The 72089-nt window shown below is 41.9% G+C and overlaps 2 protein-coding genes across 12 annotated transcripts in view; both read right to left on the bottom strand.

Moving 5' to 3' along the window:
• Window positions 1-16748, bottom strand: part of evla (Enah/Vasp-like a) — a 41114-nt gene extending 24366 nt beyond the window's left edge. The window contains exon 1 of one of the 4 annotated variants that reach the window (XM_085257246.1): window positions 16308-16748. In XM_085257246.1, the coding sequence (XP_085113372.1) occupies window positions 16308-16312 (5 nt within the window). In that variant the 5' untranslated portion in view covers window positions 16313-16748. Of the gene's footprint in view, window positions 1-7970; window positions 8446-12808; window positions 13148-16307 lie in introns of those variants that run through there. The other 3 variants (XM_085257245.1, XM_085257244.1, XM_085257248.1) reach the window with 3 other exon arrangements.
• A 1701-nt stretch (window positions 16749-18449) lies between these two features.
• eml1 (EMAP like 1) lies at window positions 18450-71614 on the bottom strand. Of its 8 annotated transcripts, none has more exons than XM_085256219.1 (25): window positions 71424-71614; window positions 40845-41027; window positions 40548-40601; window positions 37760-37898; window positions 36548-36595; window positions 34883-35011; window positions 34649-34677; window positions 32256-32282; window positions 29176-29305; window positions 27914-28063; window positions 27254-27323; window positions 26594-26704; window positions 26001-26096; window positions 25734-25868; window positions 25486-25585; window positions 24902-25053; window positions 24290-24415; window positions 23902-24033; window positions 23216-23283; window positions 23003-23091; window positions 21523-21620; window positions 21132-21219; window positions 20708-20803; window positions 20483-20613; window positions 18450-20402 (listed from the first exon to the last, which is right to left on the bottom strand). In XM_085256219.1, the coding sequence occupies exons 1-25, from the start codon at window positions 71449-71451 to the stop codon at window positions 20277-20279; spliced, it is 2535 nt and encodes an 844-aa protein (XP_085112345.1). In that variant the 5' UTR covers window positions 71452-71614; the 3' UTR covers window positions 18450-20276. The 8 variants fall into 8 exon arrangements, with proteins under 8 accessions (XP_085112345.1, XP_085112342.1, XP_085112343.1 ...); XM_085256216.1 differs by lacking the exon at window positions 71424-71614 and adding an exon at window positions 58142-58790; XM_085256217.1 differs by lacking the exon at window positions 71424-71614 and adding an exon at window positions 58142-58790 and having other exon boundaries at window positions 26594-26701.
• Window positions 71615-72089: the final 475 nt, after the last annotated feature.

Below are 72089 nucleotides of genomic sequence, written 5' to 3'. Positions count from 1 at the left end.
CCAAACCAGTTCCACATCAGGAAGTTGCACCATTTTTACAAACCAATTCTGGTTCATCTGTTTCACTCAACAATCGGCCATGTGCGTATGAAAACAAAGGCACTGCGCATGCGCGTTTTACTCCCATTCTATCGCGATATTTCATTTTCCTATCGTTGCCTAACATTATACCGGTATTACCGTGAACGGTATAATATGGCCCAGCCCTAATCAATAGCCTCTAAACTGGCTCCACCTGTTGAACTGCTTGTTAACACAAATATCTAATCAGCCAATCACATGGCAGGAACTCAAAGCATTTAGGCATGTAGACATGTGAAAATGACCCACTGCTAAAGTTCAAACTTAACATCAGAATGTGGAAAAAAGGTGATTTAGGTAAGTGTTGGGGTCAGACGTGCTGGTGAGTATTTCAAAAACTGCTGATATGTTTGCACAACCTTTTAACGAATCGTCTAAAAAAAAAGACAAAATATCCACAGTTCTCTGGGCAAAAATCAAAAGAGAGTGGCCAGATTACTTTGGTCTGATAGGAAGGCAATAGTAAGTAGTAGGTATGCAGAAGAGCATCTCTCAATGCACATAGAAGCACTATGGCAGCAGACGACCACACCAGGTGCTACTCCTGTCAGAAAGAACAGCAAAAGGGAGGCTACAATTTGTATGCTGTTTTGACTGGACAGCACAATACTGGAAAATATTGCCTGAACTGATGAGTCTCGATTTCTGCTTGAGCAATCAGATAGCAATGTCAGAATTTGGTGTAAATAACATGAAAGCATGCATTCATCCTTCTTTGTATCAATGGCTGCTTACAATTGGAAGTCACAAATGATGATGACACTTTAAGGCCTCCGTAGCCACCAGATCTCAATCCAACAGACCATCTTTGGGATGTGGTCGAACAGGAGATTGGATCATGAATGTGCAGCCAACAAATCTGCAGCAACTGTGTGCAAAATATGGACCAGCATCTCTGAGAAATGTTTCCAGCAACTGTTGAATCTATACCATAAAGAACTGAAGCAGTTCTGAAGGCGAGCGGCAGTCCAATCCAGGACTTCCTAGTTGTAACTAATAAAGTGGCTGGTGTATTTGTATTGGTGCAGAGGAAACAAGTACTCTGAATATTCAAGTTCTTTCCTGGAAAAAGTGGATGCGATTTCCCCAATAGATCCCATCTGAGCGTTGCACCTTGTTTTTTCTGGAATAAGTAGGCTAAAGCTGAATAATAAATCCACCCCAAAGGCAGCCCGAGTGCGGTGAGAAGAAAAAGTAGCAGAAGAGAACAGTGGCAGTGATTGAAAAGAAATAAAAGAAGAACAGAGAAAGCTATGAAGGCTTCTGGTGCACTGAAGCCTTCCTCATGTCAAATAAAGCCTCATAGGCGAGCGGTAAAAATGAGGCCACATTCCCAGGCTTCTGAATTAAGCAAAGCACTTCCCTGCACACATGGTTAGACATATGTGCCTGCCTCACCCTACCCTCCTCCACACAAATCCTATATTATACAATTTGAGTGTTTCCCCTCAGAGATCAGTTATTTTCAGAAATGACTCCTCAAACTGATCACGACCAGAAAATACTAAGAGCATACGTTAGGGGTCGAGACATATTAGAAACAGAAGTTTCATATTTCTGTGAGGTCTGGCAAATCAAAGATTAGATCACTGGCTGTATTTAGTGCTACCTTGGCAGGGATGCGAGTGGGTCGTGGTGGGTTGCACGAGGCGTCTTCTTTGGGTAGCACCCGGGGGGCAGGGCTTCTGTTATCATGGCAATTAGCTTTTGTATCTGGGGTAATTGTTTCATCCTGCTGGTTCACAGTGGAAGGCACCCGAACAGATCTGAACAACTGATGAGTCATTAAGCACGACCCTGCGTGGCCGGCTCATGACCGTGGATCGGATTGTTAGGCCTTTGTTTCTGTGAAAACTAGATGTCAAAAACACTATTAAAGGACACTAAAGCGTCACAGAAATACACCGTCAGCAGAGATCTGTTGATACAAATGCATGACAAATCTATGACAGAAAAAGAGGTTAGTGAAGGTTAGTTTTCCCTTTAAATTTTCCTGGAATAACACTGCACTGCAAGAAATTTGCATGTTAAATTACAACAATTTCTTCTCCTACTCCCTTGTACTGCTCATAGTAACAACCAGAGGTGTGGACTCGAGTCACATGACTTGGACTCGAGTCAGACTCGAGTCATTAATTTTATGACTTTAGACTTGACTTGAAAAAATGTTCTAAGACTTGTGACTTGACTTGGACTTTTACACCAATGACTTGGGACTTGAATTGGACTTGAACCGGTTTACTTGAAAAGACTTGATATTTTACCCCAAATATAAAATTTAACATGCATATTATATAGAGATTGAAAATGTGACGTCATTCACGGGTAGAACCGCAAAGGATTCTGGGAACTCGTGGCAAGCGGTACTAACGCACGCAGGCTTTCAATTAAAATCAGTTATACAGCGATAAAAAGAAACACAAAAATGTCAAGAAGCTGTTGTATTATTAACTGCAATAGCCGGTCGCATGACAGCCACGGGAAGCCGACGGGTAAAGAGATCGGTTGTTATCGGATTACGTCGTTGAAGAGAAATTGTTCGAGCCGTGTTTCCGAAGTAACAAAGAGGCGACGGATGGCCTGGATTGCAGCCATTCAAAGACCAAATATAACGTCCCAGAACACTCCAGCTCACAGGTTAGTCTGCTCCAAGCATTTACACAAAGGTCAGTCTGCTGTAGTAGTTAATGCGTCATTTTTCTTAACATAATTAGTGATATAGGTTACAAGCAAGTCTGGCGCTGAACAGAAATTGTCGCGCTATGCTCCTTTGTTTATTGTGCATAAATAGTGAATTGTCCTGACACAATATTGCGTTTCGCTTCTGTTATTATGGTACATTGACAAAAACATATACTTTTATTCACAGGATAACACAGGTTTTTTGTATCACTAATTGCCCAGTACGATTACAGCATACAGTATTATTGTCACTGCTACATTTCTGTAACGCGTACCAGAAATTATTTCCACTACTACCCATCCCACTACTACCCATCCGTCGGTAAACTGTACCTGGGCTTGTTGCAGTGACCTGAAGTTACTAAACTTCATGATCGTATGCGCTCACTCCAAGAACCGTATGATTATAAATATGCATATAAATATGCTAAGATGAGATAGCTGACTTCATCTAACTAGCAAATGTTGTCCAGGCTACGTTGGTGATACAGTTTTTTTAAATGTGTATGATATTTTTGTCATGCGATTTTAAAGCCGGTCCTACAACCGCATCCAAGAATAACATGCAGCTTATCTCAGAACCGTCGGTGAAAACTATTCTTGGAGCTAGGTTTAATTGAGCTGCATTTTAAAGAGGTGCAATTTCACAATTTGTGTATATTTTCTAAGTTCACTATTTTGTCATGTGTTGAGAAAAACACAGATTTTAAAATTACATGGTCTAATATTTACATTTAGCATAACTGCAACATTATTTTTTCGTTTGTTTTTTTTAAAGACTCGAAAGGACTTGAAATTCAAAGTTTCAGACTTGTGACTTGACTCGGACTTTTACACCAGTGACTTGAGACTCGACTCTGACTTGCCTGACATTACTTGAGACTTGACTTGAGACTTGAGGATAAAGACTTGAGACTTACTTGAGACTTGCAAAACAATGACTTGGTCCCACCTCTGGTAACAACTACTCTAAGTTGAACTCTGGTTCACGGTGGCCCATTTTTAGCTAAACTATAACACTTTTTTCTCTACACTATTTTTAGGCACGTAATCAACGGGAACCACATCACACGCCCACAACAATCACAGCAAAACTAAAATGACTGCAGTAACCATGACAACACTTCTGAATTAATGACTTGTGCTTAAACATTTCCATCCAATTAGTTCTGTCGTTGGCAGGGGAAAAAAACAGTAATCTACTATAAAAATGTACAGCTCCCTACTGTATATTTTTACATATGTACCACAATAGAGGATACTATTTGAAACTTTGGCCATGGTTAATAATACGGGAGAACTTTTATCTAAAATTAATTAACTAAAAGGAGAAGCAGTGAGACCAAACATAAGACACATGCCATGCTATCATACCCGAGGTCTTTTTCAGCACCTCTGCTTTCCCCCAGCCTTTCACGTCACCATAAATCTCACTTAATTACTCTGTCAACTGTCACATCAGTTATCATTCACTGCAACTTGGAGGTGCCACAAATACAGCTTAATCTATCCAATTAATGAGTTTCATTTCATGCTAATTAAGTAGCCTAAAAAAAACAAAAACCCACCATAACCTCCCGCACAACGAAAGCCAGCCGAGAGAGAATAAAGCACCCAGAGAGGCAGCAGAAGTGATAATTACACAGCTTTATGCATCCCTTGTTGGTGCTGTAGCTAATAAAGAAATGCAGTCAGTGTCAGGGAGATGTTTGGGAAATAAACATTAGTAGCCTCAAGTGAAAAATGTTTCATTCCTGCAGAGGAATTTGCTCCCATATTGGAAATTTGGTTGTAGGAAAGGTCAGGAAGTCAAACAACCAACAGTGCAACCACTGTTGTAAAAGTTTCCATTGAAACATTATTAATTGTAACTACAAGGAGAGACATAACCCACTAACACCATGCACAGTAGCCAGAAATCCACCTCGGTTCTTAGTATCTTCTCGTTAAGGGTGAGGCAGTCAGTCTTATGATGTGATGTGAGGTGCTGCCCCTTTTTTTTCCAAACAGGAAGAGAAATACATAATTATACACCCACACACAGTATATTATGGTACCCATAGTGTACATACACCATTACATGGTAACAGATATTTTTAGTGAAGGGCCAGAAACAGGGACAGAGAGATTGGTTGTAAAGTAAGGATCCAGTTTAGTGTTATTATTATGCTCACAATGAGGATTATAGCCCCCGTGGCTTTAGAGCAGGGCAAAGCCATACATTTAGAGACGGGATGCCACTCTCTCTTTGTGTGTGTGTGTTTAAGTGGGTGAAGGGGTCTGGCTGACAGAAGGAAGAGGTCTGTCTGGATTAGAGACAGAGCATAGCAGGCAGATCATTACCTCACTGCAGCCTTAAATCTAAATTAACCCGGGCTTAACTCTCGTACAAGACCTCTAATCTGCTCCATGGGGGAAAGTAGTGTTCACAGGCACAGGCAGGGAAGGAGGCCCGAGGAACTAAAAACAGCACAAGCTCACTGTGGCTCACACACAGTGTGAAGCTGGGTCACTGGTAACCCGGCAAGCTATACACACTTAGTCTGTTTAAAGGATGCAGTGAGATATGAGGCAGGGGCCAGATTGCAGGGGTTGTAGTAACTGCCGCATGTAACCTAACACTGCTACTAAACTATATGGAGCACAGTCATTAAAAATAAATGAGAGTGACACACACTCACAGAGTTATAATTACAGTGTTTTTGCTGTCTGCATTTTGCCAAGCATGCCAAATCTGACTCTTAAAGGGACCATTTCTGCTTTTCTTTAATGTCCGTCACAGATTTAGTCCCATAATAATGGAAGATTATATCAAATATGGACCACGTTTTTCAAAAAATGAGGGTAAGTGTACAAATAATGCCTACGAGGGAGAAGCTCAGGCTTTAGACTGCTCTAAACAATCTGTATCAGACATGATTTTTTTCACTCTTGTCTCTGTATGATGTCAGTGAGAGCGGATATCCTTAATATATGAGCCCTGGAGCCCCGCCCACATGCTGTTTAGCTCTTTAAATCTCCTTTTACAGAGGGTTGACCAATCGGAAAAAGTGTGGCTTAAAGGGAGAGGAGCTAAACGGGCTTTTTACAGACAGCTGCACCCAGAAAAGGATGGTTTTTGTGTAGCTGTGAAAACACCTTAAGTACTTTTCCTGAGTTCAAGAGTAAAAATATGGAGTTGGAAATCTGAAAAACAAATGTAACATATATTTAATTCTACAGCAGAGGTGTACTTATTCAAAAGACCTTTGAACTCGTGTATCACAGTCCCGCTAAGTAGACAACTAAGACTATTTTAAAGCAACAGCACACAGCCGATTCACAAAGGCTTTCACATCCCAGATCCATCATGTTGTGCCTCACTCTTAATAGATCACAGGGCATTTATCTGACCCCCGCCCCACTCATATACGAATACTGCACAATATTGCAAAATGCAACTAAGCCTAAATGAGAGAGAACAGAGTGATGTGGTCTTAATGGCATTAATTTCAAACTGCATTAATGTGCTTATGTTCTTAGCCAAATGCCCCAGTTGTTCTGTGGAAAAGGTTCAGTTGTTTGAATCCTTCTGCAGCACAATCCTTTTCATTCAGAGCCATGTAAAACATAAACAATGATCAGACAGTTTGCTTATTACACTTGATATCTATATGTTGTATATTTTGTGTACTTGGTGTCCTTCGTCAGTCTGTGTTTCTGCCCCTATCACTGCCACTTCTCTCCCTGTTCATTCAGGTTTAGGTTTAAATGAATATCCTCTACAGGTCAAATAAATAAAATGATTTTAAAATACTCGAGGAGTCAATTAATTATAAGAAAAATAAATAGAAACAGATACACAACTATTGCCTATCTTAAAATATAGAGTTCAGGTCCTGGGTTGGCTGGCTTAGGTAGGTGGCACAAGGCCACTGTGGCACATGAGTTTGATTCCACCCCAGGCTTTTCCTGCATGTTGTTCCCCCTCCTTTCCTATCTGCTTCACTGTCCCAACCACCAATAAACGCTAAAATACCCCCAAATAAATCTTCAATTCAAACCAGACGAAAAGCCAATAATGTGTGTGAAAAATAAGGAGCTATAAATCTACCACGAGGATACATATCCATCTGAGAGGAGTTTGGAGTCGGGGGACAATTTCTGAAGAGCAGTTTAGAATGAATATGAAACAGTACTTTTGTATGAAATGCCCGTTCTTACTTAAAAATTTAACATTGCTCACAATATCGTATGCATTTTCAGTGTTCAGTGCTGCAGCAGACACAACAGGAGTTGCATGTATTAGACGGGAAGTCAGTTTTAAGCAGCGGCTGCACATCTCGTCATAAAATCCTCATTGTCCTTTATTTTCACACCCCCAGCCTCCCCCTTTCGTTCTTCTTCTCCCTCGTGATAACAAGGCAGCCAACAGAGCTGTTTGATCCTACCGCTCTCATTTGGAACATCAGCAGCGACCAAATATCCCTCTTTCTCTCTTTTTCCATGTCTTCCCTCGATCTTTCATCGTCCAGGAGAGAGAGGGGGGAAGTGCACTGGCCTGAAAGGCTGCCTTTCTAGCCGGAAGCTAAGCAGTCTTTAACACGTGTGTGAATTAAACATGTATAGAGCCCTTACAGAGCTCTGCTATTCAGAGATGCTCTGTGTGAAGCTGCAGCGTGTTTAGAATAAAGAAGATGCTCGGCGTCGCATCACGTGCACATGCTGAACCACATCTTTCTGGCAGCATCTCTGGCTTTGATGGGAATGCTGCAATCAGGCGAACAGTCATCAAAACACATCAGAGTCAAAACTTTGCACACTTTTGTGCACTTTTAACATAAAAACAGAGAGCTGATTCATTCCACCTTTATGGCAAAGTTAACATTCTCCATGCACACAATAACTAATCCAAAATAGCCTCCATTCTGTGTCAGTTTGCTGAGGCCAGATTAAGATGACAGATTAGTATTTCAGCTCTGATTAAAATACAGCAGGGAAAGATTTGTCCGTCTGTGCTGCTGGAATATTACAGTGCTTTCTTTGTGGACGATAATCAAACCTCATCGACTAAACAATCAGACTTTTTTTACTCATCCCAAACTATTTTTATCATCTTTGACATCCTTCCTTCATCTTCCTTCCTATCTTCACCCTTCATCCTCACTGACTTACTTACAGGAAGTAGAAATGATCAGACAGACGTCAAACAAAGTGTCAGCACAAACCTGGCAGCGATGTGGCTGTAAAACAATCCCGAGTCACTGACACTCTGAGGAAGGCAGTAACGCAGCGCTTGCAACCGGTGTATGTCCATGCTGGTCAACAGGAAAACAAAACAAAGCAGCAGCAGCAGCAGCAGCAGCGTCACTCTATAACACAAACTCCCTTCTGTGCTGCTGCGTTACATTTAAACTCTAACCTATTAAAAGCGGTTTAATCCTCTCCTGAAAGCCTGCGAGAAATTACGCACAAGAGCAACAGCTGCATGAGTAACTAAAATCATCCACTTAGAAGCGAAATGAGATTTAGAACATTCCCGAGTTCTCGCAGTGCTGCATTCACATCCAGACGGATGGCCCCTCCATCCAGGAACAAAGGCGATGACGGACAGACAGACTGGCAGAGATGAAGTCACTGACCAGCCAGCGATCCCTAACACACGATTGTGAATGTGCGATTGTCACTGAACCTCTGCGCTATTGTTGTACTGAAAACCCAAGGGAGATTACCTCATATCCGTCTCAACCAGCAGCACCCCCCCCTCCCCTAACAAATCCAAACACACACTACAGTTTACTGGACGTATGAAGGGGGGGGGGTCCTGCTGTTATCTCCAACCGCCCCTCCTCCTGACCTGCCGTTGCCATAGCTACCCAAATAAGCCGAGCCCGAATTAACAACCAGTGGTCTATACTGTGGTCAGCTACTATTGACTGGGATGTCCTCCACCTCTGAGGACAGTGGATGAACACTCACGGGGCATGCACATTAACTGGAGGTGGTGTGTGCATGTGTGTGCGTGCATGCGTGTGTATGTGCTAAATGTCCATTAAAAGCTATTGAATAACTCACAAGCTAACGCTCAATCTGGTTTAGATTCCCTGGGTGAGACAGCAAAGGGAGGTGGGGGCATTTTGGAAGGCATCGGTGTTATTGTTGAGCGGAGCGGCAGTATTCGATCCAAATGTAATAAAACCAGAGGTAGAGAACGTTCCCGGTTTGATTCTGGCAAAGGACCCTGTCCACTGTGTGCTGTCCTGCAGGCTACAAATAAACGATCTCCCTCTCAAGCTCTCACACACAAATCCACACAACCTTGGGCTGACAGCAGTCCAGTGTTAAGATGACAGAGCATTACCCTTTGACCTCTCTGGTTCACATGCGCTCGGCTCTAACGGCTGACATCATATGCCGCTCAGAGAGCAAACAACCCAAACGACAGAGACCCACCACCAAGATGCGTGACAGGGCACTCTGTGTCACGTTGACATTGGTTAAACCGGGGTCACGATCAACAGCGATTTGTTATTCAGGGGTAACAGCCATGCCAAGTGAAATTACTCTTGGCTCGTGTGCGGCTCAGATGGCCCAGCTGGACCGCAGGACGTTTCTGTGGCCGGACGGGTAAATGTTAACAAGCTCGATCTGTGGCAGACGAGGCTCTGTTGTGCCCAGAGGAGGAGACACTGCCTGCTCACTAACATTTATAAACTGATAATAGGAAAGAGCTAAACTGCTGCAGGGAAAGTGAGCGCATCGAAAATCAAACATGAAGGCCACATTGTTGCTTAGAAAGAAAAAGACACATTCACAGTGATCATAGGGTGCTATTATTCTTTCTATTTAGGATTTTTCCAATAAATGTATGCCACAGCAAAATAATATTTATTTTAAAAAATAGGACGATAGCAATTAAAGCATAGTGTTGCAATATTTTGCATGACAATATTGTATCGATACAGGGACACCAAATATCTAAATTTTATTAAATTAAATTAAATAGTCTGGGAGTTTTATTACACAGAGGGCTCATCTCATGCATCACCAGCCTGAGTTAATGTTAGCTGAGCAAACTTACATTAAATGAACTGATTAACCATCCAACACTGGACACTAAAATACCTCCTAATCAGAGTAAGCTAATGGCTCAGTCACATGAGGGAAAATAAGACAGGAACATTCTTACCTCTACACAAAAACTTGGCAGCGTTCTGATGATTTTATTGAATTTTTTCACATTTTGTGACCGACTGCAACTATTGGTGACTAAATGGTTTCCCAGAGCTTGAAGTCACTGCACACTCACAAGCACTTTTGATCAAGGTTGCCTTACCTTGTCAGGATCCTGGGTCTCCTGACCCAGCGTTTTTAGTTCTTTTGTGATTTTTGTATTTTGTCGAGTACTTGTGTGATTTATTTTATGGTTTCTAGTTTGCCCCTGTTGTTTTCCTGTGCCCCCTTTTGTTCTGTGTAAAGTCGGCGTTTCTTGGTCTGTGTCTTCGCATGTTTTGAGCTTCTTGTGTTTCAGGATTTCCCTCTGTGTATTATTTATCATCTCTAGTTTTTTGGTTCTTTGCCTTATGGTTATGTCTCTGTGTTTCTTAGTTGCTGTCTCTACCGTGTCAAGTTCGCGTCTCTGTGTTATACTTCCTGTTTTACTTTGAAGGTCCGTGTCTTATATGAATGTGTTCAGCTTACGCTTCCTTGTCTCGTCAGTTCTGATTTCCCCCAGCTGTGCCCTCCTTCTGTGTCTCATTCCCCTCTTTACTTCCCAGTGTATTTAAACCCTGTGTTTCTCTGAGTGTCGTGTCGTCCCTCAAGCTGTGTGTTTCCTCGTGTGCCTCCCTGCAAAGTGTAAGTTTATATTTTCCCTGTGTAGTTTAGTTTTGTATGCTTTTCCCCTGTCAGCAAATAAAGCTGAGTTTTTTGAGTTCATCCCTCGAGTCTGAGTGCCTGCATCTTGGGTCCAACTCCTGCCTGCCACACAGCACTTCCTGACATACCTGATAGATGGCAACCTTTCTGCAGTCGCAGTCTTGGTTGGACTGACTGCAAACACTCAAAGATACAGACAGATTTCCAACGTGTTGCCAGTCTGAAAAAATCTCCACTCAACTGGTTTTATTCTTGTTGGAACAGGAAGGCTGCAGAGCGCAAATGTGAAAGTTAAATGTGAATTTCTGTCCATGTACACAACAGCAGATATATTATTTTCAGTGATTTATCACAGTTAACTGCTGCATCATCACAATCAGATTGCATGTAATAGCCAAACTGACCCCATTCAAATAACTGAAGTGAGATAAAAAAAAAAATATACTAACAGTTAAAATTCGAAATTATAATTTGCAGTTTAAAAAAAGGTGATATTTTATTGCAAAATGTTAAAAATTGCAGTAAATTCTTTTACTGAGGCTTCCAGTGCAGCAGAAGCCTCAATAGGTGAAGTATTGTGATAGTCAAGGGGTGTTTGATGATTCACAACATTACTCTCATATACGCTGAATAAAGACCGACACCAGGGATGCACTAATCATGAAACATGAACAGTTTGCCTGATAGTCAATAGTGTTCCCACACTAACCCCATAATACTGTAACTTATTCATTACTCCTGAGATACCAGTTGCTGTTCCTCTTTCTGTGCCAGGGAAACAGTAACTTAACTGTAGTCACATCTTTTAGCTCGTCATCACACGATGTTTGAGAACAGTGAAATAACTGAAATAACCACCGACACTGGGAAATCTCATCGTACATACAAAGATTCAGGCGGATCATCTGTAATGTGTAAAATCAGCACACTGACCTCCATAATACCATCACTTATTCATTACCCTGTAGATGCCAGTTGGGCCTCAGGCTAACCGACTGTGATCACATACAGTACAATATGGATGGCAACCCCACATTTCACTGTCTTACCCTTCCCCCACCACTCTCCTCCACCTTCTCCAGTCCTCGTCACCGTCACTAATCCTGATCCTTAAAGGGATCCGCCGCTTCCGTTTGGAGAGAAAATACTTTGTAGGTTACACAAACGAGAACACAGGAAGAACAGAGCGAGCGTTAGCCTGTTCAGATTGATTAACATTCTCAGCCGGAGAATAATATACAACCCTGCGGAGCTCGTATTTTTCTTTGTATCCTGTGTCGTTGATGGGAATAAGAATGGGCCGAGGTCTGGACGGTAGAAAAACGGAGCATTAGGTTTGATTTCACAATTTGAGGTTACGTTTTGGACAACTTTTGTTTTTATTTCCACATTACAATCAGAATGACACTGTCATAAATAGTGAGCATACTGTGAGAGATGCTGAGAGATCTTCCCTGTGATGGAGATTACTAGAGTGCACGCGGTCAAGTGTAAACCATCAGTCTTATCTCTTCTGCCCCACTCGGCTCTGTATCTGTATTTGTGCTTTAACAAATCGCCATGACCCGCTCTAATCTGGCAGGGCCACATTATACTGGACTATACCCTCTCTTGAGAGTCTCACTCAATCAGCCAGTCAGATTAACACTTTCTATCTCTTTCTTCTCGACTTCCTTTCTCAAACGCACGCACATGCAACGAGTCAGATGGGATCAGTCCCTGAACAAGAGTAAGCAGCTGAGCAGATTCAATGGCAGGCAGCAAGAAACTCATTCCTTTATTTGCCAGGAAAAGACTGAACCAATGAAAGACTGCTAGAGGGTAACCAATCAGACTTCTCTGCAACAGCTGGCTCCAAAGAATCACAGGCAGAGGGGTGGAAAAAAGGAAAGGAGAGAAAGTCAGCAACTCCTGGAGGAGATTTTTTTCCAAGCTTTTCCTCCAATTCAACATATTCAGCGGCATGTCGGGCTTGGTGAAATAGGGGTTTTTCTTGCAGGCGCACAATTCTGTTTCAAGGAGCAAACAGATTGTGTGGTCTGAAAGCTGAGCCAGGCTTCAAACAGAAACACCACAGAGTGAAGGAGGCTACATCATTACCGCACAACCCAAAGCCAACCTTAGCTTTACTCACACAACTCCAAAAACACAGAGAAGAGACGATCACTGATGAGTCATTTTGCCTTACCCGAAGTCGTCCAGGGAATACATGTCGCAGGAGAAGAGGGCACAGTCCTCGAGCACGGGATGGAAGGAAGTAGAAAAAAGGGAGATTATGGAGGAGAGGGGGAAATGTCAACCTTGAGAAGAGAGAGCAATACGCATGCTGTCCAACTCTGCTGCAGTCAACTCAGTCTTTCCCCTCTTCACATCCCTCTAAAAAAGTTTAAAAAAAGAGAAAAAATCTACTACGCCAGCAAGGCAGTCATGAGCATGAGACACAGAGAGAGTAGGAGGGAAGGAGTGAGCGAGAGAGATGAGGAGTGTTGCAACAGAGTAAGGGAATGCAAGAGAGAGAGAGAGAACATGTGACCAGCGCAGACCAGTCACCTCCCTCTGCTTCGGGGACCGAGTCGTCGTCTTTCAACCTCCGAGGAATAATTTCCACTGGATGGAAATTACATGTTAGCCTGTATTGGAAACAGGAGCGCTTTTACACTCCCCTTTCTATACCGGAGCTTTAAATAGATTCTGCATGTCAGCCTTTTATCACTAATTAACTACAGAAGAGGAAACAACAGCAACAGTTCATTCATTCAGCTCAGATATCATAATGGACACAACATTCCCGTTCTCTGCAGGAACAACAGAGCGTAACGAGCAACAAAAGTTTCCCCGATGTGGCGTAATATTCGCGGCATCCCTGTGGCTTTTATCAGAATTCGCCCTCCAACGCCGGTCCATCTGGCAGGAGCAAACTTAAAGGCTTTTAAGCTTCTTTGCAGCAGTGAGCCGAGGTGTAGGAAACAAACAAAGAGCGATTCACTGAAAGATTAGGAAGCTTTATGGATTTAAGAAAATAGCCAGAAACACACAACGGATCCGGGGTTCTAAAGTGGCACCCAGAAGGTCTGAGTTCATGTGCATCCAGGATTAGTGACATTCGGCTGAGGCCTAAGCGAAAACTTTCAAGCAGACTTTGAACTCCACAACAAACAGAAAAAAAGTGTTAAAATGTTGTTACTGCAAGTAAATACAGGGCCAGATACCAATACTGATACCAGAACTTTTAACCTTTAAGAAGAGAGCAGCGTGTCTTGATTTATAAGATGAATCATTGTCATCAGTTTGCTGATTTTGAAGACATTTTAATGATTACTAAATCACGGTGATTTTTACTTTCCACAGTAATGAGTTCACACAAAAAACTCCACTTTTCAGCTTTTATTGTATTTCATGTAAGAATTATTTAACACAATCCAGGGGGCTACATACTGAACTTAGAGGATAGAAAAGTATCGTCCATATTGATTGATTACTTTTGGAGAGTTAATATTGATCTGATACCAATACCAGCCTTGGAATTGATACTAATCAATATTTGGATCTAGCGAAACCCTTGGGGAGTGAAAATGGAGAGACTAAAGGTTAGGCTGAACCTGTTTGACCTCCACCACGCCAAAGGACACAGCCTTATGGATGATGTACAGGAGCAGATAGAAAACAACCAGATAAGGGTAGATTCATAAAGGACTGCCATGTGAGAGTCAATTAATCATTTGTGATATTCAGTTGTCACTATTACTGCTAGCTAAAAGCCATTTTCCTTTCCCCTGAAATCCAGGCTTTATCATTGTATCACAAATGGGAGCGCTGTGGCTGCGGTGATGCCGTCTCTCGTGGAGCTGCTCTCTGATCAGCTCAGAGGGCAGCAGCCTGCAGTAGGAGGCATAACTCAGCGTTTTACCTTGCAGTGAGTGCACTCGCTCTTTCTACTTTTTGCACAGTGAATCACCACAACGAGCCCTTCAGAAATAATCCTGTCCTATAATAGCAATGGACAGACGCCTACATGCACGCTCACGGTTCTTCCTCCCAATCCACTCTGCCTACTCGTAACACGCACGCACAAGCATGCAGAAACAGCCAGGTCTAGACTGACGGTAGAGAAGAAGCGCCCCTTAATGAAATCTCTAAAAATAACTCCACTCTCGTGTGTACACTTATGTGCAAGTGCATGGGCATCCACATACATGAATGCATGCGCACCCTCACATAAATGCAGCAAATGGAAGCGGCGAGGTTGAACAAATGGGCCCATTGAATGTAATTCTTTTTTTTTTTTTTTCCTTTAACCCTGCAAAAATAAAAGCCAGGTCGCCCCTCGCTGATGCTTTGTGGAGATTTAAGACTTCCCTTTTGGGCCTGAGTCAAAGAGCAGATCTGCCTCGGGTGAAGACAAACACACAGGATGGGATACAAGCAGCGTTGCTTTACAGAAAAAGAGGAAACGGCGTGCTCATCTGACTGGACTGGAAGATATGAATCTTGCATGTTTACGTCTTGGAGCAGCTGAGCCACTGGCTTTGTGCTGGGTGAGGTTACAGGATGACGGTGAATTATTGGGACTGGAAATAAAAAAACAGAAGCACTTCACAAATATGATTTATCCCATTTTTTGTTCCCTTTCTCTCTCTTTTTCCTTTTCCTTTTTGATTCCACAGACTCTCAGCAGACTCTCTCACAAAGATACAGACCAACACCGGTAGCTACAGGAAAAGCAGAGCGAGAGTGCACTGTATCTGAGGAGAGCTGTCAGAGTAAATCTGAGGCTGTAAAACGGAATGGTGCAGGCTGACTGCAGCTACGGAGACATGAAGGAGTCAAACTAAGGCAGGAAGGGGGAAACATAAAAGGACTGCTTCATAAATAGCACAGAGTATAAAGACTGCTGCTCCTCCTGCTGAAGAAGAAGATCTGGGCCTCAGCGCGTTCTGCATACCAGCACAACCAGGAAAGGGCTCAAAATACCGCCCATAAGCTCAGATGTAGAATGACTTCAAAAAGAGCCACAGACTGGATAGTATGCATATATGCAACCATCATGGTTTCTGTAGGTGTATATGGGAAGTGGGTGAGGGGGTGGGGGTCTGTTAACCTGCCTAGCAACCACCGGAATAAACACCCTCCTCCTCCTCTTGCCACGGTTATAAGCACCCTCATTTATCCTGTCCCCCACCCACCACACCAACACACTCCCCTCCTGCAGCCACTCACCCCGGCGGTGCATCAATCACATTTAACGAAAGCAGTATTTTATTATTTTTTTTATCATTTCACCGGGTGCACCCGAATTGCTTATGTAGGGAAATACATGATGCTGTCGTTTCCATGACAACATCAACCTGGCCTGAATCCTGCCTTCAATGCGCTGGGTGGGTCCGGCGGTGACAAAGAAGGGGGTGGAGGGGGGTGGAAAGCGGAGAAGTCATTTCGATAATTCGCCATTTAACAATATGACATAAAAGCGCACAGTTAAAGGGCGCACGTATGGAAGGTGGGTGAAGGGGATGAGGCCGGGTGGGTGGGCACCCGGAGGAAAAACTGGCAATAAAATATGAGAAGATGCTGCAGTTATTCAGTAAATGATCATTCCAGCGAGGTTATTGTGGAAATGCAGATGTAGCCCCGGAGAGGGCTCCGTGTCGCTGCGCATCTGCCATGACAGCGCACGATACGGTGCTTACCTCATTTTCCTCCTCTTTTATTCAACCGGGGCTGATGGCACTGATGAGGCTGCTCAATACGTCCCGCTATTATTTCAGTATATACCCTCGTGTGAGGCTCGGAGCAGCCCGCCGGCCTCCACCTTGTGTCCTCTCTGCGCGTCTGTGGCGATATCACAGGCTGAGGATGGGTCGTGAAACGCTAAGCGACAACCCGAGCGTTTTCTTCCATCCGCTTTGTGCTCCGTTGTCTCTGCTCTCCGCACGCGCTGCTGCTTACGCCGCGTGTCCTTAAGTCCATGTTCAGTCGGTGCTCGCGCTCGGTAGAAGACGGTGAACCGTGGTCGTCAGCCGCCTCCTTCATGCCATATTTTCTTCCCATTCGGAGTGTTTTGGTGAGATGGACAGATTTTGGGGAAAATGCTAATACGGCGTGCAAAGGGAGAGGGGAGGGGGTGCGAGCCGACCGGCTCAATGCTGCCCACCTGCGGCCAAGACGCACACATGCAGGGAACTGACGCCCCCTAAGTACCCCACCCGTCAGAGTCTCAGCAGGCAAACAAGTAGTCTGGTCTAGCCCCACATGAGCCAAAAATAAAGCTAACTAAACAAATGATTGTTAGTAAACACACACACACACACACACACACACACACACACACACACACACACACACACACAAATTTATATTTATTTTGATTTGCTTGTGTATTTCTTTACCGTTTAATTAAACCTCTATTTATTCGTCTTCCAATTTGATTTTACATTCTATTTATTGATTTACGCATCAGGGCTCGCAAAATCGCTAGCCCGACGTCCTGGAGGTAGCGATATCTCTGGTCGGGCGACCACAATCTATCTCAGCCCTGCATCATTGCATTTACATGATTATTTTCTTAAAATATTTTTTTGCTTTTTACATTTCTTTTATTAATTTCTATTGAATTTTTTCCAACTATTTTATGAGGTCAGCTTTGTTCTTTCTAACTAACCTCAGGCTCTTAACAGAAATTACTCCCTCGAATAGTTGCTATAGAGAACTGAGGTGCTTGGCTGGTGTGGTGGAAAATAATTGTCTTAATGTACTACTACCAAGTTTACTACCAAGTCATCAGGTCATATGTTAGTCAAGAGAATCCTCACTGGTAGTCTCTTCAATCACTCACAAGTTGAGAAAAACTTATGTGAGGTTCCGCTCACTTTGCATCCCCAGTGTTTATTTCTCCCGTAGTTGCCTGAAGTTATCACGCTGCTGTGAAGTGCTTCCAGTGTGGACACAGCATTAGATCCCTGAAGGTTCTTATCTATATCAGATCTTATGATATTGTCACGTTGTCTAGCAACCACCTTTCAGTGGGCTAAAATGATCTGTTTTAAGAATTTATGCACGCACAATGCCTTATTAAAGCACACTGTCCTTTTTAATTTTACGACAGTGGCATCCTGTTTACCTCCACAAAACTTCAACCGTGCATTATGCATTATGATATCATGAGGTTGCTCAGCAACCACCTACCAATGGGCTACAATGAATGATTTTTTCCATTTCTATACTTAGAAGACCTTAAAAGGGATTGTCTCATTTTCTTTTCGTGACCTATAGCAAAACACAACAAAGAATACTGGAGCTTGTACATGTACCAGTTACATTTATATTAGCATTGAATTTATTATCCAATTATTAATTATTAATTTATGTATTAATTATTTTATGTTGCATTTAATTCCACCTTTTATTTTTATATATATATATATATATATATATATATATATATATATATATATATATATATATATATATATATATATATATATATATATATATATATATATATATATATATATATATATATTTTTTTTTTTTTTTTAATATATTATTATTATTATTATTATTATTTTTATTTATTTATTTTTGATTTGGGCAATTTTAGCCCTCCAGGGTGTCTACAGGAACTACAAATGTTGTATTCTGCTTTAGAGTGAAATGTTGTTGTCATTTTTTTTGTTTTTTGTTTTTACAACTAACTGATTTCAATTTCCACTCTATAGTCCCTGTGAGTGGATTTCCTTTGTTAGAATTTTCAATAAAACAAAAGCCACATGTCAAAGAAAGAATTAAACAAATAAAAAAGAGAAAAGTGAAAAATATAAGACAAAACATCATTTGTATTTCATCATTTACTTCCAGAGAGATTTTAATGTTCAATGGTATTTTGCAGCCCCAAGTGTTAAAGTGGTAAGACAAATAAATGTTACATTCACTCTGTAGAGTGGCAGCTTTAAATCACTGTTGTTAAAAGATCTGAAATTTTCCTGATAAAAGGACATAAACCGATAAAACAATCAGCCAGCCTTCAGGATTTTTAAACCACCTCAGTGTGCCTCATAACAGCAGCAGCTATGTTCACACTAAAATCAGCTAAACCCCAACCAATTATCACGTAAAAAAAAGTCCCATTTACTCATGCACGTGTGCTCATTTGGCTTTTCTGTTAACCATAAGGAGTGTGACATGCTACACATCGTACCACTGATCGGATGGCAGACAGCTTTAAAGCCTGAGAGCAGACATTGGTTTATGAAAAGCTCCAGTAAGTGCTAAATGTTAATTAGCTTAATAGACCTGCTGTATTTTTTTTTTTAAAATCAGGCAGAAGCAGTGCATTATAGAAAAAAACCCCAAAAAACATCTCAACAGTTCTGTTAAATACCTTGCCAGTGACTGATGGCGCACAGCTGAGAAGCACATCAGACAGTTACAGTGTAATGGTCTCATTCTTCCCCTTCATAAACTGATGTAGGTACAATAAAAAGTGGAAAGACACAGATTTGAAAGGGCTTCACATCACTGAAAACCTCAGCATACGCTTCATTTTGATTCTCCTTGCACTCCAGGAAAAAGTCAGAGAAACCTAGCAAACCAAAATAGTGTATATTTCACCCACAACGTCCTCAGATCAGTTTCAAGCTTTTTAGTACATCTACCGATCTAAACAGAGATTTATTGCAGGAAAAAGGGTCAAAGGAAATCAAGCTGGCAGTGAAGGATTTTACACACAATCAATAAATAATAGGAAAGGGGTCCTGTGTAAAGAGATGGAAGCACAAACAATTTGAATATGTTCAAATAAATTTCTTATTAGATCCTTCTGGTTTTAAATAGTGGGTAACAACCTCCTCACTCACAGTATCCTCCTCAGTCCCACAAAACCAACAAAGCAATAATGGCTGAACAAAAGTTGGATCTAATATTAACCGTTAATGAGACGTTTGGATATTTTAGTGAGATGTTTTTTCAGAGACTCTTTCTGATGTGACAGTGTTAACAAAACGGGGAAGGGCCTTGCTTCACTAGTGCTTTCCTGAGTTGTTAAATACAAAATAAAAGTTTGACAATTAGAAAAAAATCACACTGTATTTCTTTCTGTGCACAGTTTTTGTTGCAGTGTTCTCGGATCTCCAGTTCAGTCTGGAGGGGCTCTGAAAGGCAGCAAAACAAACCTCTTCAGTCCATTATCTGGTGGCAGGAGTGTGTACTACACAAGGACAGTGAAGCCAAACTGTAAAAACGCACCCATCGGGTCAGACAGGGCCTTTGGTTTTCGCATTGATCCGTTTGATTTGTTTTGTTTAATGTCGCTGGGTGCAAGGCTACAGTACGCGAGGGGGAGATTTCTTTTCTTTTTACATGTAGTGCGGAGACAGAGAAAGGGGGAAATAAGAGGATTTTTGTCTTTCAAGCAGGCGCATGTCAGACCCCCGACAGTTTGTCGCAGTTAGGATCTGTGTGTGGATCGGGGAAAGGAAACCTCAGGTCAAAAAGTTTCTCTTCAATCAAAACCACTTCAGTTAATTCAGATCCACATCTGTGTTAGCGTATGAGTTCGTTTCAGTTTGGTTTGGTTCAGTTTAGTGCAGTTTGGTTCACTTTGCTTCAGCCGCAGCAGCAGCAGCAGCGAGAAGCTGGACAGTATCCATTTCTGTGCTCGCTCAGACTATCCTCCACTGCATCACGCTCATGTCCTTCCCACCTGTCGACACCAGGTAGCTGTCATCATACAGGAAGGTTACATTGGTCACGTGACTGCTGTGGCCACCGTAAACATGGCTGGGAGCCTGGAAAGAAACAAAAACAACACTGTTTTTCGATACTGAGCCGAATATCCTGCTTAACATCACCGTGAGCAGCATCTCACCCTGAACTGTGAGCAGGGGTATGAGAAGAGGTGGACCTTCCCAAAGTCGTCTCCGGTAACCAGGAGGCTCTTATCGTTGGATCTGCACACGGCGTTGATGTCGGTGCCGTCTGAGCCGTCGGGCCACAGGCCTGGGGAAGCAGAGGGCGCCGGAAATGTCTACTGAATGCACAATTAAACACCAACATACACGTAAAGAGGGAGATCAAAGGATCCGCCGCTTACCAAAGACCTGGAAGCCCAGAGTGCAGGTGTGGGTGGCCCACTCAATATCTCTGGTTGTCTCCACGCTGACCACCTGTTTACACACTGATGGGATCCCTGAGGAAACAAATACAAAGCAAATACAAAACAGGTCTTAGCGTGGCTTAGAATGGGTGCTGTTGGGCATGCCAACTCCAAATTACTGTGACTGAAAACTTTACACTCAACATCTTACGAAACTAACTACCGTAAGATTGCTCAAATGCACAACCAAGTTTGTGCTCTCCTGCTACCTCAGAGCAGGTTGTGAACACAGTTTTGCACAGTGACTAGTTTCATGAATGCATGAAAGGGGAAAAATCATTTTAGGCCAACTTTACTAGATTTCGTGGCATTTTTAAGGATTATATCAATCCTAAAGGAAACCTGAGGATAAGTGACTTACAGTACAGTATCTCATAGTCGCCGGAATTTGATACCAGGTACTGAGAGTCCACAGACCAGTCCAGATGAGTGATGAAACTGGAGTGACCCTGGGAGAAGTTAGAAAAGTTTAAAAATGCATCTCAGACACACACAGCAACACACACTTCACAGTATTTTCAGAGTGGAGTCAGTATGGGTATCCAAGAACTATAAATAATCCTAGAAATGTTGATGCATAGTCTCAGCAGGGTATGACTCTGGGGGTTGTTATTTATGACTTTGCCGGTTCTCTGTAAACACACATCCAGAAAGCACTGAAATGCAGAACTGAGGAGGGAGCTAAAGATAAAGGTGAAGCAGAAAGGAACTTGAAATAAAGGATGAGGGGGATTATAAATACAGGTGCTCACCGAGCACTTCCCCACTCGACTGTACTTCCTCCCATTTTCTGCCACAGCGTAGATATAGATGTAGTTGTCGTGGGATCCGATGGCCAGGAAGTTACCATCTATATAAGATGAAGAAAAGAGGAACATTAGAGGTCATAAAATGAAATATAAATTAAAAAACAGGTTTGCAGATGGCAAATAATTAACTAGACTGTTGTAGATGGATATCCACTGTGAGGAGGCAGGCGATACATCTGATGCTGCAGGTATAGCAGATGTTCATTACCTAATATAGGAAAATATGGATCAAAGCATTCTCACACTCTTGGCAGAATATCAGATATTTGCAAAATTCATTTAAAACAAAATAATCTAATGTAATTGTTGAATGTATATATTAGTGCTGGTAGCGTTAATCTCGTTAAAATGACGTTTAACTGCATTAATGCAGCAAATCTCCGTTAGCGAGTTAACGCCGATCACCCCGTGCGGGGCTGCACGGCGTCAACGTGTTAGCGCAGTTAGCTGGTTGTATTAACCTTTTGGTTTTTATAACAATATTACTTGGTAATTCATATACACTCACTGATCACTTCATTAGGTACACCTGTTCCACTTCTTGTTAACAAGAAGGCTATAATTAGCCAATCACATGGCAGCATCTCAGTCATTTAGGCATGTAGACATGGTCAAGACTGCTGAAGTTCAATCTGAGCACCAGACTGGAGAAGAAGGGTGATTTATGTGACTGTTGGTGCCAGGCAGGAGTGTTTCGAAACTGCTGACGTGGGATTTTCCCACACAACCATCTCCAGGGTTTACAGAGAATGGTTGGAAAAGGAGAAAATATCCAGCGAGCAGCAGTTCTCTGGGCGAAAGTGCATTTTTGATGCCAAAGGTCAGAGAAGAATGGCCAGACTGCTTTAAGCTTAAGCGGATTTCACATAAACAATATAACAGCAGGGATCCACCCTGCCCTGTATTTTTGGTTCAGGCTGATTCTGGTGTAATAGTACTGGGGATATTTTCTTGGCATCCTTTAGTACCAAGTGATCATTGTTTAAACTCCACAAATGACCATGTCCATCGCTTTATGACCACAGTGAACCCATCGTCTGATAGCTGCAAGACAATGTGCCATGTCACAACACTCAAACTGGCTTTGAGTTCACCGTATTCAAACGGCCTCCACAGTCACCAGCTCTCAATGAAGTAGAGCACCTTTGGGACAGGATGGAACGTGATATTTGCTATCATGTCAGTATGTTTCCAGCTCATTGTTGAATCGATGCCGCAAACAATTAAGCCTGTTCTGGAGGCAAAATGGGGTCGAAGAGAGGTGTACCTAATAAAGTGGCTCATGAGTATATGACTTCTTTTGTTTTGATTTTGGCAGTTTTAGCTCTCTTCAATCAACATAAACTACAACACATGCAAGTCTTCTGTGTAGTCTTCTTAATTTTCCTAACATTAATACACAAACATGAGATTAACACCATACCTGGCCCATAGCGCATAACCGACAGCTGCTCATTCCCATCTGTGTGCATTGTGACTAAATCCTTAGAGTCTGTGTCCAGTACCAGCCACCTGCAGGATTGATGACAGAACCAATCAAAATCTTACAAATACTTTTTTTTAGCTGTAAAGTAAAGGCTGTATCTCTTAACCAAGCGCATTGGCACTAAATGCTTTTTGGTGATGGTGTCTATACCTGCCCGTCTGGGTTCCTACAGCAACCACAGCTCCAGAAGGATGGAAACCTGCTGACTGTGCAGCATCCTGTGAGAAGAAGAAAGAATATGACATTTAAAGTCCACCCCTTCACTCATTAATGGGTTTTGATTATTGTTACCTCACTATGCAGATTCACTTGTGTGCAGCTTTTACGTTTATCTCCTGGTTTCACTGCTTGCCTTAAATTTAAGATGCGTTTGGTACATATGAGCATGATTTTGTGAGCTCTACTTTTGTAGTCTACAGTGCGCAGACATTGAAAATGATGATCTCAGTCATGTAGAAGATGTATACCATCATGCTAATCAAAATCGGAATCAGTTAAGCACTTCACATCTCACTCGTATGACTGGGATCACACATATAAATTGATTTCTTTAGCAAGAGAGAAGAAATAGATGCAATAGAAAAAGAAGATTTATTTTTTACTGAATTGTGTTATGAAATGTATTTGGAGGGAATCTTTAATGTGATCAATAATTCAAATAATCCAAATTTATATAAAGTATAAATAATGTTATGCTGATAGCTTTGCTGTAAATTTGTACATGCACTTTTGCTACTTGATGTCCTGTTTATTCTAATAGACATAAAAATGATCTTCATATGTTTGCTGTGTAATTCCAGTGACTGACCCCAGGGGCCAGTGTTGCCTAAACTTACTTCCAGGCTCTTGGACCAGATCAGCTGATGGGAGCTTGAGTCCCACAGACAGACCTGCCTGTCATACCCACAGGTCAGGAACTGAGGTTTCCAGGGATGGATGGCTAAACCCCACAACTCATCAGTGTGACCCTGCAGAAAAGAAGAGAAAGAAAGAGAAAGAAACAAAGCTGATAAAACTAATCAGCAAACTACTGTTTTGGGGTTGTGCAAAGCATTTGAACACATCCTGTTGTAACTTAATCAAACACATTCATTTATTCATTAAAATTTGATTTTCATCTGCATGAACTTGAGATGAGCTAGTAGTAGGTTCTAAGGAAAGGAAGAAGAAGGAACCCTCCTATTGGACAGCCAATGTAGAGATAAACCTGACTGCTGCATGTACCTGTGTAATGGGCATGAACTCTCCATCCAAACTGCCTTTCAAAACAAAGTTCTTTGTGGTCCCGATGAGCACACTCTCCCCTCTGCCCTCTGCTATAGTCCGGATGGGACCAAACAACTCAGGCACCTGTAGAGAAAAAGCAGCGATTATGCACAGCACCGCTTCACCTGGAACCTAACAGCTGCCTCAGGCAAGACAAGCTAATTTATAATAATAATACAGTCAATGTGAACCCCGAGTGTCATTGCTATAAATGCCTGTGAATCTCTTTGAAAGCACAAATCCATCTTATCCTCTGTAATATTTATAATAAGATGCAGTATTCAGAATGCATAGTCAGCCGCCTCAGGCATGCATGCAAATTCTGGCTAATATTCCAGACTGAGACCTACTTGGAGGAAGGTGCTTGATATTCAGCTTAACATTTTATTAATACATCTTAACAGTGTGTGCTTCTGGTGCATCATTAAGAGCTATAGAGCTGAGCAACTAAGCATTAAAAACCCAAGGATTCTGTCAAATGCTTAACAGCATGACTAGTGTACCCCATCTGTAAAATTATGTGTAATTTATAAACTTTGCATTTGCCTCAGAGCGTTTATGCTTTCTCACCTCCACCGTTTGTGTCTGCTGGTAGCTGCTGTCCCAGGAAATGAGCCTGCGGTCTTTCCCCCCAGACACCAGAGTGCCGTTCCTCAGCATGCACAGAGCAAAGATGCTGCCTTCGTGAGCTCCTTGGATGACGTGGCTGATGCGATTAGTGCCTGCACAATGAAGATGGGACAGAGAAGGGCGTAAAGGTCGACTGTACGCAGAGGGAAGTTAAACTGACAGAGACAGATGGTGTGATGAAGGTATAAAACTGTAAGACTGCACATCTCCTGCACCTTTTTTTCCTTTTATATAAAACAGTTCAGATTGAGACACATCTTTGACTCCTAGTCTCCTGATTCCACCACCACAGTGACGCACCTTCGAGCTTATAACCACAAAATCCTTCGCAGACAGAATCATTATTGTTTTTTTTCGTTGTGCTTCTGACGCACACTTCTTCTGTGAAAGCACACAGCTTTTTCTATTTTTGACCACACCCCTATTTTCAGCCGTGGTACGCTCTCTTTCTCTGCAGACTCACTCACTGTGTACACCCTACAGACATGATCCTTTTCACAGGCGAGCGTGAAACAGTCGAGTACCTTTTCCCCACACCAGGATGTTCCCACTCGAGTCTCCGGTTATAGCGTCTCCATTTTCCGCGAAGGTCACGCACAACACAAACTTGGGCTTCTCTTGTTTCTGCAGTAAACACAAGAACATACATGAACTGAATTTTGCTCAGCTACCCCCAAATTTCTATATATAGCAACGCAACAACTCATGACGTTACATACTGTCATGACTCTAGATGTGAATATGCTTCCTAACATGTGAGGAACAGTCCTACCTCAAACAGTCCCTGCTTCTTGACCAGCATGCCTTTCTCCAGGTTCCAGAAATATAGATGGGACTTGCCACACGTCACCACGATGTTGCTGTCTGTGGGGTGAAAGTCCGCAGCAAACACCGACTCGTTGGAGCACTGAGCCAAAACACGTGGAAAAAAAAAGAAAAGAAAGAATGAAGCTCAGGAGAAACATTAAACACTGAGCCTACTGAGGCAATCACACCCAAACACAAACACAAAGAAATCACACAATACATGTGCAGATACCTTAACTTCAGCCAGTCTGTCCTCTTTCTGCCAGTCCCACACAGAGAGGACGTGGTCGTTGGAGTCGTCGACGACACAAAGTGTGTTTCCTCCGTTCTGACATTAAAAATGTTTTGAAAATAAAGAGGTTAATTTTACAGAGAACTGGAACTGTCAAAATAAAAAATGAATAAAGTAATAAATGGACTCAATAAATAAATGATCAATTCATTAAATGTAATAAAAACATATTAAAAATTAATGTAGCCAATGAATAATTTAAGACTAATTTACTGACAGTATTAATTTTTACTAGATTATCTGAGTGCTTGAACTATATATTGTGAGCTTGGCACTGATAAACCAACAGAGGTGAAGTTAACCTCCGACCTGCTGTGAATGACAGCGCCTGTCCTTGCAGTAGAAATGAAGAATTAATTAAATATAGAACAAACTAAATGGGAAACCAAGGTTAATAAAAAACAAAAGAAATTTAAACAAAATATGAACTTATGTCACAATTTATACATCAGTTCATGCAGTTTGTGACACTGTAATTAATTTATGAAGTCACTAATTTATTTATTTAAGTGTGTCAGAGGGGGTTTCCTCACCGACTTGGAGAAAGCCAAGCAGACGAGCGCTCTGTCAAAGAAGCCGGTGCCCAGAACATGGAGGGTGTTGAGGCTGACGGAGTCCCACACACGAACGTGAGGAGCCAGCTGCTGCCAGACAGGGAGTGCACACAACCATCGGCACAACACATCAGTTTGATGTGACGTACGGCTTGAAGAAGCAAATTCACTGAGAAAAATGCACTCGCTGGCCACTTTATTAGATACAGCTCAGCTGCTTATTAATGCAAATATCTAATCAGCCAGGGTTACGCTAGTTTCTTGAACACGGCGATGAGTTCACTGCTCACAAATGCTCTCCACAGCCACCAGATCTCCACCACAACCCAAAGGCTGTTTAGGTTGCATCATGGCTGTGCTCCAACATTTCTGCAGCATCTGTGTGATGTTATCATGTCAACATGAACCAACATCTTTGAGAAATGTTTCCATAGACAATTAAAGCAGTTTGGAAGGAAAAAAGGGGTCCAACTCTGTAAGAGTAAGGTGTACCTAAAAAAGTGACCGCTGGATGCAGGAACTCTCTGCCAGAATTAGGTAAATCTGTTCCTTCAAGAAAATAGAATTTACACCCAAACACAATAAATCAAAAATGATAACAGATAACTTGATAAAACATAAGGAGCAGATCTCACTTACTTTTCCGTCTGAGGAGGTGCCCGCCACCTGCCCAGTTGCTATGGTGATTTTATCAGGGTGGACAGCCAGGCTGGTGGAGAGAAAGATGTGAAAAGTAGACGTGAAAACAGGCTTTTTGACATCAAAGGACCGTTTGAATAAAGATGAGCCATGTGCTCCCAGGACATGAAAGGCCGCTTTTGGTGAGTGAGATTTTTAAAGATATGAATATGATATTCGCTGTAGCTACCACACGCTGTCTGCGTCAAACTGTGGAGGGAAATTAAACATATTAAGATGAATTCCTTTGGGGGCTTTGGCGGTGCAGCACCACTCGCAGGAAGTTCAAACACTTTGTCTTAAAAGGAGCGAGAATCTCTCTGATTCATCCTCTGATCTGTAATCCAAACTGGTGATTAATAAGATGAACTTTTATTAACCTCAGCGTGTGATAACATAATCATGGCAGTGACTGCTCAAGGTTACTCTCACTGCACTCCGAGCTTTCCTACAAATATACTTTCAGCCTTGTGCCTGAATGCAACACTTGAGTGCACCTGTTACTTCGCCTGCTGTAGTTACATGAGTCAGTTGTGTATTTGTCAGGGATAGGAGATACAAAAGGAGCAAAGAGATGAGAGCGAGATTAAAGACTCGATCTGGGCTGCTGACGTCTCTTACCATTTGATGTCGTCTGTGTGTCCGGTGTAGTGTCTCTGCAACCGCTCGTCCACGTTAAACAGGACGACCACGGAGGCGATGAAATACACCGTTTCTCCAGTGGGGAGCAAGTAAAGGTTGGAGCGACAGTCTCGACCACGGTAGCCATAGCTGAACAAGAAAGCGGTCAAGGAATGAAAGAAAGGAAAACCCTAAATGGGTCTATAACACATGTTTTGCTCTGTTTTCTTTAATCACAAACAGCTATGTGCTTTCATTTGTGTAGCATTCATAAATTTAAACTGTGTGGATTAAAACTGAGATCAGGAGAAGCAAAAATAATAGACTATAAAATTAGCTTTGCATGATTCATAGTGAAAAGGAATCCTTTGTCTTCATTCTTTTCATTTCATCCACTGAGTGAGCTAATCTCGCCTTTCTTCTGATTGGCTGCCACTTGCAAACAGAACACTTGAACAGTGGGTGGGAGGGGCTTCTAAGGCTGAGATGACTGCATTAAAGATTTCAGTCTCTTTGACATCATGTAGATCCAAGGAAAACGGTCTGAAACCAAGCGTTTAGAGCTTTTTAAAGCATTACATGCTGCTCTATTCATATTATTGTTGAATTACACTTTTGGCATGTTTAATGTGGACATTCTTCACTGCAAAAGAAAACAACCAAAAGCTATATAGGTCCATTTTAAAAATGGGTAATTCATCATATCCAAAATGCACGGCCCACGTTTGTATTTCTGTCGGTGTGTTTGTTGTTTGTGCTTTCCTTATCAGATTTGATCATTTTCTGTTTTGCCTCTGGGTTTGTGACAGGCTTAACAACCAGCTATATTCACTCCTTCATCAACGAACAAAAGAAGCAAAGAAATAAAACCGCAGTGACACAAAGTAAAAATAAAACAGCACAAGAGGAGCTGCTGACTGGCCGTGCTTTAGCCTGCCAGCTGTGCGCAGGTTATTACTGACTCCAGGCCGCAGAGCGATGAGCCCGGCTCCGACAGCGGCAGCACAATCCGGTGAAAATGAACATCTGAACAGATCTGCTCTGACAAGCAGGGAAAGCAAAAAGACAGGCTCGCGCCTTCCTCCTCTTAACTCCCACAACTACATCACAATGTGGATTTCCTCAGATGATTACTTTGAGAAACTTTCCAAATCAGAAAGTGGGATTATACTTGAACTTTTTCTGTTCAAAACATGTCAAAATGCTCTCACACAAGCTCCCTGCCTCCGGTATTTGGCAAATAGGTTGCAGTAAAAGGATACACCCAGTCCAGCTTGAGTTTGTTGCTAGGTAGCTCTGCTCTTGCCTCCAGGCAGTAGCTGTCCACTTGGTCTTTGGGCATGTACATGGTGACGGGGCGTCCTTTCAAATACATTTTCACATAACCCTCCTCTAGAAAAGGCAACAAGAATAATCGGTGAGATAATGTTTAGATGCACAAACACAGAACCCCTGAATCCTGGGTGGAATTAAATCACTTACAGTGTCATTTTTTTTACTATACGGCAAAACAGAAGCACACACAGCACTGCTACTTAATACATCCATTATGGTGTGAATGACAAGGGTGATAATACTGAGTGTAAGACAAGACGAGAGGATGAAGTGATGTGAGATGATCAAAAAATGACAGAGCTTGGGAAGACAAACAGCTTTTTAACGGACTTTTATTGGCCATTTCAAAACACATATATGACAAGAAGCAGCACAAAATAAAACTGCAAACACTTTGTTAAAAATCTTCACAACTCAGGAATATTCAGCTCACAGCAGAGATTGACCAACATGAAACGCAGACACAAGAAGCAGTGAAAAGAAAAAAAAAAAAAACAGATTGAGGCTTAGAAGAGGAAACACTGAGAAATCATTTTAAAACATGCAAAATAAACCATGCAGAAGGAAACCAAAATGAACAAAATAAACTTTAATGTTAACAGATAATCAGAAAGGTTGACTAATGGATCAAATTGATGGCTTTAAAGGTTTTTGTACTCATTTTGCTGCTTTTTCTCTGATTCTTTCCTTGTGTTGTTTTTAAAGGGAAAGATCAGGTTTAAAATCATGAATCTTCCTTTATTACTTTAGACATAAAACATGCTGTCCTCTCTAGATAAGCTTGCTTATGTTTGCTAATAACAAATCTGGAAGTACTGGCTGGGGGATTTAATAGGGCTGCGGTAGCTGGGTGTATTAAGGGGAGAGTAGGATGACAGGCTCCCGGTCTTCCTCAACTGGATGCTAAAATTCGGGGTCGTTCTGGCCACTGAAACCTTAGCAGAGTTGCCTTTTTTGGCCCTGCTGATTTCTGAGGTTTGTTGTGTGTTGGCGGCTGAACGGGTTGTTACCCCTGAAGCTGCAGGGACGCTGCCTTTCCCAGTCAACTTTGTAGAGCGGCTGAGGTAAATCTGTACTGTGACTATAACATAGATAAGGAGAAAGAGCAGGGGAGTTGTTGATGAAGCGGGGCAATAGAGGTTGTCAGGGCCGGACAGATGAAGAGAGCAAAATAGGGACAAAGCAGGATCAAGAAATGCAAGAAGTTAGACACATGAAGTTTTTTTTACATTAAGTACAAGAATTATGAAACTGGTAGGACACAGGGAAACTATGGAAATTATTCCCAATTTAAGCCAGCATATTGTTGAAGACTGGGATATATTTAGAAAAGTAGTAATTTAGTATCTGTTGAGCAATGCAAATTAAATTTGTCATTTTTAGTTGGTCTCATATAAGATCTCCCCCTCAGTCATTCGAAACCTTGTTTTGGAGCCTTTACATAAACTGTATATAAATGATGGCAGCAGTCATGGTTGTCAACTGGTTTGCATATTAATGCTTTGAGTTGACAATACTGGTTCTGGCCATCTGGGTTTCTCAGTCAGATTTGTGCCTTGGGTATCATTTCTGGTTTAAAAAACTAAGACATAGCACAATTGCGGGTAGCCACGCCCTAAAAGCATTCCCTGCATTATCCTCTATTTTACTATAAATGGAGATCATAATTTACAGCCTTTGGAAGAGATTGCAAAATAAAGAAAATGGTGTTACAAAAAAAGACCATATATTTTATAACTGCTATATTTTATGGGGCTATAATCTCTTAATTACATTTAAAAAAAAGCTTTATTGCTGAATTTCCGATTAATCAAATTGGACTGAAAGTCTAACTTCAGTGTTGTTTTTTTCAGGTTTTATTTTAATTAAAACATTAACATGAAAGGTTTAGGGGGTAAACAAGACCTTTTTGGGGGTTAACTTCTCAAAAACACAAATACGTCCAGTCTGCGACAAGAGGCTACACACACACACACACACACACACACACACACACACACACACACACACACACACACACACACACGACTTCATTTTAAGAAGTCACTAGCCTGAAATGTTGGAACCAGATGCTTTTAGCAACAAAATGTTCACAATCATCTCATTGTTTGTTTTAAAGATTACATTCCCCTGTAACAAGGCTGTGCAAACACCAATATATCTTTAAAGAAGTGGGCTTGGCTTTCACTTTGGTCAGTTTTGTTCAAACACTCATCTGAAGGGGACCACACACACACAAACACACACGTACACACACCCAAACACACACTCACACTCGTCAGGCTGTGTGAGAAAACTACAAGCTGAAAAAAAAAAATCAAACAGACTTCAATAGGAACTACCCAAAATCAGATACTCAGTGTGTTTGTAATGCAAATATTCACTTTGAGGGTGGGGAAGTAATAAGCAGTGGCAAATCTACATGCTCTGAACTGAAGCGAAGGATCTGAGAACAGAGGATTTAAAGAGTTTGCAGAAAAACTCAAAGCGACTGCGAGGCAGCAAGTGTCAGAAATCTTTGTGTGGTTACTATGGTGACAGAGACTAAATGCCTGTGAGCGAAAGTGAGGCTGTGAGCAAACAGGCACAACTGTGGTAAGGCGGCAGCTTCGCCCACAGCTGAATAATAAGTAAACTGCAAACACTGCAATCCCACTCTGATGCAGCACTCGGTGGAGGTTAGGTAGGAGGTGTGGGCGTTTTTATGTTAATTAATCCAGGGAAGGCTATGTTCACACAGTTTTTGTGAACCCACTCCCGCCCCTGTCTGGACAGCTTTCTGTGTACTGCGAAAGTTTTAGATACCTAAAAGTTGGAGGTGAACAAAACTATGAGTTGAAATTTCAGAGTTATACTCCATATTTTATCCAGAAGAGTAAAATAGCTTTTGAGGCTTAGAGCAAAAGTGATATGTGTTCAGAGATCAGAACAAATTGTCTGCAGTGTCCAGAGAGCTGTGGATAACTGGGAGCGGATGTGTATTAGGGGACGGGGGTGAGTGGCCTACCTTTGCAGTGGGTCACACGTCGCATTCCTTGTAAAGGTCACAGAGAGACACACAAGCACCAGGTGAGGCGTGGCATCGCTTCCTCACTTCCTGGTCTGTCCTAATATGAGTGAACTTCCTGTTTACTGGTTTTAATGAACAGCAGCTTCTCTCCGTAATGTTCTTAATGAATCAGCCTCATTCCTAATGGCTACTTTCCTTAAATGGCCAAAAGAATCAATGCTCGTTTCCTGGTGCTCCACCCTCTGCTCCTACACTGTAAGTGAATAATTAAATTAAAGCCCCCACCTGACCCCCATCTACTAACCCTTTTAGTCCTTGTTAAGCTAAAAACAAAGAAAAATGTCTATTTTGTTAGATTAGTTTAATGTGAGGACAAAGACTATTTTTTACTGAATATCAAATGTACCATTTTACGTTCATGTCCTGCAGGCAAGCATGAGATAAAAGCTAAGACTGCAATTATTGCTCACATTGGTTTATTGTCACATAGTGATAGGTTATGCCTATCAAGCTGCCTATGATCAATTAGCCTAAATCATCAGAGCATGACATAAGTGAAATAAATTAGCGGGAATATTGACTGGCTCATTCGATCATTTTTTGTGTCGTAAATTGCTGTTTTTCTTTTTTTTTAAACTATGGCCTTAAACTTCTGAATATTTAAGGCAGTTTGTGACATGTGGTGGATCAGTAAGCTGCACGCTGTTTTATCTTTTCATAACACAGACAGAAACCTGGTAAAGCTTTGTCTCGTTCTGTAGATCGAGCCGAGTAAATATGGAACCAGATGAAACGCAGCGGTGCAATTTAGGCAGAAATCAATAGCATGCTGGATATGGAAATTCTGATCAATACTCATCTAATTTTATATTCAGTCCCATTGTCTTGTTAGAATGTGCTTTCTGGATTTTGTTCAAAGGATACACCGTGTAAGACCTGGTTCACTTGTGAGGTGCATGATTCAAAAAGATTCAAAGCATCAGATTGAAGGATTTTCTTGAGAGGAATTTTTCAGCTGTTAGATGATTGTATGTTTTTAACTTTTTAAAATTTACAGTAACTCAGAGAGGTCAAATGCACTACGATTTAAGAAAACACCAGCAAATAAAAAAAATGCTGCTAAAGTACACAAAACACAACAGAAATGCAGATAAGAAAAAAAAAATCCAAAAAAAGACCCACAATGGAAGTAAAGAAAACCGAAAACTTGTGTTCTTGGGGGAAGCATTACCATGACGGAACGGCTGCATAAGTGACAGAAACCAAAACATGGGAAGAATCGCCCTGAGACAAACTTAAAAGAAGCGGAAGACGCCTCAGTGTTGTGAGGAGGAAAAAGATACAAGGGGCTGACTGTTTTAGTCTCATAACTCATATAATTCTGTAGATGCTTGTTTGCTTTTAGCCGTTAACTGTTAGCATGTCACTTCCGCTGCTGTTCCGTCACATTATTGTCCCCCCAAAACACGTTCTGTTTTGTGAGTTTTGTTTAGTTTTTTTGTAAGGTTTTTCTATTTTATTTTGTGTACTTTTGCAGAATTTTTGCTGGTGTTTTCTTAAGTTACACATTTGACCTTTCAGGGCCACCGTACTTTTTCTCATTGCTGCACTAATATCACATATTACGTGAGTCATATTAACCTTGCACTCCTTCCGCTATTAAAAACGTTTATATCGTTTTATGGAAATCACCTGGCCGCTAATTTAATTAGCTAGAAAGTTACTATAGCAAATGCCAATGCAATTAGCTATAACAGTTTACCCAGGAGTGTACTTTATATCATTATTTGTGGCCTCAAAGACAAACCCTTAAAAAGTTTCCTGTAAAGTTCTGATTTACTTGGAAAAGCCCCTGAAGGCTTGCTATTGATATATTTATGCATTTGAATCTCTTCAACAAAAGCAGAGGAAGTTTATCAGCTCACTGGACAATATTAGGATCTGCTTTTTTAACTGAGTATAAATGACAAACTGTTTAGCAGTGCAACCAAAAGTTCAGTTTAACATAAGAAGCAGGAAGAACTTATTACAAAAAAAAAAGACAAATGGCAATTTGAAGATGAGGATGTAGGATGCTTGTTACTTGTGAGGGAGGAAATAATGGAGAAAATGAACACTAAGACAAAGCATTGTGTGTTAGCCGTCAGTGGTCGTCTGGGTACAGAAAACAGTTCAAGGCATCTCTTGCACTGCTTCCTTTTAGGGATAAACAAAAAAGTGAATACATAATTCTGTATTTTAACAGGATTTCTAAAAAAAAATGCATTGACCTCCGACTGACACAGAGAACCACTGAGCATCTTTTATGTAATGGCTCTCAATGAGTTGGACCATAGCTTGGAAACCCATAGTCATCAAGGCCAGACAGCCATAAAGGAGATGCTTCTTACCTGCATTGAACACTGGGTCCCTCTGTTTGCTGCAAAGTAAACGAGTAAACAGACAGCTGTCAATCAGCACCCCAACTTTGGGTAAACCATCGCTACTGTATGTTTTAATTTGAAAGAGCCTTATAAGAAAAACCTTGTAGTTTCTGGTTTGCAAAACACAAACATTGTTATACATCTTAGCTTCCATGTGGCGCCGAATGGAGAAAAACTGATTCACTGCCGGTTCTGCCTAACCTGTCACTCCTTTTGCCGCTGGAGTTGCTTCCGGTGGATCCGGCTCGGGTTCGGTTGCCCTTGGAGTCACCTGAATCTTTCCGATTGAGTGTCCCCATTTGTTCATTAGAATTGGCTCTCCTCACAGTGCTGTGATTAAAAGGATGGAAGACAAAGTCACAAGAAATAGGTCACAAAACTTACCGGATGCTGCTTTTTCTGAAAATGCCATCTGGTAAAGTTTTCATCCAGATGTATACATTTTCCCCCCCTTAATCAGCTCAGATTTGTCCCCGTCTGGCACCTAGAGACAACCGGCCACTCACAAATAGGGCAAAGCTGGCAGACGGCTAAATACTAAGTAATACAGATTAATTTAATTCTGGATTAATTCATTACATAAATAAACCCTGCTTGTTGCTGCTTTTGCTGCATTACTACACAACTTAAGTACTAGAATAGCTTTATCCCCGCTCTACCTCCTGGCTGTGGCTCAGGATGTAGAGCGGCTGTGCACTAATTGAAAGGTTGGTGGTTTGAGCCTCCAGCCTGGATGCTGAAGTATCCTTAGGTAAAATACTGAACCCTGAGATGCTCCTATCAGAGTGTGTGAATATTATGTAATATTAGTATTACTGATTACAAGTAAGCAGTATGAGCAAAGTTGTTTGAGGAGATTAAGAACACCTTTCAGGACTCGAAGCATCTTTCTTAGAAGATTATTAAAGCTCAAACTTTTTGGGGCCATGCACCCCTTTCAGGCAAGGACATCATCCAGGGACACCTTTATAATGGTAGCATGAATAGAGATGTTCATTTACTCACGCCATCTCCATTCACTAGGAGGTCAAACTGTGCAGCAGCAGTAGAGGTTTGTTACACCTTGAGAATGGTTATCGGTTGTTAACCTGCAGAGGGTCCTTGCAGCCCAGTGTGAAGAACCACTGATCATTGGGCCTGCTTAGCAAACACTGCTACCTCACTAACAGCAAAACAGGAAAGTTGAGGACATCAGGTCCAATAAAAGTTGGGAAGAAGAAAGAAACAACTTTTTACAAAACCGCACAGTGCTGTTTCCTCAGAGTTTTACTGTGTTTACTCCTCTGTGATTATAATAACCACAGCATTTGCACAGACCTCTGTAAATCTGCATATTGGTGGTGCCGGCAGCCTGCCCATTCACAACAATAAAAAGGCTCCATCAGCAATCCAATGACCAGCAGGCCGAGTCACCTAATCCACCCTATGGGAGGAAAGTCTATTCAAATTCTAAAACTGGCCGGTGGCTGTTATCCCTTCTGGGATAACTTCTGTGTGTGTTTGTTCATTAAAGAAGAGAACAGGATGGAAAGAAGAGTGAGAGAAAGAGAGACACCGTTGTTTGCCGCGTTATCCCATGAGGAATCACAGTAATTGGACCACAGGGCTTTGAAGGCTGTTCTGTGTACACCAGTGCTGATGGGATTGTGATCAGTCTGCAGTTTAAGTAATCCCACACAGGCACAGCAAATAACACACACACTGCACCAAAGACTTAAAAAACATATGATTAATCACACCGAATAAAAAAAAAATTCATATAATTTAGTGAGCAATTTTAAAAACTGGAGATCGAGTTAAGCATGTGTTAGATCAGTTAAGCGCTGTATAAATCTACAGCATACTGTAACGTGGTGATAGTCTCACCTGAGGGGCAGATAGAGAATTCTGGAGGAACGAGACAGGGAGGAGAAACTGGACAGAGTGGCAGGACATAACATAGGTGAATGAGACATAAACAGAATGCATCACAGTGGGAAACGACATATAATCAGAGACAGACAATGAAGACAGGAAAAAGATGGGAAGGACCCAGCACAATACAGGAGACTACACGGAAGAGATATCTGATGAGAAATAACTCTATCTTGGAATACAACTAAAAACTAAAGACTTTAAGGGGTATAAGATTTGCTGCTATTGTGTTATCGGCGTTCACTCTATTTCCATCTTTAGCCTGACGTTGCCTCCACAGGGAAGATGGATTTGATTTTCCCTAACAAGTAGCAAGAGACCCATATGTCATATCTTAAGTTAACACTGATTCACAGCCATGCCAACATAACAAGTAAAAACAGTTGGGCTAATCATTAGTCTCCAGTGCCACTCATCATCCTTCAACTAAGAAAGTGCTGTTTCATGTCACGATGCCAAGCCTGGAACTAGACAACCCTAAAACTATGACTATTCAGGGTTGGATATATATATAATGAAATATACATTTAAAAAAAGATATTTTCAGTGTCAAAGCTTGAGCTCCTGAGTTTAATACTTCTAAAAGAGAGGCGGAGAAGCAGAGTTAACATTTGCGCGGACTCGAGCAGGCCCCTGCTGTGTGCCAAGCTTCATCTGATTTAGTTAATGTCATCAGAGAATGGGGAAAGGCGATTGTTATGCTGGCAGGCAAGATTGATAACCTGCACTCCATATTCACCTGTAAACGCACGGACGCACAAAGAACACAGAGCAGCAGATGATGAAAATGCTTCGTCTCCCTTTATCAGGGCTGTTAAATGTCAATGTGTGTGGATGATAAAAAGCCAGAAATGTGACGATTTATGGTTGAAATGACCTGGCGTGGCACAGGCAGACATGAGGGAAGAAATGTCGAGACACATAAAACTTCTGGGGTGAAGAACAATAAATCATTCCAGCGGTTTTAATGACGCTTGGGATTTTGTAGAAAAACAAGACAAAATCTGCTGACTCTGACAGTCCACACCTTCAAGTTGCTCTAAGGAAGCAAAAGGTTTCCAGAAATGCCGATAGCCTCCTTAAAATCGATTATAATGAACAGACAAAGAAGAGCAGAGGAAAAAAATGCTCAAATACATTTACAGTCATACTGGGTTTCCTTACGTCTTGTTGGCTGGCGCGCTGGTGTCCTTCCTGGATCCAGATCCAGATGGGGATGGCAGAGTCCCGCTGCCTTTCTTTGGTAGGACGGTCCCGTTGTTTACTGTGGGCCGTAACGGCAGGGTGGCGATCATTGGCCTGGCTGGAAGAAAGAGGACGACATGACGCGTTCAGAAAGAACCAGTATCAGAGTCAGCACCTGTAGTGTATTTAAAATAACGCTGTATGTACTGCCACCTCGGTTATTTGTCTACACATTCATTGAATTTGGAGTCAACAAACAATTAAACTCAGAATTCTTGATTTGAAGATAGTTTACTTTGCTTTTAGCTGAACTCTCAACATGTAAAAATTACTTTTTTCTTAGAGTGACCATGGGTTTGGGGAGGGTGGGGGTGGGGGGGCTTCCTGCTGGGGCAAAAGGAGCTGAGGATTGATAAGTCCTGGACACATGCCATGCCGAGTCAAACCATGCGCTGCCATGTCATGGATTTATTGAAATATTTCTTCATGTTTTTGTAGAAACACGGATAAATGAAATGTACAGTAGTGCTGGTTTTCCCAAAAATGCCCCCAGGGTTGCCACTGGCCTACTGTATAGGTTTATAGACACGTTTGTGTCATTTAATATACACAGTATATACTCACTGGTCATTTCATTAGATACACTTGCTCAACTGCTTGTTAACACAAATATCTAACCAGCCAATCACTTGGCAGTAGCTCAATGCATGACCTTGACTCATTGGTCGGTTTGAGAAACTGCTCATCTGCTGCGATTATGCCACGCAACCACCTTTAGTGTTACAGAGAATGGCCTGAAAAATAGAAAGTGTCCAATGAGCTTCAGGCTCCTGGGTGAAAATGCCTCATTGATGCCTGAGGTCAGAGAAGAACGGTCAGACTGCTTCAAGCTGATAGGAATGCAACAGTAACTCAACAAAGGCATGAAGAAGGAAACATCCCTGAACACACAACCTTGAAGCAGATGGGCTACAGTAGCAGAAGACCACACCAGTTACCAATCTTGTTAGTGAAGAATAAGAAACTGAGGCTACAGTTCACTCAGGCTCACCAACACTGGGCAAAAGATTACTGAAAAAGCGTTGCCTATTCCGCTGTGATATTTGGATAAGATGTTAGGGTCCTCCTTTGGGATGTGGTGGACGGGGAGATTCCAATTACGGATGTGCAGCAGATTCCAAATCAATATGGAATTGTTGGATTCATACCATTAAGGCAGCTTTGAAGACAAAATGTGCTCCAACCCGGTACTAGCAAGGGGTAACTAATGAACTGGCCAGTGAGCGTAGTTTGACTTTCAGGGTTTTGTTTCCCAAATGTAAATATAATTCCAATGTGAGGGTTCAGAGATGGGAAATAACTGCACAGTGTTTTATATCTTCAGGTTAAAAAAGAGGGAGAAGATTAAGTGATTATATATAAACAAGTAAACTAAATTTAAATGTAATTGTTTTAAAGGTTTCTCATTGAGATGGAATACAGTTTGTAGAAAATGGAGTGGTATCAGAAAAACTGACACACACACCCACCCACCGACACACACACACAATGCATTCAGGCAGCATAGACTAACAGATCCAAGCTGCAGCTTTATCTGCAGTGATAAATATTTAATAGACACTGCTTCATCCAGACACACATTGATACTCAGGCCTGTGCACACACTCCCTCTGTTATCTTTCATGTAGTAATTACGCAGCAGGGGCAAAACGAGGTTTGTAATTTTGTTAGCATGTTAAAGAAGACAAATGCGTGTGCTCCTCTGTGTACACGATTGTCCACATGCAGTCAGCCCGACTGGGTTAAACTTTCTGAATCAGATCACTGTGCTTCAGTCGAGGGAAAGCAGACTGCTGGTGGGGAACAATGAGTCCGAGTCATCCTCCACTTCCCCAATCAAACTGAAACTCCATCCGTCCAGACTCACTCCTGAGAATGGAGCTGTCAGCAGCTAAGAATCCTAATCTGCTTTTGCTTCATTACTCTAAAGCACATGTGAGGACTTGAAACACATGAAGTGCAGCTGATTTCCCATGCAGCCTTTATCAGCCTCAGGAGTGACAGCACGATTTCATGACCAAAGTTTACACATCTCCACTGAAAAATCGATGCATGCAGTATTGTTAAGCAATAAAAATGCAAAAAACATGTGAAAAAAAGTCTACCTTTTATCACTCTCTGGGGCTCGCTTTTTTAAAGTTTATGCAATGTTTTCAGCACAGATGAGAAGAGCATGCAGCTGTGTGACACCAGGTGGAGAGATCATCAGAGTGAGGCATTTTAAGGTTTAGCAACTGTGCCTTTGACTTATGATAAAACCATTCGTGAAGGTGAATCACATTCTGGACTTTGGAAAATAAACTGAGCCTGTGTCAGGGAGGTGTTGATTTAACTCTACACCTCAGCCGAATAGGTTGGGATGCTTTCTTATTCCTTTTCATTCCAGAGAGAGAGTTGTGAAAATCAATACAGCCTCTGTTCAGTGGGAAGCTACAGCCAGCAGCTAGTGAGCTTACCAGAAAGACAGGAAACAAAGGAGAACGCTAGCCTGGCTCTTATCAAACAAAACCTCATAAAACAGTTTTTGTGCTGACACAAATTCCCACAAAGATCTGTCTTCAAACTCGGATCACAGTGCAGTGAGCCGTATTGAATGCAACTGTGCATTTCCTGGTGAAATACTATATATTTAGGATAATAGTAGCAGGGCAGGCAGTGACACAATACCAGGTCTGGTTAGTGCAGTCAGGCTACACAGTGAGCCTACCTGGCTTCCCAACATTGCTGTCTGCTGAGGGAGATTTTCTCATCATAGCGGGGTCTATACATGTAAGGCAAAAGCATTCAACAAGACAACACAGTCCAAGAGAAGATGGGACAGGAAGGAGAGGAGAGCGATGAGTCAGATGAAAGAAAACTAGCGGGATTTGAAGATCAGCATCGACAGGTCAGAGTGGAAAAACAGACCCAAGAGTCCTGAAAAACCACGTGTGCAAGCCAGTCTGTGTGTGATGCATATACTATAATAGCAAGCCCCTAGGCTTTGTGCTGGACTGTATGTTACCTTTGGTGGGTCCTCTGCGTGCACCCATGGCCTGCTGCTCTTCAGACACATTGAGTCTGCGGACCACGTCAGCTAGAGCGGACTTGAGCAGCTGAATCTCATCCTCCTGCATCTGGACCCTCTGCTCCAGGGAGGCGATGCGGTCGGTCACCTCCATACTGCTGGCCGCTGACGCACTGTCATCTGAGGACGCAGTGAGCTCACGTTAGAAAACGCAGAAAACTAATGAGAAAAGTAAACAGTGGTTTTTCAGATAATGTCACATTATCAGTACAGGCGGCTACAACTTTCAAACCCTGAACTCACTTTTATCCTTTTATACTTTCAGCATCTTTGACTATGAAGACTGTTCGCCAGCCTGGTTTTAGTGTCTGTTCTCTGATCTTAAACTAACTTAACACATTATTACCACCTCTCCACCTGACACACTAATAAAGGCCAAGCATAGGCCACCAGGGTCCACTTCATTAATGATCTCACACACACACACACACACACACACACACACACACACACACACACACACACACACACACACACACACACACACACACGCACCTTAATGCAGGGTCTCCTCCATTAAGACTTTGATGTCACAGGGGTTTGATGAATTATTAATGTAAATCACTGCTGTGTTTTCCCTGCAGACTTGTAATAACAGCCTGATGCATTATGCATTAGAGAGCAGGCATCTGGTGATTAGACAGATCTGCAGCCTTGTTTCTGCTGGGAATCTGAGTTAGACCCCAACTGCTTGGTGACATTATGGAAATCGTGAAAAAGGCTTCTGACCTCTGTAAATAACATTCTCAAACAATGTAGCGCAACAGTGTCTCAGACAAACTGAAATGTGTTTGTTTTCAGACAATCTGGTGAAACAAAACGGGTGTGATGATGCTCTAAGGAAGCAAAAGCTGCTCTGCGGAGGCGTGAGTTCCCCAAATATTCACTTGTAGATAGAAATTCAGAAAAACTGCAGTATTTTTAGTTCCATAAAATAATTAGATAAATAAAAACACACATTTGGATCAATGACACTAATAACATAAAGACAACTTCCTACCAAATATGATCTAAATAGAACAAAGAGTCGTTAGTGAAATTGTAATACTTGATTATTAATTTGAAATAAATAATTCTTTACTCAAATTTAAATTTTCTTCCAAAATGAATGGCAAACATTTAAGCACAAATAACACAAAAGAGTGTGCGACTTTAGGACTGTCAAACTCCTTTTCTTACAATTTTACATCATAAGTATTCATAAGTGTATAATCCCATAAGATCCAACGAAGTCGCTGTAATCTAATTGTCAAAACATGCCGGAAAGGCAATTTCACCGATTTGTTTACAAGTGGGAAATTCCATTAGCGAGCAAAATTCACCGTTAGCTGGTTATGAATCGCTTCGGTCAAGGAGACCCTCGATTAGACAAGATGATGAACTGGCGCATTAAGCAGATGGGGCACGTGAAGCTTGTAGCATAAAATGGAAATCTGCATACGTACAGAATGGCTGAATCAAGCAATTACAGTCGACACACAAACACAGACTACAGCTGTGCACACGGCTACACATTACTGCTGACTTGAGATTTCCCTGAAAGGTTGCAATAATAATGCTAACTGTGTTTTGAGACTGGACTAACATAAGTATAGTGCTTAAAAAATTATTAGACCTTCTGTCAAAAAACAAGAAGACAGAAATATTTTAGCATTCGTATTCTATTTTTATCTTATTGTATATTTTTATTCTATTTTATTCTACTGTATATAGTATATTATTTTATTCTATTCTGTACAGCTGTGTACTGTATTTATTCTTATTGTATTCTAATTTTTGCGTCATAACTTTTGCACTGTCCACTTCCTGCTGTGACAAAACAAATTTCCCACGTGTGGGACTAATAAAGGTTATCTTATCTTATCTTATCTTATTTTAGAAATCTGTCAAAAACTTGTTTAAAAGTAAAAAACTACTGACCTCCACTTTTCATATCCACACCTGAGCCGGTGTTGTGCCAAAAAGTGATTGTCTGCCAAAAACTGATTTCCAATGTTTCTGTGTATTTTTTATGTGTAATATCTTTACGTATGTTCATAAATAGACTTCGGTGAACAGGGTTTACAAAGGGGTTATATAGAGAATTAAAACAATATCTGTTTTTCAAGTATCTTTACAACTCTCTGCTATTGTACTTACATTAGCCTGTGGCCATCTCCCTGTACAACGCATCCACTTAACACACTGTTTGCTGCTACAACTACACATGTTTCTTTTCCAACTATTTATTTATGAGTGACTTATGTATGTATGTATGTATGTATGTATGTATGTATGTATGTATGTATGTATGTATATATATGTATATATTGTACTATTCTTAGTTAGTGTATTGTCTGTCTTGTCTTAATGTTGGTTTAAAATGGAGCACTGTAACAAAAAATAATTTCCCCCAGGGATCAATAAAGTATTCTGATTCTGATTATAACCAATCCGGTCCTTTATCCCCACTTAAAATATTTTTACAGAAATATTGTAATATTTGCTGCCATGTCTGCTGTCCTCTTGGCCAACTTACTCTTACAAAAGACATTTTTAATGTTAATGAGATTTTTTTAACTGCATAAATAAAGGTTATATAAAAGTCACTGCCAAAAACTGATTGCGGCTTCTACCTTGTTACACGAATGTTGTTTGTGGCTCAAGATGACTTTATGTCATCCATGAGGGATGCATTTGACATATGTTTCACATATTATAGCCCAACAAGTTACTTATAGCAGTTTAAATACGAGCAATCAGTTTTTGGCAAATACCGGAAATCAGTTTTTGGCAGACAATCACTTTTTGGCACAACACCGGCACAGTCGACTTCTTTGACAAGTCAGGAATCGATCGAGTAGAACATCAAGCCTGTCCGTCCATTCTCTTCTGCTTAATAGGTGTTTATAGGCGTCTTACCCTGTTTACTTATTACATAAAGACCCTAAGTCTGAGTTTAACTGTTCTAATTACACAAATTAAAATGACTTTAAGTGGGAGATAAATATCTATGAAGATTCATGGCCACCAACCAACCAATGGTTATTTGTATGTTTACCTGCTAATGAGGAATAGAGATCACCAATGTCGTTATTATTCATCTTCAACCATGAGTATCTGTGAAAAGATATTTGAGCAAGCAACTATCGCCATGTCCAGAGTAGAGTGCTTACAAACACAAACAGAGTTAACAGAGTTGCTGACTTTAGAATTCAGGTCATGTGACAGGTATTTTTTATGGCATCAAAGCCTGTAACACACTTGATATAGGTATTATTTGTATGCACCTTCTAATATTTTCACCGCCTGGTGAGAATCCTATAATGAAACCCCCGCTGTGGAGAAATGGCATCTGATGAAAACTGCAGGTGTGCAATCTTTTACATTACACCGACAGCAGAAGCTTTACAGGTTCAATGAGAAATATGTCTGTCTCATTATACGCTCATACAGACAGATTTCTACTCCAAGGATATGCTTTCTTGTTTCATAAGCAAAATCACAATCTCGCTCCTTCTTTTCCACAGACACACACTGACAAAGCCTTTTCCACAGATCTTAATAACATTTAGCTCACCTGAGATTCTCTCTTTGAAGCAATCCTTGTTCATATTTACATGCAACAGTGTGTCACTGAGTGAACATCCAGAGATAACGCTTCTATTATCTGTCGAGCATCTGTCGTGGGTCTGCTCCCAACACTGACACAATGACAGTGTAATACCGAAGCACAATGACTGGCTGTCACGGCCCCGTTTCCACCCAGCCCTGTGCTACCATCCCAACATATGCCACTTTCTGCCTTGGTTCCAACATCTGGGCCGAGTTAACGCCCACTAACATGTTTACAGCTACAACCAGAATCGGAAAAGGTCAGACAAGTTTGTTTTCATATGGAGGAATATGTGTTGATGGCGTGATGCTTATGTGCCGACAGCGCGATCACACAGAGAGCCGATTTAGCTAAATTTGCTCAGCTCTGTCTGGGGCTCAGGTCACATGCCTTCTGCCCAGAGACTCAGTATCAGTAAGATGTCAATCTTCATTTAACAGCAAATCCATCACCACAAAACAAGATTGCTGCACCAGTGTGGTATTCACACCTGTCAGCCATCTGCTTAAATCACTTCATTTCTGTCAGTCTGCTCCAGCTTCTATCTGACTTTTTCTTTCTGTCCCTATTTTGTTATCTGGTCAATACCCGGCTGGGTCACAAATCCGAGGCGGATCTCAGAGCCCATCTGTCTGCTCGCCGTAATGCATTTTGACACCCTGCTCCCTATTACCTTCCTCCTGCAAGTAGATGTGATTCTGGCAGAACCAGCAGCCTGCTTAAGTGCTTGTCCATCACTGCAGCCACGGGGATTAAATGAAAAACGCTCTTCAGTTCATTTTTTTTACAGCTCTAAAATAACCCAACACTCCAGCTTGCATCTCCGCCTTATTTACTGACCTCACTGTCATCAATAATGAACACTGGAGGAGGAGGGCACACATGCTTTGACTCATTTCCCCTTCTTCTGGACTCGTGCTTTCCAAAGAATCGATACGCTAAAGGAGTAAAAATAGATGTGGAAAATGCTTATGACGAGCATAAAGGGGAGCAAAGCACAGCAGCCTCATAAATTCTGCAGGAGCCTTTTTAGCTGAGTCACTCCTTCAATATGTAAAATATGTAAGGATATGAATGCACATACAGACACGAGGAAGGGAAAAAAGACAAGGTTAGGGACATTCCCTTGGAGGAAATCTCATGCTAGCAGCTGTCTCCCCATGTGTTTGAGCACTCGTGCTCACTTTGCCAATAACCCGCTGACAAACAGAGTGATTGATGTCTGTTTTCTTTACTCTCAGCGGTGCAGAAGATCCAAACAATAAAGCTAAACTGATTTGATGGAAAGTTCAGCTGCCAGGTTAAGCTGTGCCACAATGGGAGGTACCGAAAAAGCCGCAACCAGTGTTTGCAGAGAACCACCAGATCAAAAGAGCGAGAGGCTGCAGGAAACAGGTTGTCACAACATTTTGACAACTATTCCTGTTTTTCAGGCAGAAGGGCAGATCTGATATCGCTGCAGCTTCGGTGCATCTTTTTGCTACTTGCTTGTGCTCCAGCTTGCCAGCTTTTTTTACCCCCCCCCCTTTTTAATTTCACAACACAGACGCACATAGACCAGGTGGTGTTACTGCCACAGCGCCAGTTCAGCTGCTCCAAATTGAGTCACACTTAATAAACAACCAGTCTTCCACATGATTCACTAATGGAGGTCTGGACTTTATCACCATTGAGCAGCACAAAGGAATTAAAGGAGGCAGCGATTTAAGGACAGGCATGAGAAATACAGAGCTAAATGAGAGAGAATAAAGGTGGGTGTGTGGCCGTGATCACAGAGCAGGTGGTGCTTTGACCTGAATGCTAATTTCAGTAAGCACTCTGATGAAACGTGGGTGTGATATTAGCATATTTTTAGCATATTTACCTTAATGTAGCAAATCAACATGCTACTTTGACAATTAGTTCTGAATTTCAGCTAATGATGGCACTTTGTTACTACCTCATGATAACTTAATGTCAACTTTCAGGGCACTTCAGCACAATACTAGAACTAAGTGGAAGACTAATAACATGTGTGATGATTATTTTTTTCTAATGTTATGCACAGTACAAGACAAGAAAAGTGTTGTGCTTAAAAGTGACGCATTTACACAGTTACAGTGTGCCTCAGGGACGACTGAAATGATCCATCAGGTGCCTGTCAGGAGGTCGGAGAGTTTAGTTACAGTTACAGACTGGAGAGAAAAATGAGGAAAGAGAGAAACAACAGACTGAGAGTTACTTAAAAGCCCATCAATCCCCTGTGTCACCTGCAGGAGAGAGCAGGGGACGACCTGATAGCTTTAGCTAATCAACTGGTCAGATTAGGGAGACAGATGCAGTTTACAAGCTGCCACTGAGGGCTTTTGCCTGACCGGGGCTTAAGAGGTAATAAATATCTAGAGGTGGATAAGAGAAAGGGAAGCCCTCACAGGCAACCTGGGAGGAGATTAAAGAGGAGGAACCACTGAGAGGAAGATGGAGATGATAAACAACGGAGGAAAAGCTTCTTTGTCCTGTCAAAACGGTAGCACTGAAAGACCCAAATAGGCTGACAAAGACAAGAATGAAAGATGGAGCTGTGTGCATGTGTAAGTGTGTGTCTTTGCACACACAGGAGTCAGAAAGAGTGAGTCTGGGTCAAACAGGGGTATGAATTGGGGCCAAAAGACCCCCCTCTGAGAGATCCTACTGTCCTTGTAAGAAGATGTTAAACCCTTCCTTCCTGACATCAGCTACATCCTTCCTGGGGTCAGAGTGAGGTCAGACGGGAGCTAGCTCCACCTTGCTCCTCTCACCATCACACCTACACACATCCAACATACTGCACAGGAGCTGAAATGCTGGCGGCGGTGATTTACAAATAGATGGTGTTAAGTGCTGCTTATTTTTCTGAGTGATTGATCAGATAATGTATTAAACACCATCAGTACTATTCCCCTGCCTCCTGTGGGACTGCACACCAATTATTAGAGAAATGGAGGAAGGCAGAAAAAATGGAAGGCTTTTCTCATAAATCTCTTGAACTTGTCTCCACAATCCACGTTAAAGGAGCTTATTGTGCATTTTTTCCTTTATTCTGTCACATATCTAGACTATGTAACTATACAGTTTCAGTGGATGCCCATGTTAAACACGGAACTTTCCTGTAATGAAGTCAGCATATTTACAAGTCATCAATCCTCAGTTTCAGACTGTTTCAGGCTATGAGCACTGAAGCTCAGCCCACCGATAGGTCCAATTTAACCATGTGGTATTTGCTGTCAACGTTCCAATGAACAACATCAAATTCAGTCGCTGTCAACCACAAAGTCTCCGTAACAACAAGGCCTAAGGCCAGGACATGGATGTGTGTTTCAGATGTGAGAGGATCTGAAATAACAAATATAAACACCTGCTCAAGCCCTGTAATTCCCCAGTGATTTAGAAAGAAACAGTCCAGAAAAAAGAAAAAGAAACTACATAAAAGAGGCCTAATCAAGGCAGATTTACCTCGAGCACATGACATACATGAACTCCACTCGGCTTCACACAAACACACTCTCCTCTGTCAAAGAGGAAGTGGTCACAGTGTGGCAGAGGGATTATGCTGGATTTGTGGAGCAGATCTTGCTCAATGCTAGTGATCCTTAAACTCTGGGGGGGGTTTGAGCTTAGCAGCAGGCTGAATTTTATTCTCCCTCCTTCGGTCTCTAACCTCTTTCACCTCTCTATTTGTCTGCTCTCCTCTCTCCTGAAAGTCTTGTGGGATGAATTCTTGAAACAAAGCAGGAAATAAATTGACTGTGGGAAGAAAAAGTGAGCCTGAAGGATTAAACGTAAAGAGGACTTGGCAGTAAAATGTTTTTATTATCTTTCTCTAGCATTTATCTCCCTCATTTTTCCTGCTCTTGTCCACGCTGTTCGCCCAATTAGAGATTAACTCCTAGTGGTAGACTGTTTCAAGAGGTGGGGCTTTCAGAGTGTGGGATACTTGAAGCGTCAATAGACTAAGATGTAGCTGAAGCCCCAAAGCTCCATCGGAACGAACCGCAATGTGCACACGTGAAGTCTAGACATTCTCAAACACTGCCAAAGCTTCATAATTAGAAATCTTCTTCTTACTATTATTAGAATTAAACTATTGCAAACACATATATAAGCCTACAGCCAGTATTGTACTCTGATATCCTCATGCTGATATTGTTAACATGCTGAGATGCTTACTGTCTTAGTTGCCTTAAATTCCCTTAGTTTTGCAGGAATCAGATAAAAGATATATATATATATATATATATCAGAGAAAACAATGAGACCAACACATCATTGAGGTTTGCAGACATTCGTTTACGCACAGCTCTCTTAAGATCATGCTCTAACATTTCAATCAGATGTTGCATGACCCAATTTGGCCCAAGTTTTAGCTGCCAAACAGAAGGCCTTATATTTGAATTTGAAATACTTTGACATACAGAAAAGTTTGTAGTTAACTCGATGACTGAAAGGTGCCCAGGTCCTGTGGCTTTAAAACAAGCCCAATTCATCATCCCTCCGCTACCGTGTTTGATAGTTGGTATCAGGTGTTTGTGTTGATATGCTGTGTTTGGTTTTGAACATTACGGCCAAACATCTTTATTTTGATCTTGCCTGTCCAAAGTGTCCAAGTGGGACACTGTTTTAAACATGGCAAACTTCAGTCTTTTTCTAATGTTACTATCATGAACTTTAATATTTAACACAGTAAGTGAGAAAAAATATGTCAAATACTATATATGAGACATGAAGCCCCAGCTTCTGAACTTACAAAGCAATATGCTGAACTTTATATAACATCCCTGTCTAAATCTGAATAAAAAAATAAAACGGTAATAAACAGCCGAAGAAAGACATCCTTTTTATTGCTGTGACTTTTAGGGATGAAGCAGACCACAGAAGCACAAAGTCATGGTTGGCAGCAGCTCCAGGCTCCAACACAAGCCCGTTTCTCAGTCTCAGCCTTCGTCTACATAAAACACGGCTTTGTCCCGCAGTAACAAACAACCAGGAAGGAACAGGAGGCGGGATACTTGTTCCATCCAGTGTGTGTATACTGGTGTTGTCCCATCCAGTAACATTGTTGTTATGGGATACCAGATTTCCATGGTGCAGAAATGGTCTCACACACATACAGAGAGACAGTGTGCCAGAGACTGTTGCCACACTGAGCACAGGCCAATCGTATATCTGCCATCTGGAGGGGAGAGAACATACAGTGGCACTGCTGGCAGCAAACAAGATCATTACAGAACAAAACTGAGGAGAATTATTACAAACAGACTTTGGTGTGTAAGCAGAGGTTTTCCTTTGTTTGTAACTCAGTGTCTGGATTCTGCCCTATAAATACTACATGTCTCTTTCAGTATATTCGCTTTAACTTTAAAATTATTATTATTCTCTGTTCTTGCCATCAACTAAACCAGCTCTGTTTGCATTTTTGGAGTTTTGACAGCACCTAAAAACCCGAGTCACATCCAACTGTGTTTAGTTTGAGTGAACCTGACAAGTGAACCTGACAGGCCACATTATTAGATTTTCTCTTCTCCCTGCAGCCACGGATGAGACAGGGGAGTTTAAGCTGATTATGTGAGACACATTTTTATACAGTTTTCTGATGAAATGAATGGTTCAAACATCTGATTAGATAAACACGCAATTCAGTGAGCTGTAATAAAACATTGTTGGCACTATAAAGGTGGAAAAGAGCTATTAAAGAGTCGTCAGTAGTAATGGTCTCGTGATCTTCTGTGGCTTCAAAACGGAATAAACTAAAGAGTAAAAGTAGAAGCAGTACTTGCAGTTTCTTAATTTCAGTGGCTGCTCTAAATAGTTTAGGAGGACCAAAACATCCTTTAAATTCTTCTCTTAGTTCACTGATCTGACCAACTAGCATTTTTTTGTCAGTCTGTCTATGCCGGGTGTCCACTCTTAAATCAGACCATATACTGAAGACACTAGATTTAAGGTAGACTTACTAAATCAGAAAACAAAAGGCAAACCATTGTTCAGGTCACAACAGAATCCCTTACAGGCAGCCAGGACCAACTTTTATAGGAAAATGCAAGGACTATGGCAAAGACTAGGAGGAAGGACGGGACTATTTATACACAGAGGTAAGTGGAGAAGCTGGAGAATGGCATCCAGCTACAGACAATCCTGGCAACCATCAAAGAAAGACTCAAGAGGCAACTGACTTTCAAAGTAAAACTGAAAAATACCAAAAAACAAATAAATAATAGAATGGAACAATCCATAAATACAACAAACACAAAAATCTAAACTCGAAACTCTGGAAAATGCAGGAAAAATCTAAATAGAAACTCAAATGCAAACATATTCATTGAGGACTCCAAACTTGAGAACATGACCAAACACTGGGTCTGTGACACAGTCTCGGGAGGAAACCAACCACAATCATGACTTCACTAATCTTCTATAATATTTAATGTTTATACATCAGCCAGAGTTAGAGCATACAAATTGCAATGTGTGCATACTTCAGATGCTCTTAGTACATCTCGTTTGGATCAGCGGCATCTTTAACATCTAGCCACAGACATCCTTATAAACACCTGCCGAATCCTGTTACAGCCCCACAGTTTGCCATTAGGATACATACAGAGACAAACAAATTTTTAAGGTAAAAGTTAGAGACCATCTGGTCATAGTCTCACACCACACACATCCACACCAACAACTTGGACTACACCCATCCACCACCACTTGGCCTTTGTGATGATACCCCGGTACAGTTTTGACACTCTGGCTTTGAGAAGGAGTCTGACAGCAGTAGATTTCTGCCTCTATAACTGTTGATTTTTCTCTTGTGAAATGTGTCTTGAAAACATCTATGCTTCCATTGTAAGAGCAAAATGTGACATGCACGCCCACCATGAAGGAGTCCTGAAATCACTCGCTGGTAGCTGTCCTAGAACTGAAAGCAAAGAATCAAAAGCATTTTTGGACCAAAACAACTGCCATCTAACAACAAAATTGGGCTGTCAGTAGACAAGGAAACAACCCCAATAATCCCTTTCCTCTCATCTCTGCACCTGTGATCTTGATGAATTTCTAATGGGATTCTCCCCTTTTCCCCCAGCCCATCTGTTAGAGGCCGGCTGAATGCGTGCAATGGGGGATACACCCTCACACTCAGAGCTGGCGCTCTCCCCGTCGTTCTTCCATTAACAGCAGATGTAAGAGACCAATTAGAGTGCTGAGCAGCCCCTGGGAGCTGCACCACGGATACCAGGAGGTTAATTATATCTATTCACCTTACAACCGGCCAAGGTTTAAAAACAGAGGTGTTGCCAAATCTTTGGTCCGTGACGAATCAATACGCTTATAGAAATAATTGCACAACACAGTCAAACCTACACTCATCTTTTCCAGGCTACAGAAGTGATCTTTAATTACTATAAGAGGGCTTGGTGGTGCAGGATTAAGAGTGAGATCCATGCACAGACATTCATACACAGACATGCATGTGCGCACATGAATGCATGTACACATACCAGTGCGCAGATGATCTGTGCTGGAAATAATTTGCATAGTAACTTGATTTAAATACCTTTACGTTTTTGTGTAACATTCAGATTAAAGAATACGTAACCAAATCCTTTATGCATTATATCTCTCTGATTGGGAACAACAGCCTTGGGAATACTTTGAGCATGAAACAAAAACTAAAAATAATGCCACATCTTTGGGATTTTGCTGACCTGAGTGATTTATTAGTGGTCACCCTCCCCCACAGGTAAAATTCTGCGCTCTGCTGAGCACATTTAGTGTTACAGTGCAGATTGAGAGCATCCTACTCACTGATGGAGTACATGATCCTGTTTCCGGCACTTTTTAGGGGTATTTTTATGCATCCCTGACATACCGTTCAAGGACTCATGCTTGCCTGCATGCCTCCTGTACTGACATTGGAAGGTTGTGCATGCACATGTGCACACTGAACCTGAAAACGGACACATAGACACTCATACACAACCACAAGCGCATACATAACAGAGAGCAGTACTCTGCCAGAAGCATTAGTGAGATGCACACGCACATATACACGGAGTCAGTGTATATATTTAGCACAGGAACTCACACGATCCTGCTTTACATGCCTGATTGTTTTAGTAGGTCATGAGATGAGGCTGCTTGGATGTGTGTCAGTGGAGGAAAAGAGAAGAATGGTAGACAGAGAAGAGAAGAAGCACTTGACAAAAATTTCATCTAATTCCTAGTTGCTCTCCAAGAAGCTGTTTCCAGTGATTGTTCTGCTGATCACAAGACAATCATGCAACAATATCTGAGCACCTAAAATGTCTCAATAAAAAGGAAAGGCAGGGATAAAACTATATTTTACTTAGTCAAAAGAGCTTTCTGTTTTATAGAAGAAAGGAAATACCCCTGAAGTGAAGACAGATCTTTAATATACTGGGTACACATATGTTATATTTTCTCCTCACATGATTACAAATCATAATTAGATAAGAAGATATCATGTCTCAAGCACCTTATGTTGTAATATAAAGCAGTTAAATTTGAATTGCAGAAATTGAAGAAAAATTGCTATTAACGCAATAGAGATGAAACATTTTAAAGCCCAACTGATCAGCGGGTCAACTAAGATAACAAAGGAATACATTACTGTGTGCCATGCATGTTTCTTTCTTTCATACATAATCTTATAGACATACTTTGTACTATTCCTTTGGCTTTTAAGGCAGATTTGGCTTTTCATTGACCTCTGCATGTATGCATGTACTCGACAGATGTCAGTAACACGCTATATAACTGAGGGTGGACACATTTGTGCCAAAAATTGCTCAGTGGGATCCTGGCTCATGGCCTAATCTTCCTCTTCCATGCAAATTTTATACAACATGCTGCAATACGCAGATAAATTCTCCACTGTGCACACAGTGGAGTGCACACTACGGGATGCCATATTTAGAAGTATTTAAGATAGAGATTTCATGATTAGCTGCGTCAAGGCTGCCGTGAAATGAACAGTTCGCACTACATAGGAGGCATGAATTTCTCACAAATCTCAAAAGCAGCTCGATGTAGCTGTAAACATACAAACATTCAATGACGGTAAGTACAGAGCCACTTTTCTTCTTTATCTGTTAGCAGCCAATGTGCCCCTATTCAAGAAAAAAGTGCGAGGCAAAGCTTATCAGGAGAAAAGTGAGAAAGAAACAGGGAGATAAGGAGTAGAGAGGGGGCGGGGGGGCGGCGTGACTCGTGAGTACTGAAGCCTAAGTGGCCTGGCTCAATATCTGACTGTCTGCAGATTTAAAAAAAAACACAAAACAGAAAAGCACTCTGAGCTCCACTTGGGGCACTCGCACAAGATCAAACAAAGAGCCTGAGAAAGTCTGACGTAGGGATGAGGGAGAGGGGAAGAGCTCGAGAAGCGAAGGGCAGAAGAGTCAGAGTTTTAGAAATGAAAGAACTCCAGGCGCGCTGGGCTTGAGAGAGGGAAAAAATTAGACTAAATAGAGAGTGGTGTGTGTGTGTGTGTGTGTGTCTATGCTCTCACTGACACGGCCATAGGAAATCAATATCAAACTTTGCATGAATCAGCAGCTTTGGATGAGTTAACCCGTTCACGTCGATATTTATTAGACTGCTTTACGCGTAGGGCAGTTACAGATGACTGATGGCACAGAGACACATAATTTCCTAATACTTTCTTCTTAATGTTTCTACATTGATGTTTTTGTGCAGTTTTATCAGAGTGGAAGAAATTTCAGAGCACAGGCCAGTTTGCAATGAGTTTTAGTAGGCTTTGATGGATAGTTGGATAGATGGATATGGAATAATCAAAGAGAAATAAAGGAATAAATAAAGTCAGAATGGAGAAAACCAGGGAAACTAAAAACATGCAAAAGGCCCATAATTGATACGTAAAAGAGAAATGAAGAAACTGCTTGAACTGGCTTTTCAAAACTAAATGGACTCCAACCGCTCTAACACAAATACATTCACCTCATCCTCCTGTCTGCCATCCCTTCTTGGCTACTGTGGACGGTAACGTGAGCGGGGCTTTAATCCTAATCCCTCTCCACGTGCCATCATCAGTCAGGGTTTGGATGGACATACCCACAGAGCCACAGCCAAGAAGTGGGGGAGACTGGGTGAAGTCGTGTCACCTCTGCTGCGTATCAAGATTCCTCCAACAAACATCAAAGCGTTCTCCGTCTTTATTAATTTCCCTCCTTCCCCTACACGTCTGCTCCATCCGTCTGCCCTCCTACTAATTCTAACATCCTTATTTTTTCTTATGAACTGTTATCGCGATGTTTTCTTTATGTTTTGTTTTTTTTGGCTCCAGTCTTTTCTTCTTCGCCCTGCCCCCTCTGCTGCTGGTGTGTTAAGTTGCCAAGGAGCCAGTGATGGTTAGGTGAGCGCACTCACTGCCAGCGTGGAGCATAGACATAAAGAGATGTTTAATCAGGTTTTATTAGCTCAAAAGATAAATGAACAGGTGATTAATAATAGTTAGAATGGCGATGTTGGACCCTGTGAGATGACCCTCAGCATGTCATCATCAGTATTATACTGTCATAAGTGAGCTGGATTTACTGGATTTTTAGGAATCGCATTAACTGATGTTTTAGTCTGGTGGCTTTGGATGTTTTAGCTGTGGCATCTACATGCTGCATTTTCATGCTGCAGTCAGATTTCTTTTGCTGTGTCAAAATCGTGTTATTAAAGAAATCTAGACCATATGCGTGAATAATGAAGTATATGCAGGCAGAACAGGAAACCACTGGGACGGCACTTGGAAGTGATGCACAAACACTCACTTAAAATGGGCAAGAACCACACCAGTTTGACTTCAGGACATCGGCAATCGTATTACCAGCCCAAGAAAACAGGCTAATTCAATGTAAACCTGTTCTGCAGAACTAAGGTGTTTGAAATGAGATTTTTAAAAGGAAAAAAAAGGATTCACGTCCTTCTTCACCTGTGTGTGATGACAGTGTAATGGCGCTAATTTTCATTTAGCCTAAGATAACCCTGAGCTCCCAAGGACAAAGCGTGCAGCCTGAACGCAGTTTAGCTGACCTAGTCTCTGAACATTAGTCTGGTTGGATGCTCCACAACACACGGGCCAGAGAAATGGAAAAAAAAAAAAAGAGGGGAATGAATGACATCATTGACTTTTGCTGATCTGGGTTCAGCTGGATGGCAGAAGCAGAGCAGCATGATGTCATTTTGGCCTACAGGACCAAACAAAGCCCACAGTGGCCGAGCAGATGTGTGAGTACACTCCATACACACAACAGATCCAACTTGGACCGCCACAAACACAGATATATTCTTTTTTTTTGGTTTAAAGTGAAGCTCATGCACTAAGCCGACTGTCGAAACAACAAACAAGATGCTGCTTCCTCAGTTTGCGTGTGCGTTTGTGTAGCGAGGCAGAGAGAGAAAGCAAGAAGGTAGAGGTCGGAAAATCCCTGGCAACAGCCTCTGAGCGGCATGTCTTACTTCACTGACATCCCTTCAGAAAATGAACACGAACAACCTTGCGGTGTTGGACAACTCAAATCTGCTCACGGTCATGACTTGGCAAAACGTGCAGCATGAAGAGAGGGAAAAAATCATTTAGCATGGAGTAACTCAAGTCAATGAAGTGGTAATGTGGTGCAGCTGTCCTTTACTGCTCCGACGTCACACTTTTTCACCCTTCACTAAAACTAAACCTCGAGCCTGACACATCAGAAAAGCCGTACCTGCCACTGCTATAAAGGTCAGGCAATTCCTAGGAGGAAACTGCAGGCCTCCTGTTCTTCTACACTCGCTGCTACACCTGTTTTTCAGGTCAGTCCAACCAAACCAATGTCTCTTCTTATCACTGGCACTGACAGCACTTTACTCATCACACAGGAATGACCAGGAAACATTCGATCATGTACAAACTAGATTTGGCCTGATGCCTCGTCTTTTTTCACATATCCTTGTTCCTTATTATTCCCTGTGACTGTAGACACCAGGAAAAACGAAGCACCATTTTTAATCAGTCTCCTATTTTACACTAGGGCTTCATTATTCTGCTTCTGTGAATTCAAAGGATTTTGTATTACATACTTATGTGCTTTGTTTTATCCAACAGCTGGTTTCGTTATGCTTGATTTTATCATTTTTGTAACCCTGTAATGGTGCCCAGTTTTCCTCCAAGTCTTATGAAAGGACTTCCAAAGGGTAAACAGAGTAAAAAGAAAACACATTTATGGATGAAGATGCTTTTCTTCTCTACTCGATACCCTTCTCTTACCCCTTTTTACCCCCCTCTTTGTCTGTATCTAAGCTGCTGTGGCTGGCTATAAATTTAATAAAGGAAATCCATACGGGGTGAAAGCTTTTAAGTAGTTTCACCTCATCAGTTATGCATTAAAATACTGAAGCGACCAGTAACCCTGGTGGGACATTCGTCAGTGCAATTCCACACCTCTGATTTGCTCGGTTGGCCAGTGGTATTCCCCTCATCTCACTGATTGCTGGTGCTTACACAGCACAGTAAATATGATTGATTTTCTCATTATCCACCAATGGCAATTATGTTACTCCATCCTTCAGCAGTGATAGCTCACGCTAACCACGACATCACAGTCACTGCTACGGACAAGCACAATAAAAGAGGGTGAAGTGAGTGTTCCCCCTTTCCATGTGATCAACATTTTAAAGCACATGTTAGTAACAACAACAAAACAGTGTGGTTTAAACTCCCTCTGCTGCTCCCTATCACAGACACAGGTTGTGTTGGGGATAATCCCCTTATGTGTGTGTCACTGTAGTTGGTACACACCAGCAGTGACTATGAACAAACTGAGCCGTACAGAAAGAAAAAACTGTCCCGTTGTACTGGGATAAATGCAGGCATCACTTAAAGTATGCTGTCGATACATAAACTGAGCATACGTCTCACACGAGGGCTCAGTCGTCAAGAAGAATGGGCGCATCTTGGAAATGAATCCTAATATTGATGTGTCATGCTGCTCTTCGCTCTTCCCTGAGTCACCCTCTCCCACCCATAACATTATCAGCCTGAAGTACGGTTTCTCCCTGTGCCAGCAAAGAAATCACGTTGCAGCAGGCGAGAAGGAGTGTCCTGTTCTGTCACACCGTTTTGTCTCATTCGGCAAACTGCAGAATACGTACACTGTGTATACATTCATAACAAGCCCTTCATCACATCGAGCAGAGCCGGGGCAGCGCTGTGAGCAAAGGACTGTTTCTCATCCTCCCTTCCTCTTTGTTTATTAGCTCTCTCCTGATGGAGGCTGTTGACATCAGCCCGGCCTTGATTTCAAACACTTCCTGTTAAATCTGCAGTGCTTTTAGTTTTTCTTTCATCCTGTAAATGTCAACCTGGGAGCGCCTGCTTTGACTTAAACATCCGTCTGTTTGACAGTAAGTCTAGTGATTAATCAATTGAAGAGCATCCAGATCTAAACAATGATGGAAAATGTTATAGTTTTACAAAAAAACCCCAGCTCATGTCTGCAACATCTAACACCTCTGCAGGGTGTCAAGTCACACCAGTCAGCTGGTGACATGTCAAATCCAGAAAGCAGCATGCAGTTCATAGTAGAGAGGGATGGGAGTATATGAAGGGTTAGTTTAGTTTTACCGTTGCAGAACTGTAGCAGTGATGAGGTGTCATATAAACTGCTGTAGCTGGAAAAACCGTCCTCCATTCTCAGCCTCTGCTCGGCACCTCTGTCCTCCCTCTGGTATCCCACCACTCCTTCGCTCCTTCTCTCTCTCTCTGGTGATTCCCCTACTTTAGTTTATCGCTCACTTGGCGTCCAAGGCGCTCCCTCCATTCACTCTGTACGGGTCAGGCTCCCTGGGTGAGTCACCATGGCAACCCATTCACTCCGATTATGTCATGTGAACTCCAGCCCCTCTTTTTTTCCAATCCCCCTCTCTCACAAAAAAAAGAAAAGAAAAGTCCTGAACTACAGCAGAAAACACTCCCTGCAGAAGAATGACTGAACAGGGACACAAGTTAAGAGGCTGCCGGTCGTGTTTTCTTTTTCTTTCCCCTGTGATCGTCCTCTCCTTCCCTTCCCCTGGCTCCTCTTGTCCTTATTTCTCCAGCGTTCAGGAGAGACAGCTGTGTGTCGTTAGCTCTCGCTGATCTCCAGAAGAGAGAGAGAAGAGAAAAAAAACAGCTTTAAGAGGGCTTGAGCTGACAGCGCAGGCGAGCTCTGGCACAGGCTGTCGCTGTGTATATGTATGTATGTTTGTGTGTCAGGAGCTGTGTGAGTGTTAAGATAATGCTCGGGACAGCCCAGCCTTCCCGTCACACACAGCGTGGACGAGTCAGAGCGCAGGGGGCTGGGCCTGTCAGCTACAGCCTCCTCCTCCTCCAGCTTTAGTGGGAGCGGAGCGGAGGAGAGGAGGAAAGGGGAGAAGAGAGGACATGGTAGAGGAAGGAGACTTCAAGAGAAAGGAGGAATGGCAGGAGAGGAAATAGAGGAAGAAAGAAAGAAAGCAGATGGGGAAATATGGAGAAGCAAGGGCAAAGTGGGAGAGGAATGAGACAAGGGCATTGGGGAGAAGAAAACAGAGATTAGACAGGAGGCAGGAGAAAAAAAGAGCTGAAAGAGAAGTCAGCAAGGAGTAGCTGGTATGTTATCCTCCTGCTCTCACATGCACAGCAACGTCACATATACTGTAGGTGTGAGTACGGAGTCACATGGGGACACACCACAACAAAACCGACGTCACCTCCTCCAAGCGTTTGAGCTGAACCTTGCCAAGGGGATCTCAGCTGTGACTAAACACGATTATCATTCTGTCCTCTGTCCGTCTTATCTGCCCTGCTGCAGACTGCGCAGAGACCGAGGGTTCCTTAAAACAAGGACGAGAGGGGGAGAGAATGAAAGGGAGACTATAGGGGATTGAGGAAAGAGAGAAATAAATGGAGGGTAGAGGGGGGAGGAGGAAAAAGAAATTGAGTGGTGCTCGAGGAGGGTGCTGGGTGTAGAAAGAAGGAGCAAATTAAAAAGTGAGCAGGGTGGGAGTTTTGTGAGGGTGGGGGCACCCTATAGAAAAAAAGGGACACAGAGAGAGGGTTTTGTATGTGCAGGAGAGGAGGGGTCTCACTGCATTATTTATAATTCAGGCTTGAAGGGAAAACTAATAAAGCCTAAGAACACAGTGTCTGTGGCCTATATTCATGTTGGAAACACTTCCCCCATTTTTTCCCCCCGAGATCACAAGGCAAAGCCGACAAAAGTCACACAAAGGCAGGGAAGCTCTAAAGAGAGCAGAGGGACGAGCCCATGAAAGGATACATGATGTTTTTCATAGCAGTCCAGAACACGTGATACTATCAGTCAACACGATGCTCTGTTGGTGCAGGTACCTGTCACGATATCTCTGGTTTAAAGGTGACCCTGCTAGATTTGACCTTTTAAAAGTTCAATTCAATTCAATTTTATTTATATAGCGCCAAATCACAACAAAAGTCGCCTCAAGGCGCTTCATAGATACAGAGAAAAACCCAACAATCATATGACCCCCTATGAGCAAGCACTTTGGCGACAGTGGGAAGGAAAAACTCCCTTTTAACAGGAAGAAACCTCCAGCAGAACCAGGCTCAGGGAGGGGCGGGGCCATCTGCTGCGACCGGTTGGGGTGAGAGAAGGAAGACAGGATAAAGACATGCTGTGGACGAGAGACAGAGATTAATAACAGATATGATTCAATGCAGAGAGGTCTGTTAATACATAGTGAGTGAGAAAGGTGACTGGAAAGGAAAAACCCAATGCATCATGGGAATCCCCGGCAGCCTATGTCTATTGCAGCATAACTAAGGGAGGATTCAGGGTCACCTGGTCCAGCCCTAACTATATGCTTTAGCAAAAAGGAAAGTTTTAAGCCTAATCTTGAAAGTAGCGATAGTATCTGTCTCCCGAATCCAAACTGGAAGCTGGTTCCACAGAAGAGGGGCCTGAAAACTGAAGGCTCTGCCTCCCATTCTACTTTTAAATACTCTAGGAACAACAAGTAGGCCTGCAGAGTGAGAGCGAAGTGCTCTGATAGGGTGATATGGTACTACAAGGTCATTAAGATAAGATGGGGCCTGATTATTTAAGACCTTGTATGTGAGGAGCAGGATTTTGAATTCAATTCTGGATTTAACAGGAAGCCAATGAAGGGAAGCCAAAACAGGAGAAATATGCTCTCTCTTTCTAGTCCCTGTCAGGACTCTTGCTGCAGCATTTTGGATTAGCTGAAGGCTTTTCAGTGAGTTTTTAGGACATCCTGATAATAATGAATTACAGTCGTCCAGCCTGGAAGTAATAAATGCATGAACTAGTTTTTCAGCGTCACTCTGAGACAGGATATTTCTAATTTTAGAGATGTTGCACAAATGGAGGAAAGCAGTCTTACATATTTGTTAAATATGTGCATTGAAGGACATGTCCTGGTCAAAAATGACTCCAAGGTTCCTCACAGCGTTACTGGAGGCCAAGGTAATGCCATCCAGAGTAAGAATCTGGTTAGATACCATATTTCTAAGATTTTCAGGGCCGAGTACAATAACCTCAGTTTTATCTGAATTAAGAAGCATGGGAGGAAAGGAGGATGAAAGGCATGCAGTGATCAGTTTATGGTTCGAGGCCCTCCACGGCTTCAACCTCGGGGAAAACATTGCACTTGGCTTCACTTATTACACAATAACATCGAGCCCACAGCAGATCGACTAAGCTCACCAGCAGACAGGATTATGCAAGGAAACAAGGTGCTCTTTGTAGACCCGTGCTGCATTTTCGCTCTTTATTCGCAAGAATGCTACAATGTAAAAAGTCTTACCTTTGCACTGTCTTCAGTTAATATTCTTATCAACAACCACAGAATATAACTGTGCACCCAGCTGTCCTGCATTAATATACAGTCTGTGTATTTTTAGTCCTGAGTAGTACAACATCCAGTGTTTTGATTGAGATAAAACAAGGAATTCCTTGCAGTTCTCTGCTAGAAGAACAAGCAAAACATGCACCCTTTGTGCTTTGTTCTGAAAGACTGCAGGTCACAGTGGTGTTTTGTCTGAAGGGGCTCAGATTATGGTAAATCCCATTGTAGCATTTCACTGCAGGGTCTGATGTGGGATCTAGATTAGAGGGTCTGGTTTTATGTGTATCTGTCTCTCTGTGCATATGCTTGTGCCAGAGGAGAGTATATTCCCTCCAAAATCCTGCCCCATGGGGCTCTTGACCCCACCTACAACTCAGAGGGTGGCAGGTGGTGAAGTGTGCTGGTGCTGCTGCTCCATCCCTTTTCAGTCCATTGCTCCCACCCTCACTGCCCATCAGTGAACCACTTGTAAGACAAGCGGGACAGTGCTGCACTTACTGTGAGGCTATTCCGCTTCTATTAACAAATACTGCGTGTGCACGGCCTCTAAAACACACAATCTGTGCAGTCAGTTAGACATGCAAACAACAAAACCTGACAAACAGGGGGATTTATCAGCTAAATATTTTTAGTTAATGTTTTTTTTTTTTAAGTGGCTACACTTCATAAAAAGATATAGTGGCTATATGTTTTCTACTGCTAACTGTTCTAACTTCTAACTGTTAGCCATAATAGCTTAAAAAAGCGATGATACCTTTGTGTTGTGGTCTGCTGATTTTATTGCCCCCTAGTGGCCAAGAAACAAAAGCATAAACCACAGATTTACTCTAATTGCTACTGCTTTTTCTTTAATCCTTTCTTTAATTATCCTTACTTTCTTTTTATTCCATAATAATACTATACTGTTGGGCACATGGTTAGTTCAGTGGAAAATTAGGGGAATGCATGGTAGTTTTAAAGCACATGCTCAACTTTATTTGCATGATACATTTAACAGGGGTTAGCGTCATTTGTTTAAAAGCACTTTTAACTTGGCAGCTTGGCATCATGCCTGTAGTTCTCCATTGCTTTCTCAACTGGCTCTGTTTTTACTCCTTTTGTTCCCATGAGGCACTTGAAGGTCACATTCAACATTTAGCGTGCTGTTCATTTTTTAAAACTTATTTTTGTTTCAGAAAGAAAAAAGAAACTGCTGACATTTTTTTTATTATCAACAGATGATCAGTCAGTCTGTCAGTGGGCCAGGATTATACACAATCAAATCCAGAGCTGAAGAGGAAACAAGGTCAATCCTCTGCATGATCCAGCCACCATCTGTGTGTCTGTCCTGGTTATTGGGCTGCTTTGTGCTTTACACCACAAATTATTTCAACCTGGGCTCCCATTGATTTATATAAACACAGAGTTTAAACAAAGCCTATGGACACATGTAGGATCAGGTTTCCCAGATTTTTTGGCCAGCTAAAGACCATACACACATCTTAGTGATTGTGTTTTTGGGCTGCAGCTTTGAGGGTTGTTCCAGCTATAATAGTTAAACATTACATCAAGTACAATTTTAACCTATCCTTTTTTAAAAAAAAACTATATACAAAGGTTGACTAGCTACTTTTTCACATGGAAAGAGGAGAAGTGTTAAATCTAAAATGTAAATGTAGCAGCAGGTAGCAAAGGTCAGCCACTATGAGCTTGTGCCAAGGACAAGATGAGCCAAAAGGAAAGAGCGAGCATAAAACCCTCCACATTAAACGAGTGTTTCTCATTTACTTCCGTGGTTGTGAGAACCTTCACTTGGCTCTTTAGCTGTTGTGTTAACTCATCATCCCACAGTGGAAGTGACAGCAAAATACTGCAGGTTTTCATTTCAAAGCGATCTTGAGACTGTGCCAGGGGGCACAAGAAAACTCCTGGCAATGGCACATGTGCCATCCTGGAGGAGTTGGACTACCTGCGCAACCTCTATAGGGTCCAGGTATCACCTCATGCTAACAATAGTGACACTGACCCTAGTCAAACCTAAAACTAGTGAAAAAACAGTCAGAAAGGAGGATGAGGAAAGCAAAACTTCCAGTGGCCTAACCTGTAAAACCACCTGTTTTAATGACCAGATCACTATCCCACAACTTTAACTGATTTGATGCTGTTGTCTGATAAAAAAAAATCCTTTATGTTTTTTTTTAGTAGTGTACTTTTTCTTGAACTGAAATATCCAAATTTCCCCTCTAGGAACTGTAATATTTTGGCCTGTTTGATATCCTTTAAAATCAGTGGTGCCACTGATGCACCTAAATGACGACCGGTTACTCTCTGTGACTGACAGGCTTACTCTTTTTAATAGCTGAGTGTGAGAGGGAATAGCAAATCAGCCGAGAGTCTGTTGAAAAGACATCATCCCCCACATGCTGGGAAAAAAATAAGCTGTCATTTCTAATACATTCTTAACAGAAGAGCCTCTGAGTGCAGAATAAAACATATTTTATGACACTTAATTATGAACTATGGTACCCATGTGTCGGGCATTATTAGCTTCAAGGGCTGCCTACATGGTACTGCATATCTCGGTGATTTCAGCTGATGTTTCATTTATCAAGGTCCAGCCCGACACGATGTGGGAAGAACCTGACAGTCCGCTGGCTCCACTGCATAAGAGAGAACGGCAGATAATTTAGTTTAACCCTGTCAGATCAACAAGAATTTGCAAGGATGATACATTGTTAAGAGTTTCTGTTATCATGAATTATGTGGTAGAAATGTGACCTAGATTCAGCGGGGGCGTGGGTGAGTGGGGGATCCAGAGTGTTAGCAGCTCTGTTTGAGAAACCAGAAAAGCCTGCATCACATAGATTATAAGGACATACACTGTTTTAAAATACACAGCTTGACACATGCACAGTTACTTATCCCAATAAAGCAGTTCCTCCCCTGCCATAGAAATTGTATCACCACTACATGAAGCTAGATGCAAATGCAAATGTATGCCACAGACACCAGTGCCTCCTGTGACGATGCTAGCGTGGCTAACACTGTTAGAGATGAATATCCTGCAGTAAGCAATTGGAGCCATCTGCTTTTGCTAAAATTAAATACTTCATCTAATTGTCCTCTGAAGACAGTCGGCTCGCAAATGTTGCAAACATAACAGAGAGGAGCATGGCTAAATCAAATAGCAGCCACACAGCATAGTGCACTCTTGTGAGCCACACAAGCAGCAGCAGTGCCAAATTATGATGTTATCATTCAGGAAAACTGGGTCACCACTTGTGTTTTAATGCACTCCTTTCGTCATGAACTCTTAACAGCATTACTCATGTTCAAATCAAATCCACTGCCAGTCTCTGTAATATCCACAGAGCCTCGTATTTATTTACACAGATTTATAATAAAGTAAGAGTTGTGTAGATATGTTTTGTTAGTCAGTGTCAATGCATTTATTTATTTTAATCGATTAACTGCAAGCCTAGAAGTTGTGCTGGAGCTACAATCTGTTTTAACCTTTAAATATAGGTAAAGAAAGGTAAAGGTAAAGAAAATATTAATAGAGCGACAAACATATAGAGTGCAAGTATTCATGTATGCTGTCTCTTTTTCTGTTCAGCAGATGTAAACTTGATCAGTGCTTTCCAACAATAATACTCAGCTCAGTGTAATCTGATACTGAGTCGAGCTTTACAAGTGTTCATGGTTTGCAGCTGTAAAATCAGGAAGTGCTTTTAAAGCCAAAGCTTAACTCAACAGATTTGTCATTTTTTAAAATCTCCACACATTTTCAACTTTTATACAAACAGAACCTCCAAGAGAACCTTTGGATGTCGACCATAAATACCGTCATTATTGTTTTTAGGACGTACAGTAGCACATAAGCGTCATATCAGTGCTGTGTGTTTTTCATTTCTCTCAATTAAGCTCAAGAGAAAAGGTTTGGAAGACAGTTTAAAAATAAGTAAGGATCTTTAGATACATTTTATGTTAAATACAGATGGAGATTAAAGTTTTCATACACGGTTAAGATAAAAAACTCACCTTTGGTTTAGAATAACCAATGTGATGAACAGCTAATGCAGTTTGGGGTTTACAGTGCACACAGTTTATATCTCCTTCAATATCTAAACTCTCATTTTGGATAAAGAAAAACCTTTAAAGAAAAAAAATCTTAATGTGGATGAAAGGAAAGATCTATAAGTAAACTGAAAGAGGACACTGCTTTTCTTCCAGGATGAAAGAGGCATCCTCAAAAGAGATTGTAAATGTGTGGAGAACAGAATTGAATTTTCACTAAACACGCTTTGAGACACCTTTGAGAGGACTGTTTTGAGCTGAAAGGCAGGAAGAAAAAAGCAGATGATCTGAGCGGAAAAAAGTGTGAAAAGAGGACTTGATCTTCTGCTACAACGTTATGAAATTCATAACATCGTGACACCCTTTAAAATCATACTGTGGGTATTACCTCAGCCTTCATTGCTTCTTGTCAACCTTTGATACCTCTTCCCGCCTCCTCCCCAACCCTGCCTGACCCCGTCGCCTTCACACTAATGATGGTATGGAAGTGGGAAAGAAGGTTTATAAACCAGACTGACTTCTCTAAATCTAATCTATATGTTAATGAGGCATAATTCGGACACAGAGGTAGAACAGGACTGGTGTAATTCAATGGACTGCAATCCATGAAAGTCTTTGCAACCATTGCCGTGCGGGGCCATTAAAAATCAGAAAAGAGCCCCGTGCAGGTCAGTGGGAGGGATTGGAATTCATCAGCTTTCTACTACTGTGAAAATTGTTCTACTCATCTAAAGGACAGGAATCTAAATCCACCTCATCACCACCATGAAAACCCAGCAGCGCTGTGGTGCGTAATATGGACACACAGTGTGTATCCAAGAGTGTTCGGAGCTGTGTGTTCTCTCAAGCAACGACAACATTAATCAAATCTGACTCGGCCGCTGAAACACCCATCCACTCCCTCCCCCCATTTCCTGAACAACCAACTCTGGCTCTCTCCTTCGCTCATGCACCACCCTCAACAGCCGTATACTACAACTCTCTGATGTCTTTCCACTCTGCGTTTTTTTGTAACAACTTTTATGTTCATTGGTCTTGAATCGAATGATTTTTCGCTGAACCTGCCGGTCAATCCTTTCCTGTCCCTTTTAAAGTCACAGCATCGCAGTTCTTCTTCAGTTCACCCTTAAATAACCTGGGCTAAAGTAAGCCTCTGCTCGAGAATTTATGGTAATTCGTGGCAGGAAACTCACTCAGAACTGCAGGTCATTGCTCCAAAGCCCACATGACAAATGAACCAAGAAAAAGGTTCCACATCAGCAGAGCCACTTGTCCTCATATTCAGGGCACAGATGGAGGTCTGACGTCAGAGAGTCGTGCATGACGCCATCTTTAACTGTCATCTGCATTTCTGAACACACACACACACAGACACACATACTCTTACAAGCTTCCCACTCGCCACAAAGACATGCACACTCAAGAGCGTCCAGGTATACTGCATCTAATGTGGCTCGATGCTCAACATTTTCTGTCACTTTCTATTTCTGTCCCCAAAAGTCTCAGTTAAGTGACACACAGCAGCCGGAGCTGCTTTTCAGATGTACTTTTGTTCCATTTTATTTCACTTTCCCAGCCCCATAAAACGGGGCTGAACTTGCCACCTTTTATGGCCCTTTGCTTTGCCTTTATTCTATGACCACTACCACAGCCACTCATTCAGCATACCAATACTGCCACCTATGGGACAGTAGTAGGACTACAACTATTAATTGTAGGCAAGTATTAACACAGAAAAAAGGAAAATCAAATTGATTATCAGCCGCTATGTTTTGTGATTTTTTGCAACATGAGGACTGTTTTCATTAGACATTTTGACGGCAGTATCACTTAATTCTGCATTAAGTATCTCATCTTAGTTGTTATACACTAAAAAAAGTGTTGGATTTACTTAATTCAATAGTGGATGATTGAAACATGTTTAGATGAAGTAAGTTGAGCTCTTAGAATATTTTAATCCTTCACAATTTTGTCATTTTATCCCAACACTATTCAATAACTTTTACTCCAATAGTAATTGGTCACTTAAATACTACATGCTTTCTTCATATTACACAATGTTCAACAAGGTCTAGAGTCTGGTTTACATAAAAATTGAATGGATTTACTACTACCATCCTCCTATCTTTATCCGGGTTGCAGGGGGCTGGGGCATAACCCCAAAGTGATAGGTTAAGAGGCAGGGTACAACCTGGACAGTCTATCACATAGAGACAAGCAACCATTTGCACTCACATTCATGGGCAATTTGGAATCACCAAGTCAAGTCAAGTATTTATTTATTGTCATTGTCAAAGAACAATGAAATTGCGTTTGGGGCTTCCGTACAACCCGTAAAAAACAAACAAACAAATACCCCTTAAAACCCAAGTGTAAATATTTAACCCAGTGTGACTTCAGTGCAATGAGACAATCCTTAGCAGCAACATGAGAACAAGACAGGTAATGTTCATAGGACATTCAGACAAAGACCTGAGAAACATGACAAAATGCAACAATGCAACCCGTTCAATATTATTGTACTGTGAGATATGATGGTTGTCTATTTAAGAAAGGGGGGGGGGGGGGGAAGAGAGAATAAAGATATAATGCACCAATGCAAACCAGTTCAGTGCTATTAAGAAGTTGGATATGATTATTGTCCGTGAGAGGGGGGCAGAGAGGGGAGGGGGGCAGAATTCAGGAGCCTCACAGCCTGTGGATACAGGCTGTTGGCCAGTCTGGATGTTCTGGCCTGTATAGACCTGTACCTTCTCCCTGAGGGCAGCAGGTGGAAAAGGTGGCGCGCAGGGTGATGTTGGTCCCGCAGGATACTGTGCACCCTCCTCAGACAGCGAGTGGGGAAGATATTACTGATCTCTGGCAGAATTGTTCCAATAATTCTGCCAGCTTCTTTCACCACCCGCTGGAGTGCTTGCTGGTCGGCCTTGGTGCAGCTGGGGAACCACACTAGAAATCCATGCGTCAGGACGCTGCTGATGGCACAGTTATAGAAGTTCAACATCAGAGGTCTGGGAATGTGTGCGCTCCGTAGTCTCCTCAGGTAGTAGAGGCGCTGTTGGGCCTTCCGTGCAACTAAGGTGATATGGTTGCCCCAGGACAGGTCCTCGGTCACAGTTACCCCCAAGAATTTAAAACTGCTCACCCTCTCCACCGCCTCACTGCCAATGAAGAGAGGCAGATGGTTGTTATGACCCTTCCTCCGGAAATCTACAATGATCTCCTTGGTCTTTTTGGTGTTTAAGACCAAGTTATTGTCGTGGCACCATGACTCTAGTTGTTGCACCTCTGTCCTGTAGTTTGTCTCATCGTTGTTGGATATAAGTCCGAGCACTGTGGTGTCATCGGCAAACTTAACAACTCTAATAACTACATGATGTTTAACTGTGGGAGGAAACCAGAATACCCAGAGAGAACCCACTGCAAATCCGCCAGAATTGGGATTTGAACCAAGGACCTTCTTGCTGTGAGGCAACAGCTTAACAAAAGCAGGAAAGCTATGATTTCAAGGCTTGATGCAGAATTTTCAGTATGTTTTTGTCCTTGACAGGTTAAACCACAACAAATGGCGATAGCATAAACGTGGTGTGTGTCCGTGTGTGTGTAGTTGTCTGCCTCTTATAACTCCAGTGATTTTCCTGCAGTTTGAAATCTCATGTGATCTTGTGAATTTCATGAGTCCAGCAACTAATCACTCTTACTAGATTGTATCAGATCACCTCAACAAGAACTAATTAAGTTGTTGAATTTCATACAAATCCTACATAATTTAATTACGTTCACCAAACACACAAGACATTATTTTGTTCAAATTACAAGTTAGACTTTTGTAAATGTAACAACCGCCCAATTTCCTTTTATCGGTATACCCAAAAAAGTAGAGGCGGCTGCTCAACTTGACTGAGATGGATGCCTTCACCAAACCACCATCCAAAGCGCGCGAGATGAAATCATGTGCGGTGTCGCCAGATTTAACATTGCTGTATTATTGACTTACTTCACTCGAACATGATATGAACAATTTAATCTACCCTCTCTGCATATCACGTAGTTTCTACACTATATAGTTACACTTAATTTTAAAGCATGAGCAGGATGCTTACATAAATCCAAGAGCTGGCCCAGCTATGGACAAAAAAAGCAAGATACAACCTTAATATGTCACCAGACCATCTAAGAGAGTCAGACTGTTGTTGTGTGTTGACTGTGGTTGTGGATGTGAGAGTGTGTGGTTGTTTGCCACACATGCCAACGTGAGAAAACCAACGCATGCACACAGATAACATGCAACAAGAGGACCACATGGTTCAGGTCCATGGTGTCCCCAAAACTAACTAATGAGGATTAAGAAATACATTTTAATCATCAGTACAAGCCATGCTTTAAATGCACACATGTGATATTACTCAGGCATGAATACATAATGTGCATTTCTTTAAGGAGTTTGTTTACAGAAACTGAACTCGAACGCGTCCCTATATCAGACTCACTGACCGTTAGGCTGCTGTTTTAAACTGTTTATTTCTCCAAGTGCTGTTTCCCAAACACCGCTTCCTACAGATAACATCTTCATTCCCAGACATGCGTGCACCATTGCTTTGTCATCTTTGCACACAAACATCTGCTCTTGAAACAGGCTGTTTAAAATATGAAACACATGTTTAACTAAACCTAAAAATTGCACTGCAAAGATTTCAAAAAGATACAGAATGTGTGGATAAAAGGTTTAAAGCCTGTGCAAAACATCTGAGTCACTGCCGCGTGTGGAATGAATGAACGAACTTAATATGCACGTGCTGAGCACATTAGTTTTAAACAGCATAAAAACTGGAGTGTAAAGCTGGAAATATAGATCTGCAGCAGAAGCCTTTTAAAGTTATGGAATTTTATTGAGTTATGAAATCAGCAGGACAGAAAGGGCAAGAAAGAGGGAAGGGGGAGGGGCTAAAAATGAATCTGCATTGAAATGAGAGCTTGGAAGTGATTTAGCTTATCGGGTTTGATGCCATTTCCTGGCAAATGCAATAGGGAATGATATCATAGGATAAGGAGGCGTGGCCACCGCGTGGTCAGCTCTTCATTAAACACAATCACAAAAAATCTTGGCTGCTCGTCTCAAAGCTGCAGTTTATATAACTGCCGACTTCAAAGGCTTCTCATTCTGCTGAGTCGCGTTTAATTACACCGAAGAAAGAGTCATGCACGACCCACAGTGAGAATGGGGGCGTGTGTGTGTGTGTGTGGGGGGGTAGACAGAGGTGAGAATGAAACATGAGTGAGAGAGTGCAGGAGTGAAAGGACCAGACAAGGGGAAAGGCTTCTATTTATAACTGATTGTTTCTGCTGGAAGCAGTAAGGCCTCATCTCTTCTCTTAGCTTGGCTGCACTTGCACAAAAATGACCTTTAGCTTAATGCTGTGGCACACATGTAGCACTGCTGTATCCAAACATCCTTCTCACAGGAACAATTGGAGAAACCGACAAAATGCGCAGCTTTGCCGGGACTTCCCTGCCTTAATCCAACCTGACCTTCATCCTCCTCTCTCTCTCTCCTTCCCTGCACATCTCACATTAAAACTTATGGGCAGTCATTCTGCATTATTTTGATGAAACCAAAAGGGAATTCGCTCCAAGTTTCCATATAAGGCCTCAAGCTGAACAGGCTCCTCGCTGCAGTTGAATATTTGCTGGGTGAGCTGTCCCAGCAGAGGGTTTAGACTAAAACAGGATGGGCTGAGAAAGACACCCACCCCTCCCACTTGCTCCCCCCCCCCCCCCACACACACACCACCACCCCCTTCCTCCCCTCCCCAAATCCTTCCCCTCCTTCAAATGTACACACAGTGAAAGAAAACAGAGAAGCAAATGCAGATGATACAGAATCCAATTTCCAGACCTGCAAGATGTGCACTCTCATATATCTCTCTCGAACACATGCGTAAACATTCCCATGCAAAAGTCACGCAGACTCAGGCTCCTCTTACCCATAGGGAGCCCCTCACAGTCAGACATGGCCACAGAGGTTCGGGACAGCGTCTTCCCTGGTCAGTTAGGTGTAAGCAGCTGATTGCTTCTTCTCTATTTGTGCCTCCTTCAATGTGTGGTCCAACTCTTTGCTTTCTACTTTTATCTCTTAGACTGTTTCACTCTAAGACTCTCTATCGCCTTGTCTGCTTTCACTCTCTCCCTCTGGCTCCCAATCTGGCTAGTGGCCCTTAGATATGCCAGTCAAACATCGGACACCGCGCGATTGGACACTAAATTTGTAACTACAGCCCTCACTTGGGATACTGTTTCTCTTAGATATGACAGACCTTTGAGCTATGATGTCACAGGCTTTCTACTGAAAGCACATGTAATCATTAAAATTAAAAAAGATAAGAGTTTTGTTTCACTTTGCCTCCGACAAAACAGGCAGGCTAAGCATTTTCCTAAGAAACTCCTTATGAAATAACCAGAGCCACATTTGTTTTCCAGTGTGCTTTTCTCCTCATCCCTCCAGCCTGTAACAGAAACCCTTCAGTAAACTTCTTATCCCTTGAGAGACAGGTTTGCCCAGGCCTGGCGGAAAAGCTCGGCATTTTTGGCAGTAGTCACTTTTATTTCCTGCAGAGGGCAGTAGTGCCTCATTGAGGATTGTATGGAGAAAC

Source organism: Mchenga conophoros, linkage group LG19, assembly GCF_057382185.1.
Source record: "Mchenga conophoros isolate Kocher_MC1m ecotype Shallow Benthic linkage group LG19, M_conophoros_male_GT1.1, whole genome shotgun sequence".
NCBI classification, from domain to species: domain Eukaryota; kingdom Metazoa; phylum Chordata; class Actinopteri; order Cichliformes; family Cichlidae; genus Mchenga; species Mchenga conophoros.
Note: the sequence above shows the minus strand (reverse complement) of the source record. Positions and strands in the feature narration are given on the sequence as shown.

Excerpts from the sequence above, each read along its gene's own strand:
- eml1 (XM_085256216.1), bottom strand. The coding sequence starts at position 58,208 with ATGGAGGACGGTTTTTCCAGCTACAGCAGTTTATATGACACCTCATCA. Across the intron at positions 28,064-29,175 it reads AAACTCAAGCTGGACTGGGT|CTATGGCTACCGTGGTCGAG; the intron begins GTATCCTTTTAC and ends TTTCTTGTTCAG. Across the intron at positions 20,403-20,482 it reads ACCCCTGCTCACAGTTCAGG|GCTCCCAGCCATGTTTACGG; the intron begins GTGAGATGCTGC and ends GTTTCTTTCCAG.